Source organism: Arachis hypogaea, chromosome 4 (genome assembly GCF_003086295.3).
Source record: "Arachis hypogaea cultivar Tifrunner chromosome 4, arahy.Tifrunner.gnm2.J5K5, whole genome shotgun sequence".
Lineage (NCBI taxonomy): Eukaryota > Viridiplantae > Streptophyta > Magnoliopsida > Fabales > Fabaceae > Arachis > Arachis hypogaea.
The window spans coordinates 98,173,734-98,245,822 of NC_092039.1; the positions used below are offsets into that span (position 1 = coordinate 98,173,734).

The following is a 72,089-nucleotide window of genomic DNA, read 5'->3' on the forward strand; positions in this document are numbered from 1 at the left end:
CATCTTTCAGTTTCTCCTTTCTTTTTTTCTCACCCATGATTTTTTCGAAAGAAAATTAGAAAACAAGAAGAAAAAAATGGTAGAACAAAGAAACAAATAAACTAACCTCTTTTATTCATGGTTTTATGATTTCACAAACCGCTTTAAAGAAAGCAAACGTTGCCTTTATAAATCCCTTCAGGATTCCAATCACAAGTAAAAATATCATATTTAATGAAATCATTCAGTTCTATAAAAATTTTTGACTGTTACTTTCCTTCGAAATCAACGGACCAGATTGCATTGGAAAATGTAAATGGTATAATCAATAGAAAGACTACTACACTTTTCCATATACGTTAAGTTCAATCATCTCCAATTTTCAAATTATTGTATTTTAATAAAGTAAGCTGATCAATGGGTTCCATACCTATAATTCATATCGCTGAATTATAATTCAAAAACCTCAACCTGCTTTATCAAAATATCACCAAGTCAAAGTTTGGGAACTATGCTGTGATCGTTATAACTTGGTTAAAATGTTATAAATCGATTATAAACATTATAGTTCGGTTATAAAAATATCAAAACGTATAATAACGTTCTAAAACATTATTATTCTTATTTAAGTGAGATTTTCGGAAAAATAACTGAATACATTTCATTCCAAACATAAAAAGAAGGTAAGAATAAAATCATTTTAAGATATAACAATTTACAAAATTTATTATTCATTTACTAACTTGAGTGTTGGAATATATTTTGTAAAATTGTAGATATCAAAACTTTTTTATTTTTCTACTGTCGAAGTATAACTCATTTCGACAAAAAATTTTAAATTATTTATCAGCAAACAAACTATACATACATCAGCCAACCTCCACAAGAATACAAACAATAATTTTGGTTGAACTGTGTTAATTACTTATACTAATACGAATGCATTACTAGAAATTAACTTAAAAAGACAAATAAAAAAATAAAGAAATCGACTAAAAGCCGTCAATTTTATTGTGGAAAATTCTGATGGTAATAGACAAATAGTAAAAATAGTGATAATTATCATTGGATTATGAGATTAATTGATTTATTTATTATTATTTATTTATTTTGCACACGTTAAAGTGAAAAGAAACATGTTGATAGTATAAAATAGACTATAGAATTATTTACTCCTCAAATTTCACCCATGAAGTGAGATTTGAACAAAAAACTTAAAGAATGAAAAATAATTTGATTATCATTAGATTAGACTATTTTTTGTGATACATTATATTTCTTAATTAATATATATAATCTAAAATATTTAATTAAATATTATCTTTTATATTTATTTAACTTTTATCTTATATTTTTTAATTAAATATTTATTTATAAAAAGTAAAAATTATGATATTTAATAATAAAATCTAATATTTATTTTAATAATTTTATACAATTAAAAAATAGTTAATTTAAGAAAGAGTTAATATAAAATATAAATAAAAAATAATATATAATTTAATGTTAAACTTTTATATATCGATTAAAAAATACAATATATAATTATGTAATACATTTACAAAAATATAATATATAACAAAAGATAATCTGATCTAATGATAATCAAGTAGCTCTAAGTCCCTAAAAAGCCTCACAATATCACAACTAGCTAGCAATAGAGAAGAAGAAAATTTGAAAGCCACAAACCCAATTTTTGTAAGTATGCTATTGGATAGTTATATGTCCCTCCAAGGATCAAGTAGCCATTTAATTTGACCCGTTGTGTATGTTGCAATCGAACCCAGCAGCCAATTAAAGGAACGTAAACCACCAAAACATATATTAAGAGAAATTACGTACATATTTGGTACTGAAGAATATAAGTACATATCACACTGTACGGAGATTCTTTATATATATTCCAAACTTATATAAATGATTTGAAGAGTAACACAATGAGTAAATACTAAATAGTGATACATGTATAATTAATTGACAGATTCGTCATTTATTATCGTTATGAGATAGAATATAAGTTTTATTTAATAAAAAAGGAACATTCTATTTTACAATACTTCCTATCTGTGTAAATATTAGCCGTCGATTTTGTTAATCTTTCTTTCACAAACTTCTAATTATATTATTTTTTTTAAATAATATATATATATTTTTTTAGATATCATAATACTTCATCACCTTTAATTTATGATTATAGTGTAAAATTTTGTGTGATAAAGTGTTACAAAAATAGAGTTAGTAACATTAATAATAAAATAATAACTCTTTGGATATGTATATCTAATAATATATACAGGTCATATACAAATTTTTTTTTCATAAAATAATTCTCACTAATTAATTTGTTTAAAATAATAAATTATAAAAAAATAATTTTTAAAATAATATATGACCAGTGATGAGAGTGAGTGAGAGTGGTAGTTACTGACAAAACGGCAGCGAATGGTGACGATGGGAGGATGATGATGAGAGAAAAAGAGAAAGAAAAGAGAAGTGAGGTTGATGATGTTGTAGAAATAGAGGAGAAGGGTTCGCAAATTCAAATTTAGAGTCAATTTTATCCATAGATTTATCATCGAAAAAATTCACCGGTAATACAGCCTGTGATTAAAATTGTGCTTTTCATTTAACTATCTTACTGTTAGATTTTTTCGCTCTTAAATTAACGGTAATGATCGCGCTAATTTTTTTCCCTCTAATTATTACTGACAAATTTATCGTCAAAAATTGAATTCGACTGCAATTTTTTTACTCAAGGAATTTATTGGCAAATCTGTAAATCCGCCGTTAAACTCAACATTAAATTCAACGATATTCAGTGTTTTTTTTGTAGTGTTTATAACTTTTAAAATTCAACATACAAATTTATATTTCAAGATTTATAAAATAATTGTTAAAAAAATGAATATTCAAATACCATATTTAAAAAACCAATGTCTTTTTAAATATAGTGTTAATTTATTTAGTAAATAGATATTGATTTTTTAAAATATGTTGTTTGAATCTTAATTTTGTGTCATTAATATATTGAGATGAATGGGAGCAAGATCACTCAAAACTCGTACTCGCCTCCCCTAAAAAAAAAAAACACCTCAGAGACAACTTGAGACTGAGTAATTACTAATTACCACCTCGATGGAAAAAGGGAAATAAGTTTTTGATCCGTCAAAAGATTTTCTCCTTCTAGCAAAATATATCAAATAGAAAAGTCTAGGGAACAGTAACTTGTTAAATTCTGTCGAGTATATAACCAACGAAGAAAAGTGAGTCATTAGATGAAATCTCACACCAATCTCATACCATTAAAATCATCATTGATGACTATTTGATGACTACAAATCACAAAAATTACTGGCCTCTAACATTGCTCTCTACCAAATTTATACGAGGAGACATACATATTCTAAAAAGGTTCTAGAGAATAGAAATCATGTTGATACACATTTTAAAAAAAAAGCATTATTTAAAAAATGATATATTTCTGTCTTTTAATTTAATAATTTTATGATAATTAATTAAGTGCGTGGATCTTTTATAACAATTTCATTTATGTGAATTACAAAAAGATTTTTAAAAGAAACGAAAAGAAAGGTTTTAGTATTATCGAATTTTGTCAAGTTCTTTTTTCAATTTTTTTATATATCTTCTAAATAATATTAAAATTAAATGTTTCTAAACTAAATAAGGTTACATACATGTGAACCGCATATCACGTATGAAAAAATGATGTACTTCATCAAACTAATATCATTTTTCAAAGCGCTAAAATAATTTTTTTCAAGAGTCATTTTATATAAAAAATAAAATCAATTCTTTTAAAACCAAAATAATAATTTACTGATATTCAAACTCGTTCTAACCTTTGGTGAAAATTAGCCAACGGCTCACGATCCATCATCTTCTAATTCTAATAAAAATGTCTTCTTTGCTTTCCATTATATTATCCATGTCTGCCATATTATTTTTCTAAGCATTAACTACCTGTTGCTTGGATCACCTTTAGAGATCATGACACGCACTGAATTGAATTATAAGTGGACAAAAGTTTATCTTTTGTCATACATATATGAATTAATTTTCGTTTCTCACTCAAGTTAAGTTAATAAACAGTAAGGTCATAGTTTAATATGATCATGGTATAACTTTTCACCTACATCCACTATACACACTTTCTCATCACTTTTTCATTATTAGAAATTGTTTGCTAGCATATGGAATTTATTATCTAAGTTTTATGCCTACTCCAAAAGAGAAAAATCCAATATTCCACAAGAAAAGGTGTCAAAACAGGGAAATTGTTAAGAAATTTCTCAAAAGAAGATAAAATAAAAAGTGTTATTTATTTAATTATCTGCTCTCTATATATATTGGTAGAGATAACCGATCATCAGATTTTCGGAACTAAAAGTTTGTGCAAGAAATTGAAGAAACCAAAAGCTTAGGCCTGTGATATTTTTTTCACTTTGCAAGGTGGAAGAGATAAGGCACATTCCCAAGGTACTGTCCTTCGTTTCCATTCACGGTTTGGGTTGGTCCAGTGTTTTGACTTAATTAGCTTACTCATCTAATTAATTAGTAGGCAAAAGATATCACAGTATCTACATTCCCCATTTTTTATTTATTTTTATGTTAGGTAAAATTAGGTATCATATGTTATCAAATCTTTGGATTTGTCTATACCCCCTAAATTTTCAATTTGTAAACGCTTACTAGTTAATATATATAAATGGCAGATGGGAAACAGAGATAGTGAGTTTCAACTACTGCAATTGAAATATTGTAATTTTTAATTTGGATACATATGTTGGATCCAATACAATTCTTTGCGAGCTCGACAATTCTATTTGAGCAAAGGCCATAGAAAATATCAGCTTATTGAATATCATATCAACTGTTTTATTTTTTTTTTTTACCAAAGACTTGAACCGACGATTTTTTTAGGTAAATTTGAAAAAATTATGCCATTTAAACTATAATTTGTTATTTGAGCTATAATTTATTATCATATCAATTGTTTTATGCTCAACTAAAAACTATATATTTTATTAACCAAATTAAATATTATCCGTGTTATGTTATAATATCACTTTTTTTTAAAAAACTTATCAAAATTATGAGTTTTTTTTGGATAAATTTTTGCAAACTTTTCTTGTCTTATCTTTTCAAATAAATAAAGATAAAATTTGAGATAAAAATTTTAATATTATATATAATATCGTCTCTCAACAGTTTAAGTTAATAAATAAAAAAATATACATAAATAATTATATTTCTAATAAATCAACTCTAATCTAATCTGTTATTATAGGATTCTCTACCTATGTATCACTATGACAATCAACATTTGCATTTTTTCTTTGTACCTGGCTTTTTAAATTGTTTTTTCCCTTGCAACATTCTATTTGGTGGAATAATGAACTTGAATTGTAACTTAAAATATAATATATAATTTCTTGTTAGTTCTCTGAAACTAAGGAATATATGTAATTTCATCAAGATAAGAATGTCTCAGCAGATATGCATGCTATATATTATACATATCTTTTATTTCTACCTATATTGTTCTCGATTATTTTGTTGCATGTGCCTTCATTCTGTTCTATACACAGATTCATCACTATTATTGTTGGTCCATTTGCTCTGTCAGACATGCATAGCTCCTACACCTCTTATCTCATTTGTGTTTCATAGTAACAGAAGGACCACAACCATGTGTAGTTAAATCATTGTGTTTCTATAGATTCAAGTTTTATTTAAACCTTACATTTCAAAAGCAAATCATTTAATTTGACAAGATATTTTCCAAACCATATATATATATATATATATATATATATATATATATATATAGAGTACTTTTTTACATTTGTTTTTATTAATAATAACCAACTTCAAAATCTTTCTAAAACCAAATGTTTCTGAAAATTTATAGTTTTGCCCAATTCAAATAAACATATATGATGATGTATTTTCACATATAACATGTTATTTCAATAAGACTAACTAAATGAATCTGTCTTAGTAGAATATTAGTGTAAAATTTTGACACATTACTATATCTCATACTTTGAATATTTATGAGGAATTCATAAAATAAAAACCCTATATATATAATAAAAAATTTTATAAAAAATATTTTATACGATTATCTACTCGTGTTTGTTTTTTTAAATAGTCATTAATATGATCAATATAAAAAATAACTATTTTTACTAATATAATAATATATAATTAAAAATAAATATAAAATTATTCTATATTAAAATTAAATTCAAAATATATAATCCTAATCATATGGTGTGGTGTGGCCCATATTATGTTCGAGAAACTTGTTTCGATAATGGTCGATAGAGTTCTACTGGTATTCATAATATGTTTTGTCGTATGCGCACATGTTAATTACCTCACTATCATATAATTAGCTTAATTATGTGTGCTAATTGATTCAACAATCAACATATATATCCTTCTATCTCATGAATAGCAGCCTTTCCTATCTCTATCTCTTTTTCAACAACTCTTAATTAAAAGAAATTACACCCCATAAGTTTGAGTAATTTTAAATATTTAAATTATTTTTTTTAGGTATATTCTATTTTAAGCAAACAATTATATTATCCATATTCTCATGCACACTCAGCAATGTAACTAGTTGACCAGAAAAACAATTCGTTACATAGTTAATAATATATATATATATATATATATATATATATATATATTACGTATCTTCTAATTTAATAAGATGAGAATTAATTCATTATTATAGATTAGAATTTCATCCAAAATTGTATATTTATTAATCAATAATAAGACAAAATTAGAACACCTGACATTTAGATTTGGTTTGATAAAATTTATTTTTCAAAAAATTTTTAAAAGAAAATTTTTTTAAAATTAAAAATTATTAATTTTGATAAACACAAATCATCATTAAAAAATTTTACTTTAAATATTTTTAAAAACACTCTTATCTTTTAAAAACTATAAACATAAATATATGAATTTTTTATTTATCAAATACAAAATAAAAAATATAAAATATAAAAAATTTTTAAAAAATTTTACCAAACCATTCAAGTGATCCAAGTTAATTTAAATAGCTAATAATATATATAACCTGAACTGATCTAATATATACAGGTATATTAATTTCTAGACAAATTAACTTAGTATCAAATTAGAATATTTATTTAGCATATTACAGTAGATGCTCTGAATTGCAGTTATGCCCATGAAACTTATCTTGTTTATTATAGAATGATATTATAGCAGATACACAGCAACTCTTAGCTTGCCTCCAAAAAAAGAAAAACAATATATATATTTGGTTGCATTCCGAAACCAAAATCTGGCAGAGATATCTCTATACTCACCCTTTGAGCACACCAATAGTCACTTGTATATATATCGTAACTATATAGGAATTGGCCCTCTGATCCCCACATGCTTTTGTTTCTTATTAGCTTCATGCATGCATGCAGCTTCCACGAAGCTTCCTATTTCCCTTCACAAATTAAAACAACTTGATCCTAACATATGTCCCAATTGCCCATCCCTGCAAGGAACATGTATCTTCATCATTCATGATTCATGATTGATTGCTATACTTTTTAATTTGCCGTATGCTTACAAATTATATTCCAAATATTTTCAGCTATGTATTATAGAACGGAATATATCATTATATATGCAAGGAAATAAATTATTAATAATATAATTTTGAAGCATTGCATTGAAATTTAAATAACAGTAATACTAAAAGACTAACGCTATATCAGTTAATTTCACTCGATACTATAACAAATTATTAATAATAGATTATTAAATAAATTTAGTATAAAATCTATTGAAGATAAATTTTATTGAGTTTGAATTTTAAATATTTTTTTAAATTAAATTTCAAATATTCTTATTTTTAAAAAATATCAATTACCTTTTTTTATATTAAGTATTAACTGGAATATTAGCGATACAATATTTAATTGTAGTCCACAATAATTGCACTTGCTGCCACAAAATTTCTGCTATATTACGTGTTGCATGCACCAACATCTAACACAAGTTACAACTATTACCGCTAGAACAAAACCTATAATAATAATAATAATAATAATTAATTATCTTCTAAGGAGTATTTTTATAATTAATAATTGTGTAAAAAAAGTTAAATATAATTGTCAATATTTTTATTGAGGTTTGGTTAGTTATTACTGATCGTAAAAACTAAGTGTCAATAAAAATTACAATGGCCGCCAAAAATATTTTTAAACCCTTTCTTAACAATAATATTAAATTTTGTTTTGACAACCAGTCAAAAATATCTTAACAAAATAACTATCTTTAGTGAAAGTCAAAACTGCTTATGTTGTAGTGTATATGTATGATTTTAATATGTTAGTTCCTTAATCTATTTTATTTGGTGTATGTAATAAACTAATAATAATAAATATAAAATTAGTTTAAATAATAAATATTTTAGCTTGTTAATCAGTAGTTTTAAGTTTAATTAAAGAGCTTTATCATGTATATATATTATATAGACAGTAGGCAGTACAGCAGAACCATATACAAGTACAATACCGCAATTTAATTATAATCATGATTTGAGTGTTATTTTATTTGAGACGATAATAACAACATTTTAATATTTTTCTAACATAATAAATTCACTATCTTGTTATCTTCTCCACACAAGCATGGCTCAATATTAATTTTCATATCATATCTATTTGATAGCTATGTATACAGTATGCGCTAAAATAATTAAATAATATCATTATATTTTACATACTTGTTCCAATAGAACTGTGATTTTTTAACATAGGAGGTTTCCTTGAACCTTCGTCCGTCACTGTTTATGAGTGTGTGTCCGTATTATAGAATGTTTTCATGTCTGCTTTCTATTTGCTTTGTGTTGATGTTGGGTCCATAAATGTACAACATAATTTGTGGTTTCAAATGATGCTACTCGATTCAATTTTGTGGATATGAATAGCAGCTACATGTGCTACATAACTACATATGATAGCAGTATATGTGTTAAAAACGGTTTTAGCCTTCAAACTATTCATGTGACTTTAGGTTAAGAGGTTTTTCTGGGAAGCTAAATTGACATATACATGACGGAGACTTGTAATATATTTTAAAATGACAAACCTTCTTTTTTTTATATATAAACAATTTATAAGTATATATTTTCTTAAGAATTTGTCAATTCTAAGTCTATATTGTGACTTTTGTGGTCCAATCTTTACTACAACAAAAATCATTTTCAGTGCTAATAACTTATATTCTAACTTTTGTCATTATTATTTTATGTTATAATGTAATTATGTACTTTTATAATAATTAAAAAAGTCTTTATCAACAATTGTATAATTATTGCTAAAATTTTTTAGCGACCAATCATAAGACGATTAATATCTAATTGTCGGTAAATAAATTTGCGATTATTTTTAAAGCAAAATAAATTGTCACTACAAACAATTTTCTTGTAGTGCCTGATTGACTAGTGTTGAAGCGATCAAAGAAAGAATATACACGCTTGTTTTAGTGTTATAAATAAACTAAATTTTTAAAATAATCTCTTAGATTCACGCCATATACCAATTTATTTTTTGAGATTCTAATGGCACCATTATTATTTTTGAGATTGATATCTAAACACTATAATAGTTCCTAAATCTCTTTTCAGCAATGACTAAGCAACTAAAGTGATGAATTGACACTCTAATATCACGTGGTTTGCTCTTGACACCCAATAAAAATATATGCAATGTCATTTTTTTCATATAAGTTATTAGCTTATAAATGAGTTTTCACATATATCAAAATGACATTACATCTGCTTTTATTGAACGCAAAAGCAAACAACATCATTTTATTAGTATTTGATATGGTATTGGAGTATTTCGCCTCACATCGTTTGCTGAATCACTGTTGAAAAAGAGTTGAAAGACCACTATAGTATTTAGATATCAATCTCCAAAATATTAATAGGGCAATTAGAATCTCAAATACCAAATAAATGCATGGTATGAATCTCAAGGACCTCTTCAAAAAAGTAATCGTCATAAGTAATTAGAGTTAGCTATGGACGGTTAGTGGTTAGTTACATCTATGACAGAAATTCATTGACTACCTTTCATACAACAAAACCCACGGTCAAACTTATTTGTGAATCACTATCATTAGACTAATAGCTCCAAAGTTCAATTTCTTAAAACTACATATGAAAAACTTGCATTACAAAAAGGTTTTTTTTTTTGTGATTTAGATCGAGTTAGTTTGATTAAGATTAAGGAGAGAACTGTAAAAATGGTTTGTGCAGCAAGAAAATGGGAGAAGCTACAATAATATGAGAAAGCAATGAAACAGAATTGGCGAGAGAATCGTTGAATATTGTGTGTGTATTGAAACATTGCAGTGTTACTATTGATTATTCTCACTTGTAAAATTATAAGATCTAATATAGAACTAATATTAGGTTAATACTAGTGGTAACATTTGAAAGATTGTGGAGGCTTTGAACCCGTCCCTGAAACACTCTGCGTTTTTCGAAGGCGACTCAAATGCATAGTTTTCCCTAGTGCATGCCTGGTATTGTTAATATGATGGTCAATATAATTAATTAATTAACGTTTTTTAAAGTACAAATTAAACAACATAACTATGACAGATATATAAATACACCTAACAGCGGAGTGGATCCTCTCCAGTGAAAAAAAATTGGATGCTGTCCAGTGTATAATTTAATCCTTCATTCCTTTCTCTCTCTTACTTAATTTTGGTCCCACTTAGAGAATTAAAGGTGGAAGATCACACTTTATTCTCTCAAATATTTTTTTCACTGGAGAGGATCCATTTCCACCTAACAGCGATAATATTATCCATCGAAAAAAGTATAGGTAGACAATAACATTGTTGAACAATATGAACAATGGGACTAAAAATAAAAATTAATCTTAAATTTAATTAATGGCATTAATAAATAATTTCTAATAATAACCATATTTAAAATTAAAAAAAATGAGGGTTTGTACATTGTGCAGTTACACATTTCATCACCTCTAACGGCGTGTGCTTCATTGGTGAATTGAGGTTCTACAACTAGCTGCTGATCCTCTCTCACTCTTGCTGGACTTTCACCGCCTGGATGCCAGCCATTGCCAAACAGCCGCAGCCGACGCCGCCTCCCTCCACGCCAACACCCGAGTAGCCCGACGTGTGCTGATTTTTTTTCCCATAGCCCACAAACTCGCGCACAGTGCAGCCCCCTGCAGCCCACCGCGTCCACTTTCACCGCCTATTCGTCTCCGACTGATCTGCCCGAATACAGGGAAAAGTTGTGGCTTCCGTTTCATATGGACGTGACCTCTCACAGCCACTTCAATGGAGTTCAATTTGCTTGAAACGGGTTGTCATGCCCCAGCTTCCTTCACCGACGACAATACCACGCATTCAAGTGACAACCTTCTCAATTCTTGCGACGTGGAAGGTGAAAAGTCTAACAAGGTAAGCATTGTATATTGGTGCATTGGGACATATATTTATTTTCATGTAAATGAGATGGTTATTTTAAGTCCAACATTCTTAAACCATGATGATATTTATTGAGAAAATTTTTTTATGGTATTTTGGTCTGTCAATATAGTAATTAGTTAAAAGGGTAATAAATTATAGATCAAGTTCTAAAGAAGATGAAGATGAACATTTATTTACTTAAGCGACTAAAACCCCAAAGTGGTCGCTGAGATTGGGCGAGTTACCCATACTTGTCCCTGACTTTCAAAATTCACTAAAAGCATCCCTGACATTTTGCTCCGGGACCCATAGTTGCCCTTCAACCCTTTCCGACGCCAAGTCAGCAAACGGAAGGTTGATCTGGCACCTCCCTTGCCACGCTGGAGCCAGCAACGGCTAGCTGATGTGGCAAATCTGAATTTTGTACCCAATGTGGTCCCTGGTCCCAATAAAACCCTAAAACCTAAGAATCATTATTATAACTAGTATCTCTTCTTCTCTCCTTCGTAATATGATTCTGGACCACCATTGAAGCTCTGAAGCAATGTTTGGAGGTGAAGGGCAAGCCAGTGGGAGCTCGATACGGTCAACAAGCAATGGATATAGGGCGAAGACCCAAAATCGTAGTAGGGCTACGCGTGTACCAGAATGGTGTGGTTGCGGCTGCCGACCTGTGCTCCGGTGGTCTGGGACACATTCCAACCCAAATAAGCCCTTTTTTGGATGCCCAAATTATAATGTTAGCTGTAATTGCTGATTTTTCATGATTTTTCATTCCTTCTCCAACTTCTAATTTGGTTATTGAAACATTCGTTGACTGCAGACAATTGGTAAAAGATGGTGTGGTTTGTTTGTTTGGGCAGATGTTGGGCAAGAGACTGTCCCTGCAAAATCAAGAAGTCTTAACTATAATGAAGAGCAGAAGATGACAGAAGGTTGGAGGCTGAAAAAATTAGAATCGGATGTTAGGAGTCAAAAGTTTATGATCAAATTATTGTTTGTGGTTGTTTCTATAATGTTGTTGTTCTTACTAGTGGTATTTTGCAAACTTTGATCTCAATGTTGAGTAATGATGCGATTGAGTTCATATGTGTAATATTTGCATGAATGAAAAAAGTTGTTCAACATGTAACTGTGTTAGCCAACCTGTTGATACTAACTATTTTTGTACCACTAAAGAAAATCTGGATATATAGTAATAGCAAAATATAGCAATAGCAAAATATATTAATCATTTTAACATAACAAAGTCATGATTCATAAGTTTTGACTGCCTTACAAAGCCATAAGAAGGTGCTGCTAACAAAATAAACATAAGCATATGTCTGGTAACAAAGTAATCCTAACCAAACAAGCATGGTATTGCTATACAAAATTACTTTCAAATTGTCTTATACAAAATACATCCCAATACAACAAGCAAGAGTCTTCAATTTTTCTTCCTTGGTGCCTTGAATCCCGGAGTGGGAATGAACTTGAGGATACTGCCAAGTCTTGCAGCTGTTCCTGAGCTAGCACCTTGCATGGGATTCACTGGCTCATGGGCAGAAGTTGGTGAGACAGATGGCTTTCTCTTTGGTGGGAGCTTATCCGGTCTTGACTTAGTGATGGTACAAACTTCAGTAGCCTACAAGAATTGTAGTATATCAGATGGTGCGGTTATAATTACATAACACTAAAGAATTTACAAGTTGTCATTAGATGAAAAATAAGTTGATTACCTGCTGAGACTCCTCTGGTTCAGAATAAATTGGTTGAGAAATCTCAACTTCAACTGGTTGGACATTAGTGTCATCATCATCAGCCGGAGCATCTTTACCAACATTGGCATCATCAGTGGCATTTGGATCAGGTTCAGCATTGGGGTCAGGTTCAGCAGCATTCTGACCATCTTGAACAACATTAGTTTCAGCTCTAGCTGTATTCTTAGCGGCAGCTTTTGCTTGTGCAGCAGCAGCAGCTTTGGCTTGTGCAGCAGCATCTGCTAGTTTTTTCTTTTTACAACCCCTCTTTGTGTGTCCTTTTTTCCCACAGCAGCTTTGGCTTGTGCAGCATTTTGTATTGTTCTTTTTCATCCCCAAACACAGCATTACGTGCATCAAAGAGGGCCCTTGATATTGAGTTCTTGTTCAAGGTCAAGTCAAACCTTGACTTGAAGTAAGTGGCTGCATCACAATGCTTAAAATTGGGGTACTTCCTAATCTTCTTGACTAGTTTACTCGCCACCCAATTTCTGTTAGCTGCCCTGTTCTTATCTTCCCTTGGGCATGTGTGATCATTAAGGAATGTCTTTATTTGCCAACAAGTATCTTCATGATCCCTTGATGCATACACCACCCATGGACATCCTTTCACCTGACATGTAGCCCTCATTCTCACGTTGTCATTTTTCCTGAACCTAATCCGTCTACCCTCTTGGATTGTGAACTCCCTTACAGCCTCCTTAAAGTCCCATTTTGTGTTGAATTTCATGCCAACTTCCATTTGCAGTTCTCCAAACCTTATACCTTCTCTGAACACAGGACAAAAATCTTCAGAGTCCTCATCTGCCCTCTCATCCTCTGAATTGGGGGGAGTTTTCATTTCTTCAGAATGCCATGAATTTGCCCCATCTGAGTCAGCCCCTGGATCATATGCATTATATGCATCATCCCCTGTTCCACCCACAAAGCCTAGGTCCACATCCCCATCTGAGACCTCCTCAACAAATGCATCATCCTCACTCATAACTTGCTCTTTATCTTTAGCAAACGCAGCAGCAGGAGAATGTTTAAATTTGATGTCTTCCTTAATAGTCTTAGCCTTACAAACATCATTATCATAATCATCATCATCAGACGAAGAACTATCTTCGATCCTTGGCTCATACAAACTATCTTCGTCACTATCATATGAATCAGACGATAGTGCATCACCTCCCTCCTGTCGTGCTTTCAACACTACCTTTCCCTTAGCAACACTCCTCGTACAAGGCCTAAAATTAGGGGTGGTTGTTGTCTTTTTCTTCTTCAAGGTGGATTTTAGTGTGGAGTTGGATGTTGATGTTGACACACTTTTAGGGAGAATAGGCTTCGTAGGAGGATTCGACTTTGAATTGCTAGGAGGCTTTGGCTTTTGATTAGTAGGATGCTTCGGCTGTGGATTAGTAGAAGGCTTTGCAAATTGATTAGTAGGAGGCTTCAGCTGTGGATTAGTGGGAGGTTTTGGCTTTTGATAAGTAGCAGGCTTTGCCTGTGATTGATCATTTGGATTGGGAAGAGGCTTCTCCTGACTTGGAGGTTTTGGATTCGTGACAGATTCTGGCATAGTTGGAGGTGTTGGATTACTAGGAGGAGTCAGATTAATTTGAGGGTTCGGAATGTCAATGGTGTTGACAGGCGTTGCCTTGTCTTGGGGGGATTCACTGTTGGGGTTCCTCACTTTGTCATTAGGAGTGACCATGGCACCTTCTTCTTTTGCATCCATGCCAGCCTTTTCCTCCTCATCTTGTAAATAATCTGGAGATGACACCCCATGTTCAAAATACACATCCACCAATCCATTATTCTTGTGAGCAAGGAAACACATCTCTCTAAGCTCATTGTCACTGTTTAGATTCCTTAATCCAGTTTCTAACGTCCTCCCGGGAACTACCCACCAACAATGAAGGATCTTGTCATAGCCTAACTCCTTGTAATAATTCCTTATGAAGAAAACGTCCAAGGTATCCTCATCCAGATCACCTAGGCAGGTTAAGTTATCAGGGGTATATCTCAGTTTTCCTTCATCATCTTTCTCAAAGTTTCCTCCATGATGAAACATTATATCCAACAACACATCCATCTGCACTAACAAATCAAAACCATTAAAACTCACACAATCATATCACACGACTTCAACATCGATTAAAATCCCTATACATTAATATCACTGTCACCACCATGCATTAACCCACTATTGAAAAAACCTCTGTTTTATTGCAAAAAAACAGAGCATATACACATCAAACCCTTTGCCCTAACAAAAATTCTTAAACACAATCCTTTAAGGTAATGCAGCCATGAAACTCTAGGACAACCCAACACAGTAACAAGACAATCATACACCTTCATCATAATTTGATTCATGAAATAAATTCAAAAATTATTTCAACCAACACATACCTTCAACAACGCAGAAGACAGAGAAACCACTTGACTAAGGAACACCAAACTCTTCAAACGACGTGTGACAGTGGAGGAGATGGGGAAGACTAAGCTAGGTCGCTGCCATTGATGGGAGAAGACGAAGACTGAGCGTGGAGGAGAGGAGAGGAAGTGTGAGAGTGTTCAAACAAATATGGGACTGAAGGCAAACCGTTTTCAAGGGATGGAGCTTATGAACGACGTCGTTTACTTCTTCATTGGGCGCCAAATCGATACTGCGTCGTTTCGCTTGGCTCCAGCGTGGCAAGGGAGGTGCCAGATCAACCTTCCGTTTGCTGACTTGGCGTCGGAAAGGGTTGAAGGGCAACTATGGGTCCCGGAGCAAAATGTCAGGGATGCTTTTAGTGAATTTTGAAAGTCAGGGACAAGTATGGGTAACTCGCCCAATCTCAGGGACCACTTTGGGGTTTTAGTCTACTTAAGCCGATAAAGTATTATGTTACCTTTTTAATATGTTATACTGCAATGGGTTTAATATGTGTTCAGTGTTAATGAGACAACGTTGCATAAGGTTGCCATTATAATGTCTCAAATCCCCATCCCTATTCTTCCATGCCATGCATGCACAAACAAATATGGCTACATATGTAAAGAAATTACAGTAGTTAATAATGAGTTTTTTGACTTTTCAAAGTATGAAAGGAGACTATTTTTTAGGTTGTGTAGGTATACTTCAAATGTGATGGACCTATGCATGCTCTATATAAATAATTAATATAATCCTAACTAGTTAGGTGGGACTTTTTATAAGTAGACGTCTCGTTGTTATGATTGCTTTTAATTCATGTACACTAATAAATTTTTAATAATATTCTTAGAAAAAATTTTAATAAAATATTTTTAATTTATATTTATTTAATAGTACGGTATCTAATTAGTTTGTTTGCTTATGTTTGTTTGTATATGTTTGATTGTAGGCCATAGAATGTACAGATATTACTGAGTTTCGAAGTGATGACACGGATCTTGTTGATGAGGTTTGGACTCTAGTTTATTGTTATTTTTTCATGAACCGCATGTTTGAATCGATCATTAATCCTCATGTTCATTGAATGATGTTTGTTTTGAACTGATTCGCAGTTACCGGATCATAGTTGTCTTGTCGAAGGTGAAATACCAAGAGTTGGGATGCAGTTTGAGAAATTGAAGCTAGCCCAGGATTTTTATGCGAGCTACGCAAAGAAAGTCGGTTTCATAAGTAAGATACAAAACACAAATTTTGACAGAATGACAAAGGAAATGATTAACCAATCTATTCATTGTAATTGGAGGGTTTCTGTAGGTCTCGTGTCAAAGCACCCACACGAAAGAATACGATTACTGCCGTGGGGTGCAGAGCAAGGATATATACAAAGTTTGACAGGGAGAAGCAAGATTGGATCTTATTCAAGGTTAATTTGAGGCACTTCGCCTATGTTCAACTAAAAAGGTGGTGGACTACCACGAGAATAGGAAGTTGACCAACAAGCGAAATGCATGATTGAGGTTAATGATAAGGCGGGCATTCGAACCAAGAAGACATTTCTAGCATTAGCTAATGAGGTTGGTGGATCGTCGAACCTGGGCTTATCAAAGAAGGATGTTAGGAATTACATTTCATCAAGACTCTAATCCACTAATGTCAACGCAAATGTCAAGGAGATGCTGAATTACTTCATGCGGATGACGGAGATAAATCCAAACTTCTTCTACACAGTGAAGTGGATGACAATTATAAGTTTAGGAGTGCAGTTTGGGTGGATGCAAGGTGTAGGGAGTCTTATGAATGCTATGGAGACGTGGTGTCATTTGATACCATATAGAGCACGAACCGGTATAATTTATTTATGTTGTTGTTTACTTTTTTGTTATTTTGTATTAGTTGGATGTTCATAAATGTGGTTGTTTTTACTTTAGGCATGTATTTTCGTTTGCCTCTTTCGTCGGTGTGAACCACCATTGTAAGTCTACTTTGCTAGGCTGTGCTCTGTTGGACAGCAAGAAGATCCCGAGTTTCGAGTGGGAGTTCACGCAATAGCTGAAGTGCATGGGAACTGCACCACAGAGCATCATCACTGACCAATAGGTCCATGATTGGTGCATTTAGAAAAGTCCTACCCAATACACGCCACCATTGGTGCATCTGGCATATAACGAAAAAGATACCGTATAAGCTCGAAGGTTATGCTAGGTTCAGAGAGTTGAATGTTGAGCTTAAGCATATTATATGGAACTCTCATTCGGTTGAGGCTTTCGAGGATGGTCAGGCTGAATTCATTGATGAGTTCAACCTACATCACATCACATTGCTATTAAGTTAAATCATGTATCGTAGTTGCTTAGATGTTGTTATGTTCTTGTTTTCTGTTCTGAAAATCTGTTCCTTATGCGGGGTTCTGTTTTTGGATATTTTTGTTTTGTGTAGACTTGTTTGAGGACTGACGCATGTGGGTGCCGATCCTTTTCAAGGGATAATTTTGGGCTGATATGAGGAGTACGCAAAGGATTCAGAGTATGCATGCATTCTCTGGTGGATACTTACATTGCAAGACTAGCTTGGTTTAGTTCGTCCATGGGTTCGACAACGTGCTTAGAAACTAGGAGCAGAAGGAACTAAAGAACGATGCTGCAAACTCGAGAGGAGTAATCCCATGTGCAACTAGCTCAGCCATTGAGAGACAATTCCAACAAGAGTACACCAACGACATGTTTAGGGGTGTCCGAATTGAGTTTGACAAGAAGACTGATTGCAATATTCGTGCCGTTTATGAACAAGGTGACTCGGCCTGGGTAAAAGTGGAAGAGAAAATACTAGCCTATGAGAAGACCCGGTATGTTACGCACAACGTCCATTTTGACCATTCGACTCATCAGGTTTGATGTGAGTGTAACTTGTTCGAGAGTACAAGTATACTATGTTGCCACTGTCTTATAGTGTTTTCCTCTTACAAAGTGAATAAAGTGCCTTCCAGCTTTGTTCTTCCCGTTGGAGCAAGAACATAAAGCACAAGCACACCTACATTAAGAGTAGCCACGACGTGAGAGATTCGGATGAAAGCCACAACTTATTAAGAAGGTTGTGTGCACACTTCTACAACTTGACGATGAAGCAGACATATTGCATGTTGCGCTAGACGATGCGAGGGTCAAGCTAGTTAATTACCGTGTCAAGTTACGGAATAAGACTATCGCTGATGCACACACTAGCATCGCCATAGAGACTTCCTTCGTGGTGGGCACAAAGGACATTCAAGGTCCATCAAAGGTAACCATAAAGGGTCGGCCAAAAGGTAAAAGGATCAGATATGAGTTGGAGAAATCAATCAAGAAATCTATCAAGAAATCCATGTAGAGAAAGCGGAAGAGTTCAGGCCAAGTAGGTATCGTAATTAATGTAAAACTTCATGTTTTGTACATAATTGATTATGTCGATAGTGACTTGTTTTTATTTAAGTTTGTTTCTTTTAGGATAATCGTGTGGAATCTTGTGGAAACATAAATTTGGATGCTTCTGCTCTGCAGATTGTTCCGCAAGAAGTTGGTGTATTCATGTCCCTATTAAACTCTTTCGGTAATACCTAGACTGTTTTGGATATAGAATCTGCTATTTTATATTAGAGGTCCTTTTTGTTGGGTGTTCCAACTCTATGTATGTTTGAGGGTTATTTTGTAGTCCGAGTTGTTGATGGTCAGATGTATATGAAACTGTTATTTTTGTTCTTGAATTGGATGGTTATTCATGTTGACTAGTTTGACTTGACTATATTTAACAATGGCTGAAGTTACCTGGATATTCAACTCTGTATGTGTGGGGATGGTTACCCTAATATTAGCTTTTGTAATTATTTGATTGCTTTTGATTTAAGTAGTTACCATTTGAGAATATCTAAATGTTCATTTCATTAGGTACCCGGTTGGTTATTTTGTAAAAGTATTGGTATGGTGTGTATAATTAGTTACAAGTACTTTAGGGTGCATGTTCGATTCACACTACAGGAAAAATACCCATTCAGGTACACTTGAAAAGTGTAGCCAAAAGTGAAAAAAATGATGCCTTATGCTATGACTACGCTTTCTAGGCTACGACTACGCTTTTTGGGGTGATTTTTATTCGGCCTTTACCTATTCTTAAAGGCTACACTTTTCTGTACCAAGGGTTGCGCTTTTGGTGTTTGGGAATAGGGTACGCTTTTCAAGTGATGCTGTCCAGGACCAAAGGCTATGCTTTTCAGCTTCTATTTTTACCAGAATAGGCTACGCTTTCAACGCTACTACATTACCTGTAAAACGTAGCCACATTGTATACCATAGATGCTCTATATAAGTGTAGCCTTAGGTCTTTTATTATTTTTTAATTTTCTGTATAACTATAACTACTCTATATAAGTGTAGCCTTAGGTCCCTCATTATTTTTTTTAATTTTTTTAATTTTTTTATGTATATAATATTCTAATAATTTTTTATACAACATAATATTTAATAATATTATTACATATATAATTCTACATTTTTAATTAAATGAGTTAAATATTATAAAATAAAATTAAACACATAATTATACTAAGTAATTCCTTTAAATAATAAAAATTATCCTTACACAATTCAAAGACATAATCTTAAGAAGCAATTAACAATCAAAATATAACTTAAGATAATTTAAGTCACATGAAACTTGTATCACATATTAATTAAAACGCAAAGATTGCACTCTATATCCGAAAAGAGCTTACAAACAGAAAATCATTAATCTTCTAATCTTGGCATAATGATTAAAAAATGTTCTAAAGCGCCTTCAGATTCTTCTCAAACACATCTTTTTCATGCTGATCTTCATCACCATCAAGAAAACTCTTGGCCTTAACAATTGTATCAGTGTTCATTCCTTTGTTCATTTCCAACGGGGCTGTTGCAAAAATACTTGCACTTCCAAGTCCTGCTAGTCTAGTGACATTGATTGGGCACAATCTACTACAAAGGCTGCACCACCTACTCCAGCTGCACTCAGTAAGTTAGTAAAGTATTTTTCTTCTCTTTAATTTTGTCTCTCTTCTCTCTAATTTTCGTAAGTTTTCGAGGCAAGCTAGCAGGCTCATAATCATTTTTTTCAGCCATTCCATTTGTTTTAAAATGGGTTTTTATTCTTCTCATTCCACTTCTCCTTCCACTTTTTCTTTTATTTCAATTTTTTCAGAGACTTCAAAGAGTAACTATCCTAAAAAGAGATAGGTAACTTTAGAGACTTTAGTTTTTTTACAGACATCCCATTTGTTTGAAAATAGATTTATTATTTTTTTATTGGTGCATGACTCTAAATACTGTGTTTATTTTAGATGAATCACCACAACAACGAAAATATTTATGTGTGTGAGATTGCTAAAACGATGATGGTGAATATTCTATAACTTAATGAGAAGAAAAAGATAAGACAAACGGTGGACATACTCTCCCTGAATCCTTCTTTAAAGCTGTCAGCAGTTTTTGGAATGTTCGTCCCGATTAGTCATTATGTACTTTTTCTTAATAATGTATTATTTGAGTTCGATTGTGTTATGCATGTAATTGTTGATAAATGATGTCTTAATACATACAATTCTTGATTTACTAAAGTTTTGAAATTGGGTAACAGTAACTAGTAGCTTGCTATCCTTGTACAATTCTTTATTTAACAGTGTTCTTTTCATGATTTCATTATCAATCATAGAGTGATACAGAATATTAGGTTCAATAATTTTCTATGCATTATTAATCCAAGAGACAAAACTATTTAAAATTTCACTAGCAGATGATTATTTCTGTTGGTAGCCAAATGATTATTTGTAATAAGCCTGGTGTAGTATGTATGATTACTAACAAGTAGTTTAGGCTGAATGTTAGATTCAATAGGACAATGGATGGTTATTTTTATTAGTACACGAATGGTTATTTGTAATAGTTTAGGTGTGGTGTGTATAATTAGTTACAAGTAGTTACGACAAAATGTTCGATTGAATAGGCTAGCGGATTATTATTTTTATTAGTCTCCGAATGGTTATTTATAATAGTCTTGTTATCTTGTGTATAATAAATTATAAGTAGTTTAGGTTGGATGTTCGATTCAATAGGCTAACGGATAGTTATTTCTATTGAAAGACAGATGGTTATTTGTTATAGTATTGGTGTAATATGTTTGGTTAGTTACAAGTAGTATAGTTTCGATGTTCAACTCAATAAGCTAACAGATGATTATTTCTTTTGATACCCAGATGATTATTTGTAATAATCCTATTGTAGTATGTATGATAACTTAGAAGTAGTTTGGCCTGGATATTCGATTTAATAGGATAACAGATGTTTATTTTTATTACTACCCGAATGGTTATTTGTAATAGTTTAGGTGTGGTGTGTATAATGTTACAAGTAGTTATTGTGAGATGTTCGATTCAATAAGCTAGCAGATTGTTATTTTTATTAGTACCCAAAAGGTTATTTGTAATAGTCTTGCAATCGTGTGTATAATTAACTACATGTAATATAGGTTGGATGTTCGATTCAATAAGCTAACGGATGATTATTTCTATTGGTAGCCAGATGCTTATTTGTAATAATCTTGGTGTAGTATGCGTGATTACTTATAAGTAGTTTAGGATCGATGTTCGATTCAATAGGATAACAGATGATTGTTTTTATTAGTACCCAGATGGTTATTTGTAATAATCTTGGTAATTTGTAATAGTATCGGCGCAGTGTGTCTGATTAGTTACAAGTAAGGATGGTTATTTGTAATAGTTTAGATGTGGTGTGTTAATTAGTTACAAGTAGTTACTGTGGGATGTTCGATTCAATAGGCTAACAGATGATTATTTGTTTGAGTATCCAAATTGTTATTTGTAATAGTCTTGCTATCGTGTGTATAATTAGATAAAAGTAGTTTAGGTTGGATGTTCGATTTAATAAGCTAACAGATAGTTATTTTTATTAGTACACATATGGTTATTTTTTATAGTATTGGTGTATTATGTCTGATTAGTTACAAGTAGTATAGTTTGGATGTTCAATTCAATAGGCTAATGGACGGTTATTTCTATTGGTACGCAAATTGTTATTTGTAATAATCCTATTGTAGTATGTATGATTACTTAGAAATAGTTTAGTTTGGATATCCGATTCAATCGGATAACAGATGGTTATTTTATTAGTACCCGAATGGTTATTTTTTATTAACAGCACGAAAGGAATTAAGAACTGCAACAGCAATGTAAGCAGTGTACCAAACAACAATGGAAATTAACAATTTCAGAAAATCATATTCTGCAGTTATCAAATACCAATCACTAACATAAGAAAATATAGAGTGAAAGATATACCTATTATACATCTAAATGAATGTTTAGGTCGTCTTTGTTATGAATGGGTTGGAGGGCGTAGAATTTGGCTGTTATTCGTGGAAATGTGACACAAGTGAATAATATGAAAAAAAGGGTTCCCAGCGGATATTAAAGGTAAAAAATAATAAAAATCCACCAGTAGCAGATATTAAAAAAAATTAATAAAATAAAAAATAAAATAAATTTATTGTAGAATAAAATAAACATAAAAAGAAAATATAAATAATGTAATAATTTTTATAGGTATTAATTTTTTAATTTTATTTGGTATAACCTTTAGTATGTTTGATTAATTATTAATATGTGTCTGATTAATTATTTTTTAATATATTATTTTTATAGGTATTAATTTTTTTAATTTTATTTGGTATAATCTTTTGTATGTTTGATTAATTATTAATGTGTCTGATTAATTATTTTTCAATACATTATTTTTTAATTATATTTATTCTAAACATATAAATTATATATATACTCATCATTTTTGTCTTAAAAGTCAATTTTTCTTAATTGAAATATAACAACTTGTGTTTTTCTTGTTGTCCAAGGCCTGTCAGTCCAGTGACACTCATTGGGTACAATCTACTACAAAAGCTCCACCACCTACTCCAGCTTCACTAAGTAAGTCAGATAAGTATTTCCATTCTCTTTAATTTTTTGTCTCTCTTCTCTCTATTTTTGTAAGTTCCCGAGGCTAGGTAGTGGCTCATAATCATTTTTTTCCAGCCATTCCATTTGGTTTAAAATGAGTTTTTATTCTTCTCTTTCCACGTCTCCTTCCACTTCTCTTTTCAGTTCAATTTTTTCAGAGACTTCACAGAGTAACTATCCTAAGAAGAGAAAGGTAACTTCGGAGATTTTAATTTCTTTTCTAGACATCCCATCTATTTGAAAATGGATTTATTATTTTTTTCATTTGGTACATGACCCTAAATACTGTGTTTGTTTTAGATGAATCACCACAGTAATGAAGATGAATATGTGTGTGAGATTGCTAAAATGATGATGGTGAATATCTATACCTTATTGAGAAGAAAAAGATAAGACAAACAGTAAACATCCTCCTCCCGAATACTTCTTCAAAGCTGCCAGCATGCTTTGGAATGTTCTTCCTGGTTAGTCATTATGTACTTTTTCTTAATAAGGTATTATTTGAGTTCGATTGTGTTATGCATTTAATTGTTGATAAATGATGTCTTAATACATACAATTCTTGATTTACTAAAGTTATGAAATTGGGTAACAGTAACTAGCAGCTTGCTATCCTAGTACAATTTTTGATTTAATAGTGTTCTTTTCATGCCTTCATTATCAATCATAGGGTGATACGGAGTATTAGACTCAATAATTTTTTATGCATTATTAATTCAAGAGACAAAATCATTTAAAATTTCTCTAGCAGATGATTATTTATGTTGGTAGTCAGATGGTTATTTGTAATAATCCTGATGTAGTATGTATGATTACTAACAAGTAGTTTAGGCTGGATGTTCGATTCAATAGGACAATGGATAGTTATTTTTATTAGTACTCGAATGGTTATTTGTAATAGTTTAGGTGTGGTGTGTATAATTAGTTACAAGTAGTTACGACGAAATGTTCGATTGAATAGGCTAGCAGATGGTTATTTTGATTAGTCCCCGAATGGTTATTTATAATAGTCTTACTATCTTGTGTATAAGAAGTTATAAGTAGTTTAGGTTGGATGTTCGATTCAATAGGCTAACGGATAGTTATTTCTATTGAAAGACAGATGGTTATTTGTTATATTTTTGGTGTAGTATGTTTGGTTAGTTACAAGTAGTATAGTCTCGATGTTCAACTCAATAGGCTAACAGATGGTTTTTTCTTTTGGTATCCAAATAGTTATTTGCAATAATCCTGTTGTAGTATGTATGATAACTTAGAAGTAGTTTAAGTTGGATGTTCAATTCAATAGGACAACGGATGATTATTTTTATTAGTACACGAATGATTATTTGAAATAGTTTAAGTGTGGTGTGTATAATTAGTTACAAGTAGTTATTGTGAGATGTTCGATTCAATAAGCTAGCAGATGATTATTTTTATTAGTATCCAAAAGGTTATTTGTAATACTCTTACAATCGTGTGTATAATTAGCTACATGTAGTATAGGTTAGATGTTCGATTCAATAAGCTAACGGATGGTTATTTCTATTGACAGCCAGATGGTTATTTGTAATAATCCTAGTGTAGTATGTATAATTACTTATAAGTAGTTTAGGCTCGATGTTTGATTCAACAGGATAACAGATGATTGTTTTTATTAGTATCCGGATGATTATTCGTAATAATCTTGGAAATTTGTAATAGTATAACGTAGTGTGTCTGATTAGTTACAAGAAAAGATGGTTATTTGTAATAGTTTAGATGTGGTGTGTATAATTAGTTACAAGTAGTTATGCGGGATGTTCGATTCAATTGGCTAACGGATGATTATTTGTTTTAGTATCCAAATGGTTATTTGTAATAGTCTTACTATCGTGTGTATAATTAGATATATGTAGTTTAGGTTAAATGTTTGATTTAATAGGCTAACAGATAGTTATTTCTATTGGTATACAGATGGTTATTTGTTATAGTATTTATGTAATATATCTAATTAATTACAAATAGTTTAGTTTGGATGTTCAATTCAATAGGCTAACAGATGGTTATTTCTATTGGTACCCAAATGGTTATTTGTAATAATTTTGTTGTAGTATGTATGATTACTTAGAAGTAGTTTAGTCTGGATGTTCGATTCAATCGAATAACTGATGGTTATTTTTATTAGTACTCGAATGGTTATTTTTTATTAACAGCCATGGTTCTGAAAACCGGACCGGATCGGCCGGTTCAATCGAATTAACCGGAAACCGGTCATCTAACCGGTCCGGTCCATCTCTAAAACCGTGTTGCAAAAACCGGTGAAAAAACCGGTCGAACCAGTGGTTAACCGCTGAACCGGCCGAGTTTTTGAGCGTACCGGTTTTCAAAATCCACCAAAACGGCGTCGCTTTGATGCTTTAAAAAAAAAATTTTAATGGCTGAAAGCCTAAAGCTGAAACGTGAAGCCCAGAATCCCTCTCTTCCCTTTATTCCCTCTCTCACTTAAAAAACCCTAATTTGTCCCCTGATCCCCTCAGCCCTCATTCCCTCTCTTCTCTTCGAAGTTTCAACAGCCACCAGCCCATCACCCAGTAGCCACCATCTGGAACCCATCACTTACACTCGTCGCCAAACCCTTCTCCTCGCTGCGGGTGCCATCTTCGCCAGTGGAAAAGTCTGCTCGGCCATCTCCTCGACGTTCCTCCTCTCCCGGCGTTGCCATCGCGAAAGATTGCTGGGTCTGTAGGTTATTGTTTGTCGGAGCTCACTGTCTCTTTGTCGGAGCTCACTTTCTTGTTCGATCTCTTTCTCTCTCTGGCTTTCTCTGTTTGAGCTCACTTCTCTTCTAGTCGCTGTCACTTTCGATCTCTTCGTCGCCGTCAGTTCCTTTCTCCCTCGCTGCCAGTACTTCAATTTATTTTTGCTTATTTTCAAATTTTTTAATAATACTGAGATAGAATAATACTGATTTTGTGATTTTGAGTTGCTGGGATTAATATTCTGAACTACTGCTGCTTGTTTGAGTTAATATTGTTGATGCTTAATTTTGTTAGTTTCTGATTTTTTGATTTGGAAGATGCAATCACAAAATGATTTTCTGAATTAAGTTCGTTTCATACAATAAAAATATATGTTAATGTTGGTTTTTTTTTGTAGAACATTATGTTTGCTATGTTCGTGCATTTTGATTTTGTTTAGTGATAAATTTTCTTGTTCTTTTTGGATTTCAAGTCACTGTAGAAATGTGAGAACTTTGTTTCAATTAGATATGCAGTTTTCTTTTTCCCATACTATCTGTTGATCTGGTTTTGAAACTTCAATTAAAATAAAACAGGAAACTTTAGTGGGGCTTGTAGCTTAATCAATTAATTTAGTGAACAGGAAACCTTTGAAGGAACAGAGCCAGGGGAAACAAGGGAAATTTGGTATCTTTAAAATTGTATATTAATTTTTTATATAATTTAATTAATTTTAATGTATTTTTAATTATACCGGTTGGACCCCGGTTGAACCATTAAACCACTGAACCAGTCACTTGACCGGTTCAATGACCGGTCTGGTTCTCGCAACCTTGTTAACAGCACGAAAGGAATCAAGAACTGCAACAACAATGTAAGCAGTGTATCAAACAACAATGGAAATTAACAATTTCAGGAAATCATATTCTGTAGTTATCAAATACCAATCACTAACATAAAAAAATATAGAGTGAAAGATATACCTTTTATACATCTAAATAAATGTTTAGGTCGCCTTTATTAGGGAAGGGTTCGAGGGCGTAGTATTTGGCTGTTACTCGTGAAAATATGATACAAGCGAATAATATGAAAAAAAAGTTCTCAACGGATATTAAAAGTAAAAAATAATAAAAATCCACCAATAGCGGATATTAAAAAAATTAATAAAATAAAAAATAAAATAATTTATTGTAGGATAAAATAAACGTAAAAAGAAAATATAAATAATGTAATAATTTTTATAGATATTAATGTTTTTAATTTTATTTGGTATAACCTTTAATATGTTTGATTAATTATTAATATGTGTCAGATTAATTATTTTCAATATATTATTTTTATAGGTATTAATTTTTTTAATTTTATTTGGTATAACCTTTAGTATGTTTGATTAATTATTAATATGTGTCTGATTAATTATTTTTCAATACATTATTTTTTAATTATATTTATTCTAAACATATAAATTATATATATATATTCATCATTTTTGTCTTAAAAGTCAATTTTTCTTAATTGAAATATAACAACTTGTGTTTTTCTTGTTGTCAAAGGCCTGCCAGTTCAGTGACATTGATTGGGCATAATCTGCTACAAAGGCTGCACCTCGTACTCCGACTGCACTCAGTAAGTCAGTAAAGTATCTCCCTTCTCTTTAATTTTTGTAAGTTTCCGAGGCTAGCTAGCAGGCTCATAATCATTTTTTTCCAGCCATTTTATTTGTTTTCAAATGGGTTTTTATTCTTCTCCTTCCACTTCTCCTTCCACTTTCTCTTCCAGTTCAGTTTTTTCAGAGACTTCAAAGAGTAACTATCCTAAGAAGAGAAATGTAACTTCAGAGACTTTTGTTTTTTTCCAGACATCCAATCTGTTTGAAAATATATTTATTATTTTTTTTATTTGGTATATGACCCTAAATACTGTGTTTGTTTTAGATGAATCATCACAGTAACGAAGATGATTATGTGTGAGATTGCTAAAACAATGATGGTGAATATTCTATACCTTATTGATAAGAAAAAGATAAGGCAAACGGTCGACATCTTCCCTCCGAATCCTTCTTCAAAGCCGCAAGCAGTCTTTGAAATATTTTTCCCGGTTAGTCATTATGTACTTTTTCTTAATAAGGTATTATATGAGTTCGATTGTGTTAAACATGTAATTATTGATAAATGGTGTCTTAATACATACAATTCTTGATTTACTAAAGTTATGAAATTGGGTAACAGCAACTAGCAACTTACTATCCTTGTACAATTCTTGATTTAACAGTGTTCTTTCTATGCCTTCATTATCATCATAGGGTGATACAGAGTATTATGCTCAATAATTTTCTATGCATTAATAATCCAAGAGACAAAACCATTTAAAATTTTTCTAGCAGATGATTATTTCTATTGGTAGCCAGATGGTTATTTATAATAATTCTGGTGTAGTATGTATGATTACTTACAAGTAGTTTAGGCTGGATGTTCGATTCAATAGGATAACAGAGGGTTATATTTATTAGTACCCAGATGGTTATTTGTAATAGTTTTGGAATGGTGTGTATAATTAGTTACAAGTAGTTACGATGGGATGTTCGATTCAATAGGCTAGCAGATGGTTATTTTTATTAGTACTCAAATGGTTATTTGTAATAATCTTGCTATCTTGTGTATAATTAGTTATAAAGAGTTTAGGTTGGATGTTCGATTCAATAGGCTAACAGATAGTTATTTCTATTGGTACACAGATGGTTATTTGTTATAGTTTTGTTGTAGTATGTCTGATTAGTTACAAGTAGTATAGTTTGGATGTTCAATTGAATAGGCTAATGGATGGTTATTTTTATTGGTACCCAGATGGTTATTTGTAATAATCCTAATGTAGTATGTATGATTATTTACAAGTAGTTTAGGCTGGATGTTCGATTCAATAGGATAACGGATGGTTATTTTTATTAGTACCCGAATGGTTATTTGTAATAATTTAGGTGTGGTGTGTATAATTAGTTACAAGTAGTTATTGCGAGATATTCAATTCAATAAGCTAGCAGATGGTTATTTTTATTAGTACACAAATGGTTATTTGTAATAGTCTTGCAATTGGGTGTATAATTAGTTACAATTAGTATAGGTTGGATATTCGATTTAATAGGCTAACGGATAGTTATTTTTATTGGTAGCCAGCTGGTTATCTGTAATAATCCTAGTGTAGTATGTATGATTACTTACAAGTAGTTCAGGCTGGATGTTCGATTCAATAGGATAACGGATTCTCATTTTTATTAGTACCCGGATGGTTATTTGTAATAGTTTTGCTGTGGTGTGTATAATTAGTTACAAGTAGTTTAGGCAGAATGTTCTCATCTAAATATGATATGCCTTTCACTACATAAAATAGAATAATGTATCACCCATTTTCTTCTGTCTGCCTCCACTTTATCAAAGAATCTAGTATCCTCTCCAAAGTTTGGAGCCAAGCCCTCATACACCAGAACTAGATCGTTATAAAATGAATCCAAATTATGCTGTCGTGTCACTGGTTCCTGTTGTCAAAGCAGCAGGAGTCAGTTATGAAACAGGTATCAAAAGATTACAAAAAAACTATAGTTTTCACACCAATATTCTCGGACACACGCAGTAGAAATCACATTTGAATCACATAGCCTGTGCATCATTAAATGTGTAGCACATATATTGAATGATCTGCATAGTATCAGGTGTACGAAGAACAAAATGAGTGTAACTACAACATTGAGTTCAATAACTTATGTTGCTATTGACCTAACCACGTACTTTTAATGTCCATAGATCCTTCCTCGCCAGTTGAAGATGAGTTCTACCTTCATAGATTGCCAATGGCACCTCTTTGTTGAGGGAAGATTTCAAAATCCAACCTCAGACATTGTTTTCCTTATGCTATCCTAACCTGACATTCTTACGCCTCGAATGTACTTTTGTGATAGAAGACGTGGCTGGCCACTTCTCAAGTTGTGTCAATTCAAGAGAAAAGCTAGACTTTTTAGGGCTAGGTGTGTGAAAGCGTGACTTCTTAGGCATAATGATCTGGAGGAATTTCATGTTTATTGGCCTTGTGTTCTAACCCTGTTCAATGTTTACCAATATTTTCTTAAATCTCGGACACTACACAAAGTTCAAGTCAAAGTCTCTGCATCAAATGCAACTATAGTTAGATAACACAATTAGTATGCGGATTGAAATCACAAGAAAAACAAGATATTGCCAATTGATATATATAATAGATGTTAACCCATAGAACTTGGCTGTCAAAATCATATTCAGTAACTTACACAAGTGTTGTAGATGGTGTAACTGGATCCTTTCTTTTGTAGCTGATGGGTTTGCTTCCTTATTTAGCTGCTCACCATGTGGGTTCTAGTTGTCTTAAAATAGGTGGCACCTTCTTCGAGCAAGTGGCTTATTATCATCATCGTTAGAGTCCGTAGCATCTATAAGTCTCTCCTTGCGCTTCGGGGCTTCAAGTGCTGTTGTGCTGCCTTTGCAAGATTTGCCTCTGACAATAGGCAGCTTTTTGCGTGTGCCTATCCTGGTCTCCTGGGTTGTAAGTGAGCATGTTACAAATTTCACACACAAATTAAGGACAACAAGAGAAAATTCAATTAAAAAATAGGTCAGCTAGGTTCCAAGATGAACATATACATCACTATGTCAATATCTACCCAAATACAATGAGATTTGAACATCCAACAAATCTAACATGGCACCAAAACATATTCAGCATCCAACCCCAAAAAAAAAATTGGTATTTAATTTGAGTAACTAAGTTATGAAGTCAACATATATCCACAACAAGATGCACTCACCTCTTGTGCCGCTGTATGACTTTCAGGTAGTTTTGTTCCAACTGGCCTAAATGGCGGTTGTTTTGACGACTTACGGTTCCCGCTTTTAACGGATCCATCATTGCTTTCCTGTGTACATCCCTCGAGAAATTTATATAATGACCTTACTATTTTGGACATACAATTACGCTTACATTAACCGCATAAAACATCCAAATGATATAGGAGCATGTATCTAATTTTGCAATTTCAAATAAATACTTCAAATTAGCATATTATCTAACCACCAATAGCTTTAATGTTGTAAGTACTATAAATTCCAACAGACACATTACCTTGTGTACCTCTCTAGTCTTGCTTTCTCTCTTTCAGCTTTGTTTTTTGGATGGGGATTCTCCACCCTTCTTCTTAGTTCGAAGTTTGGGTTCTTCACCCACTTTTGCCCTATCTCTGATGGAACCCTAACAGGAAAAGGTCAATTGTGATTAGAAATTAATCATCTAAATTCTCCCGGTGGAAGATTCTTCTTGTTTTAAAAAACCACTCATCGGTTAAGTGGATTAGGATATAACAAAGAATAAATCGTCTGGGTTAGTACCATAGTAAGGACATTATTTACTTTCTTGTCAATTTCTGCAGCAGTCCATGCAGTGACCCATGGTTCTGGTTCTAGATAGCGATTCAGCAGATTATGCTTCAGTCACTGAAAGTGTAACAGCTGGATGGCAATGTTGAAAGGTTAAGTGGTGGAACATAAAAGTAAGTAGAATATATAAGCAGTTAAACATTTAAAGATACCATCAGGGTGAACATTAAGCCACCACAAGTTTCACGGTTATTATTTTTGAATTATCCTATTGCTAGCTTAAACCACTTGAATGTCTTATGTGCCCAATTGAATTTGCTGGGGTCGAAGACATCCAGAATCAGAGGTATGTGCCACAGAGATATGGTCTGCTAACTCGTTGGGCATAGGAACATCTTCAGGACTACCAATATGAAGTGCCTTCTAAAATTTTCCCGTTCCGCTTTGGTGTCCATGGGACAGGCATATACAAATCGTGAAACTGGGTGGTTATTTTTTTAAATTATTCTTTAATGGCCACATGGACAGGATTCTTCTTGTATAGTTCGGGTATGTCAACACCTACATTTTCGATTCATCCAAGTATGTACAATAATTATTAAGAAACGTAAAAAGAAACCAATCAAATTATATACGACAAAAATTGAAAAGGGAACATCAATAGCTTATCACCAAAGTGTATCCCTAAGGCCCTCCTATCAACTTAGAATTAATGCGGATGTTTCCAACATCAACTATAAGTGTATTTGTCTTCACATCATATGCTTTCACTAGTTGTATCATTATACTCTGCTTCACTGTCCATTGTAGAATTTTCTTCACGAATCCGAATCCAATTGCGCCGATCTCTGCTAGCTTGGCAATGTCATTAATGTTTTCTAGGTGGGTGATCATCCCATGGATATAGCATGGAGAACAACGTGTCTCGACTAATTTCTATTAACAAATAGAATACACGTTATAAGTAATCAGAATCAAGACTGATTACCGACGAAATGCAAATTACCTTTTTTCCCATCAGAATGCTATTCAACAATTCAAACTCAGAACACGTTCCTGCCTATCAGGAACTAGTAAATCATTAGTCTTGCCACTTACTACACGTTACCATATGACTAGAAGTACAAACCTACCTAACCACCCCAAGAGCTTGACACACACAGCATCATGGCACTAAAATGAGTGATCAATAATTATATATGGATGCCTTGTTAGCTTAATAGAGCAACTAATGTTGTGCATTATTGTTAAAAAAACCAACTTTCAATCACAACGTAAAAAATCAACCAATCATACAATCAACCACTATAACAAACAGGCAAACAACTAAACACCAGGTGAAATAATCATTCGACTAAGTAAGCAGTCCTGGTCGAACATCCACAGTCAAAAGGTACCATACTAACAATGTAAAGGTGTGAATTATTAGCATAATACAGTTTTATTTGTGATAGAAAACACAAACAAATATTACCAAACAAATTCCTTAATCTTATTTTCATAATTTTTGCTGAAATTATAATTAGGCTTCCATAGTATTCATAACCGAAATAATACGTCACGAGTTAAACCACCACAAAAAGGTCTTCTTATATTTGTTGCACAGTGGCTTACAAAACCAAACATCCCTAATGGATAAAATTTCAAAGTAAATCACATGAAACACAAACACATGAATTAAAGAATGCTAAAAAATGGTCCCTAAACTCAAACAGATTTCATACATGCACCATGTAATATTACCATCCATGTTCTAAGGAAAAAATTGGAACTCAGCAATGGTATAAAAATAGTAGGTGAACAATGTGAGTAACCAGACAAACAACCAAAAACCACGTATAATAATCTTCCTTCAAAGGAGACAATCAAAATTGAACACCCAAGGTCAAAAGGTAATAAAATAACTAAATAATCATGTGTAGAAAAAGCATATCACGCTTTCGACTGTGATTAAAAATCTAACAAACAACCGCAAGTTAGTTCGGAAATCATATATACAAATAGGTGTTGTCGCATTACAATGTGGCTTGCAGATTAGTCTAAAACTAAGTCAAATGAAACCACTTAAACCATATTTTTACAAAATTAAACATACCTAACCGAAAAATTGAATAGTAATTCACATGTAACATATAGGTAGGTGAACTAACGGAAGCAAAAAAATGGTGACCAGACTCAAACAAACTTCATATTCTTTTAAAAAATTTCAGTGATCCATGGACATAGTGAAATAACGATCCGTTTAACAATGCGTAAACAACTCATATTGCAACAACTTTAAAACGTGCTTGAAACTAACTGATTACTTACTAATACCCGGGAACAGAACAAACCTGAATTTAGTCAACCGTTAAAAAACAAGACGACAAAAAAAGGATATTCAACAACATTAACCTGTCATTATGTTCATCAACACTTCCGAAAGTCAAACAGATTCAGCGATGCACACAATCACAACAACCGTTCAAACAGCCATCACCTAAAGACTTTGAAGAATATCTAATCAGTAAAAAAACCTAGCCTTGCACTAACCTTTGATGGCTGTGATTAGGCACACAGAATGGTGGCGTCGGGGTTGTTAGCGGAAGACAACAGGCGGTGCAAACAAGACGGGCCTTCAACCACGAGTGTGGGCCGATGGAGGATGATGGCGGAGGTGCGACTGTGCGATGACCAGGCGACGTTGGCGGGTGGCTCGTTGACGACAACGGACGATGGGCGGTTACACGAGGGAGGCGCTCCAAACGATGTTAGAAGTAGAGAAACAGGATGGATGAAAGCTGGCGGCGGGAAGCTGTTTAGTTTTGATGGATGTTCAGGTTGCAGCAGGCTTGGTGGGGTTGGTAATGGAGCACCGGCAGTGAGGGCTCTCCTTGGTGACTGCTCTCTTAGTTTAGGGGTAGGGGAAATGCATTTACTGCTAGGTCCAAAAGGGGTTGGATGATTAGGATGGTTAAAATTAGGATTGGGAAAAAATTAGGGTGTAATGTATTTTCGTTGAATTGTGCTAATTTTAAGCCCCGTTGTTCATGTTGTTTAAGAAAATCATTGGTTACCTAGTATAACTCTATCCATCGCGTAACTAATCTTACTATTTTAATTTCGGCCAATCATTTTTTTACTAGTCCAACTAAGTCACATATTTTCATATGCAAAGTTCTTATTTAATGTCTTCTTTTTCTTTTTCTTTTTTTATATATGTTCAGCAAAATTACTGAATATAAATTTTTTTAAAAGACTATAAATCTAAAATATTGACTTATCCAACTAACAAATTTAGGATATAAGTATCACCAAAATTCAACATATAATCATAGATAAAAAAACAAAAAATTAATATAGAAAAGAAAAAAAAATCAGCAAGAAAACTTTGTTAATTTTTGAATTCTTTTAAAAGAGGTTTGAATATTTTTTATCACTCTAGTTATTTAGTATGAAGTATCGGAATTAGTTTTTCCTATTTTTAATTTTATGTTATGTATAAAAAATTTTATGCTATATCGATAAGTTAATTCTGTATTTTATAACAAAAAATTATGTGGCTTCTTCATCTTTTTTTTTTATTATCTTCTCTTTTTTATTTTACTTTTTCACCATTTTTTTATTTCATTCGCTCAAGAAAAATATAAATAAAAAAGAAGAAAAATCAAATAGAAAAAAATAAAAAATAAAGAAATAAAAATCTATAATAATAATACCTAAAAGAAAGAAATTAAAAAAATGTAACAACAATACAAAAGGAAAGAGGAAAAAATGTGTGAAGATTTAAGAAGAAGAATAATTCGAAAAGGAAAAAGCAACATATAAGATAATGCATGCATGGAAGAGGGAAGGTGCCATAAATGAATAAATAATGGGTTTGGTCTTGGCCTGTAGAATAATAGAAATTTTTGTAGTCTAAGAAAATATTATAGAATTATGTACCTTTAATAATAATAATTCTTCTTCTCTTTATTCTCTTTAATTATATATAAAAGTTTACTAATTTATTTTATTTTTTAGGTAAACATAATAAACAGAAGGGGATCTAAATATAATTTTGTCACAAAAAGTATTCGCGTTTAATTTATTTAAGATGTTAGTACATATTAATTAAATTCAATAAAAAGTGATCAACTTTTTTATTATTATTAAATTTATTCCTATGTACGAGTGAATCAAATCAAATGAATCGGATTAAACAAAAACGAAAATATTAAAATTGTAAATGAATTTATGTTTTGAATTTTTTTTTAGTTTTTCACGGTATTCTCCAGTTCAATAGATCAAAAACTAATTTATCGCGATACTGAGTTCAGAGTAATGAGCTAACCACTAGACCCAACCCAATTTAAGTATGTTTTGAATAAGTTAATTAAACTAGTATGAAATTGGTTAAAGTCATCTCTTTTAAACATCTACAAAATTTAAGCTTTGCTTGGTTAAAGCTTATTATATCAAGAATACTATTCGATGAGTTGGTATTGATATCAATAAATCCAATATTATGTTTAGGGGTGGCAAATGGGCCTAAATTCGCCGGACCGGCCTGTGTAACTCGTCAAAAAGGCGGGTTGGGTTGAAAAATTGAGACCGCCTAATCCCATCGCTTAAACCGTGGACTTTGGCAGAGCGAGCCTCCGAGACATTTTTGGCAAATTTTTGGCCCAAAACCTAGCTTTTCCGACCCGACCCAATAGAAATCCTACCCTAATTGACTCTCTCTCAGACTCACACAACACAACACACTTAGTCACTAAGGTAGCATTTGGTGGAGAGACAGAGACGTAAAGACTGAGACTGAGAGACAGAGACTAAGAGACAGAGATTTAAATAAATTTTAGTATTCTGTTTGGTGCAAAGTGGGAGACAAAAATTGAAACAAGGATGAAACTCTAATTTAATTTTCACAAAAGATAAAATTGAAATTAATTAATTGAAATGAAGGTATTTTAGTCTCCTATGTTCCTACTATTTGGAGGTACTAAAATATTAAAATTTTGGAAACAGAGACAGAAATTTTAGTACCAGTCTTTGAACCAACAAATATGATACTGAGTCTCAGTCTTTCAGTCTTTGTTTCAGTACCTCAAAACAAACGCTACCTTTGTGTCTCTCCCACAGTCCCACTCACACCAACCGCGCCCTAATCCTGCTGCATCCAGCGTCCGACGTCCCTATCAGCGCCGTTGCCATTGCCGCCCCCAACCTTGCTCCGTCCAGCGTCCGTCCCACAGTCACGCATGGTCACCCTCACGCTAACACTCGCAAGTGACATTTTCCCGCTGCCATCTCATCGTCAAGCCTGAGCTCGCAGTTTCACACAGTTGCATCCGGCAGTCGGGCACCGTAGTTGCGGTACTTCTCATCACAGGCTGCTCCCACGATCACTCCTCAGTCCTCTTGGGTCCTGGTCATCACCGTTGCTCCGTCTAGCCATTGTCGCTATCGCTCATCGGTCTTGGGATCCTGGCCATCGACGCTGCCTCTCTATCCTCTCTAAGTCTGTCATCTGGCCGTCGCTGCTGCTCCTCGCCTCCTCTGTCCTGGTTGTTGCCGCTATTATTCTGGTATGTTGGTTTTTTTTGTTAATGTTTTAAATTTTTTTATCTTTTTACAAAATAGTGTGCCTGACTAAATTAAACATTAGCATAAGTTTAGGTTTGTATCAGATCAGAGATTTAGGTAAGTTTAGGTTTGTTTGCTTTGATTAAGTTTTACTGTTTTGACAAATCTAAAATTTGATGCAGATTTTTTGTTGTTTGTTGTATTTTGTTTCATTTGATAATGATTTTGACTAAATTAGAATGTATAATTCTTGTTTTAACATTTGCTTTTATTTCAAAAAATATGAATTCTGAAACTGTGAGTAATCTTGTTACTATTGGAGCTGGTTCTGAGGCTGCTCAGGTTGAGGTTGATGAACCTAGTTCGAAAAGGGCCAGACCAGCAAAATCTGATATATGGAATTTCTTCAAAAAACTCGGTCCAGATAAGGATGGTGTAGAGCGTTCTGAGTGTAAAGGATGCAAGAAGATATTTAAATATGGAGGTAATAAGCAATATGGCACATCTATTGTAAAACAACATCTTGATAGTTGTACTCAAATTAGATATGAAGATATTGGTTAGACTATAGCAGAATTGCAAAATAAAATGGGTTCACTTAAAATTGATTTAGGAGTCACTAGGGATATGTTTGCTTCTTATGTAGTTGCTGGGGATAAGCCATTCAATATGGTTGATGAGAGGAGATTTAGAAATTGGGTGAAATATATAAGTCTAACTTTGAAACTTCCTACTAAGAATATGGTTAAGTATGACATAGTAAAATTCACAAGAGAGAAGCTGCGAAATTTAAAAAAAAAAATTTAGTTTTCGTTCCAAATAGAATTTGCTTTTCTATTCTTTGGACATCCATGAACAATGAGGGGTTTATATGTTTGACTACACATTTTGTTGATGAGAACTAGAAATTACAAATTACAATTCTCAAATTTCGTCATATGCCTCCTCCTCACACGGGATTTGAGTTGCCTTCTAAATTTTTTATGCTTTTAAATGAAAGAAAAATTGACAAAAAAAATTTTCTTATTACTTTAGATAATACTTCTTCCAATGTTACTTGTGTTGATCACTTGAAAAGTACTTTGGATGTGCATGATTCGATATTATGTAGTGGTGAATTCTTCATGTTTGTTGCTCTGCTTATATTTTAAATCTTATTGTTTAAGATGGAATGAAAATAGCTGGTAATGCAGTGCATAAGATTAAAGATTGTATTAAGTATCTGAGAAAATGTGAAAGTTGGATAGTTAAATTTAAAGACTGTTTTTCAGATATTGAGGGACTTGAGTATACAAATACATTATGTTTAGATGTTCCTACTAGGTGGAATTCACTTTATGCAATGCTTGCAAGTGCTATTCCATATAAGAAAGCTTTTGAAATGTATAAAGTGAAAGAATCTGGATTTAGGGATATTTGTCCTTCATCAGATGAGTGAAAAAAAAAACTGAAAAGATATGTGATTTCTTGTTACCGTTTTACAAAATTACTAAGTTGATGTCTGGAACTTTTTACCCAACATCCAACTTATATTTTTTTTATAAGTTTGGCAAATTCAGCTTATTTTGATAATATTCTGAAGAATGATGAAGTACTTATAAAGACCATGGAAAAACAAAAATAGCATTCCTGTTACCATCGTGACTTTAGAATATGCATTTAGCATGTGTTCTCATGTTTTGGACAAGTATAGAAGTTGTTTATTTCCAGATAATGTTGAAATTGTGATTTACACTCAAAATTAGATACGTGAATATGCTGATTATGGTATAATTATATTTATAACATACCTACTTGAGTGATTTTGTTCATTATTATGTATTATCTTTCTAATACATTTATTTACTTTTTTCTAGAGGAAGATTTAGATAAGAAAGATATTGCAAAAGGAGAAAGTTATTTTTTAGGAGTTAGTTCCAATGATGTTATTGATCTACAAGAGGATGAAGATAAGAATTGAAGCTGTTCTAATTTAGTGTTTTAGATTATGTTTTACGTTTGATTGATTATATTCTAAACTTGTAGATGTTTAATTATATGTTTTGGACAATGTTTATTTTACTTTGGACAATGTTAATTTTATTATTTTGTTTCAAAAACTTGGTTTATTATTTTGTTTCAAAAAATTATATATATTGTGAAATTATAATTTTTTATGACTTTGGTAGGCTTGGCCCGCCAACCCATTGTTAGACAAGGCGGGATAGGTTTTAGGACTGCCTCATTTGGCGGGACGGAGCGAGCCAACCCACCAGAGGACGGGCTTTTCAGGCTTCCCCGTTTGTCACCCCTAACTACGTCGAAATATAAACATATTTTGTCAAAATAAATTCTTCGGCAAATAAAAAGAAAGTTAAAAATATTTGTACTTTTGTCAATCAAGTCTCAAGTGCAAAAAAGTATTATCTTGTGATTTACATGATCAACAGGCAACAACGATTGAAAAAATATTTGGCACGTACTTTTTTATATTAAAATTATAACGGTCTATTACATTGTTTGGATGGAAGAAATTTGAAAGAAAAAAATAGGAAGAGAAAAAATGGTAAAAAAAATGAATTTTCTTATAAATTTTAATAATAAATTTATCAAAAAATAACAAAAATAAATTTCGATAAGAGACTATGGATGATAAAGAGTAATTATTTATAGTTATTTTTAAAATTTAGTTATTAAAAAATAACTTCTACTAGAATATAATTGTAATTTTGTTAGAATTTTATATAAATAGAACTCTTACTATTAGAAAAATAAAGATGGATCTATTTTAAAAAATATTCTAAATATCTTAACACAATCGAATTTATAGAGAAAAAAAAATCTAATGTTTATATATGTTTTCTTTCTTTTTCCTCTATGTATAACAATTAACTTTGGAATTTTGTGGTGTTAATATATCTATTTATATTTTAATTTTTTCAAATATTGCTTCTTTCCTTTCTCTTTTTTAATTTTTTATTGACATATTCTTTGAATTTGTTTGACCTCATTTAGTTATTAAAAATATATATTTTTTATTTTTTAGTGTGTTTGACAAAATTTTAATAATAAAAATAAAATTATTAAAAAATAAAAAAGATTTTTTAAAAAAATTATAATTTACATATTTTTTTTTAAAATCTTTTTTTATTTGAAAAAAATATTGTTAACCTAATAAATAAATAAATGATACTTTTATATTATTATACCTGTTCATATCCTAGCCCAAAATTTAAAGCTATGTCCAAAATAGATGAAGTCCAAGGCCTACAAGATCTTTGCAACCGACTTCGTCTACCTGATTTCTTGGCAGGACTGTAATTGTCTCTACTAACAAACTCATATATTCAAAATATGAGATCATAACAACCCAATAATCCCTAGATAAAAGGAGAAAAGATAACCACTCGATAAGATAGGAGGGGAGATTATAAAGGTGGTTCTTAGGCTACCATTCTAACTGCATAAATATCCCTTATCTCAGGTATTTCTTAACTCTAATATACATAAAAATCTGCCTAAAATTCTTACTAACTTAAACATCGGAGTTCCTTGCAAGTACTACTACCACTTTCACCAAGACGTCAGACAATGGCACCTCAGCACCAGAAAATATCGAATACAATCCTAAAAGGATGTTGGACCTCACATTCAGGCCCAAATCACAGTTTTAGATAGCCTTGGAACATTGACGCCATTACCGGAGACCTTGTAGTCAACATCGTACGATGGCAGACAAAATTCCAGAAGACAAACACGCGGCTTTTGATTTAGAGACCTTTGAAGAAGAGCAACAGAATGACAATCGTGCAATTGTCATACCTTCCTGACTTGACAAGGGAAAAAGTGCTGCTGCTAGAAATAAAAATCAAGGAGGACAAAGAATAAGCTTAGAAGTCCATCAATCGGGAGGATCAGGAGAAAGAGATCCTATAAATCTCATGGGACTTGTTCACAGGAATCAAGATCGGCTAAAGCAGCTCGAGAATGAATTAGAACGACAACATGAATCAGAACAGGCCCTACGAAGGGAGGTATGACGAGGAAGTAAACTTGAACAAAAATTCGAGAAGTTGGAATCTGACCTCAAGGGTAAGAGATCTCGAGCTGATCAAGAAGAAATGCCTTTGGAAGGCAAAGATTTGTTCACAGAAGAGATCATGCGGGCTAAAGTTCTCAGAAATTTTAAAAGTCTAGACATGGAGCTCTATGTTGGAACGATTGATCTGAGACACCATCTAATCAATTTCAAGAGTCGGATGTACTTGGCTGACGCGTCAGATGCAACCGCTGCAAGGCTTTCCTGACTACGTTAACCAAGGTGGCAATGAAGTGGTTCGAAAACTTGCCACCATGGTTGATCACTTGTTTTGAAGACTTGTTGGATGGTTCGCAGGAAGGGGCGGTAACAAAATCCTCCTAGAAGAGGCACCTGAAAGAAGTATACCAGCTTAGCAAAGATGTTGAAACACCTTACCTGCCTACAATCACCTTTACCAAAGAAGACACATGAGGATTGATGCATGGACATGATGACCTGGTGGTAATCACAATGATTCTCGCCAATACAAATCTTCACAGAACCCTTGATAGATCAAGGAAGTTTGGCTGACATTCTATTTAAACCAGTGGTGCACGAAATTGTGATCATCAATGGCGCCATCAACATGGTACGCACAATTGTAATCTCAACTCTTTATCACAACTTCGCACAACTAACCAGCAAGTGCACTGGGTTGTCCAAGTAATAAACCTTACGCGAGTAAGGGTCGATCCCACGGAGATTGTTGGTATGAAGCAAGCTATGGTCACCTTGTAAATCTTAGTCAGGAAGATTCAAATGGTTATGGATGATATATGAATAAAACATAAAGATAGAGATACTTATGTATTTCATTGGTGAGAATTTCAGATAAGCGAATGGAGATGCTTTGTCCCTTCCGTCTCTCTGCTTTCCTACTGTCTTCATCCAATCCTTCTTACTCCTTTCCATGGCAAGCTGTATGTTGGGCATCACCGTTGTCAGTGGCTACAGTCCCGTCCTCTCAGTGAAAATGTTCAACGTACCCTGTCACGGCACGGCTAATCATCTGTCGGTTCTCAATCAGGTTGGAATAGAATCCATTGATTCTTTTGCGTTTGTCACTAACGCCCAGCCTTCAGGAGTTTGAAGCTCGTCACAGTCATTCAATCATTGAATCCTACTCAGAATACCACAGACAAGGTTTAGATCTTCCGGATTCTCTTGAATGCCGCCATCAATTCTAGCTTATACCACGAAGATTCTGATTAAGGAATCCAAGAGATAAACATTCAAGCCTTGTTTGCTTGTAGAATGGGAGTGGTTGTCAGGCACGCGTTCATAAGTGAGAATGATGATGAACGTCACATAATCATCACATTCATCATGTTCTTGGGTACGAATGAATATCTTAGAATAAGAACAAGCTGAATTGAATAGAAGAACAATAGTAATTGCATTAATACTCGAGGTACAACAGAGCTCCACACCTTAATCTATGGTGTGTAGAAACTCCACCGTTGAAAATACATAAGAACAAAAGTGATCATTGGCTTCGGCCCCAGAGAGGGAACCAGAAGAACCAAGATGAAAATACAATAGTAAAAGGTCTTATTTGTAGAGAACTAGTAGCCTAGGGTTTACAGAAATGAGTAAATGACATAAAAATCCACTTCCGGGCCCACTTGGTGTGTGCTTGGGCTGAGAATTGAAGCATTTTCGTGTAGAGACTTTTCTTGGAGTTAAACGCCAGCTTTTGTGCCAGTTTGGGCGTTTAACTCCCATTCTTGTGCCAGTTCCGGCGTTTAACGGCGGGCATTCTTGAGCTGATTTAGAACACCGGTTTGGGCAATCAAATCTCGGGTAAAGTATGGACTATTATACATTGTTGGAAAGCTCAGGATGTCTACTTTCCAACGCCGTTGAGAGCGCGCCAATTGGGCTTCTGTAGCTCCAAAAAATCCACTTCGAGTGCAGGGAGGTCAGAATCCAACAGCATCTGCAGTCTTTTTCAGTCTCTGAATCAGATTTTTGCTCAAGTCCCTCAATTTCAGCCAGAAAATACCTGAAATCACAGAAAAACACACAAACTCATAGTAAAGTCAAGAAAAGTGAATTTTAACTAAAAACTAATAAAAATATAATAAAAGCTAACTAAAACATACTAAAAACATACTAAAAATAATGCCAAAAAGCGTATAAATTATCCGCTCATCACAACACCAAACTTAAATTGTTGCTTGTCCCCAAGCAACTGAAAATCAAATAAGATAAAGAGAAGAGAATATGCAATGAATTCCAAAAACATCTATGAAGATCAGTATTAATTAGATGAGCGGGGCTTTTAGCTTTTTGCCTCTGAATAGTTTTGGCATCTCACTCTATCCTTTGAAATCCAGAATGATTGGCTTCTATAGGAACTCAGAATCCAGATAGTGTTATTGATTCTCCTAGTTAAGTATGATGATTCTTGAACACAGCTACTTTATGAGTCTTGGCCGTGGCCCAAAGCACTCTGTCTTCCAGTATTACCACCGGATACATACATGCTACAGACACATAATTGGGTGAACCTTTTCTGATTGTGACTTAACTTTGCTAGAGTCCCCAATTAGAGGTGTCCAGGGTTCTTAAGCACACTCTTTTTTCCTTGGATCACAACTTTATTTCTTTCTTTTTTTTCTTTCTTTTTCTCTTTCTCCCTTTTTTCGCTTTTTTTTTCGCTTCTTCTTCTCTTTTTTTGTATTCACTGCTTTTTCTTGCTTCAAGAATCATTTTTATGATTTTTCAGATCCTCAGTAACATGTCTCCTTTTTCATCATTCTTTCAAGAGCCAACCATTCATGAACAACAAATTCAAAAGACATATGCACTGTTTAAGCATTCATTCAGAAAATAAAAGTATTGCCACCACATCAAAATAATTAATCTGTTATAAAATTCAAAATTCATGCAATTCTTTTCTTTTTCAATTAAGAACATTTTTCATTCAAGAAAGGTAATGGATTCATAGGACATTCATAACTTTAAGGCATAGACACTAAGACACTATTGATCACAAGACACAAACATAGATAAACATAAGCATGATTTTTTTCGAAAAACAGAAAAATAAAGAACAAGGAAATTAAAGAACGGGTCCACCTTAGTGATGGCGGCTTGTTCTTCCTCTTGAAGATCTTATGGAGTGCTTGAGTTCCTCAATGTCTCTTCCTTGTCTTTGTTGCTCCTCTCTCATGATTCTTTGATCTTCTCTAATTTCATGGAGGAGGATGGAATGTTCTTGGTGCTCCACCCTTAGTTGTCCCATGTTGGAACTCAATTCTCCTAGGGAGGTGTTAATTTGCTCCCAATAGTTTTGTGGAGGAAAGTGCATCCCTTGAGGCATCTCAGGGATTTCATGATGAGTGGGATCTCTTATTTGCTCCATCCTTTTCTTAGTGATGGGCTTGTCCTCATCAATGGGGATGTCTCCCTCTATGTCAACTCCAACTGAATAATAGAGGTGACAAATGAGATGAGAAAAGGCTAACCTTGCCAAGGTAGAGGACTTGTCTGCCACCTTATAAAGTTCTTGGGCTATAACCTCATGAACTTCTACTTCTTCTCCAATCATGATGCTATGAATCATGATGGCCCGATCTAGAGTAACTTCAGACCGGTTGCTAGTGGGAATGATTGAGCGTTGGATAAACTCCAACCATCCCCTAGCTACGGGCTTGAGGTAATGCCTTCTCAATTGAACCGGCTTCCCTCTTGAATCTCTCTTTCATTGGGCGCCCTCTTCAGAAATGTCTGTGAGGACTTGGTCCAACCTTTGATCAAAGTTAACCCTTCTAGTGTAAGGGTGTTCATCTCCTTGCATCATGGGCAAGTTGAATGCCAACCTTACATTTTTCGGACTAAAATCTAAGTATTTCCCCCGAACCATTGTAAGCCAATTCTTTGGATCCGGGTTCACACTTTGATCATGGTTCTTGGTGATCCATGCATTGGCATAGAACTCTTGAACCATTAAGATTCCGACTTGTTGAATAGGGTTGGAAAGAACTTCCCAACCTCTTCTTCGAATCTCATGTCGGATCTCCGGATATTCACTCTTTTTGAGTTTGAAAGGGACCTCGGGGATCACCTTCTTCAAGGCCACGACTTCATAGAAGTGGTCTTGATGCACCCTTGAGATGAATCTCTCCATCTCCTATGACTCGGAGGTGAAAGCTTTTGCCTTCCCTTTCCTCTTTCTAGAGGTTTCTCCGGCCTTGGATGCCATAAATGGTTATGGAAAAACAAAAAGCAATGCTTTTACCACACTAAACTTAAAAGGTTTGCTCGTCCTCGAGCAAAAGAAGAAAGAAGAGAGTAGAAGAAGAAGAAATAGAGGAGATGGAGGTGGCTTTGTGGTTCGGCCAAAAGGGGGAGAAGTAGTGTTTAGGGTGTGTGAAAATGAGGGAGTGAAGATGGGTTTATATATGGGTGGGTTATGGGAGGGTGGGTTTAGGAGGGAAAGTGGTTTGAATTTGAATGGTGAGGTAGGTGAGGTTTTATGAAGGATGGATGTGAGTGGTGAAGAGAAAGATGGGATTTGATAGGTGAGGGATTTTTGGGGAAGAGTGGTTGAGGTGATTGGTGAATGGGTGAAGAGGAGAGAGAGTGGTGGGGTAGGTGGGGATCCTGTGGGGTCCATAGATCCTGAGGTGTCAAGGAAAAGTCATCCCTACACCAAGTGTCGAGCAAAAATGCTCTCTGTGCCAATTTTGGCGTTAAACGCCGGGCTGGTGCCCATTTCTGGCGTTTAACGCCAACTTCTTGCCCTTTCCTGGCGTTTAACGCTAGTCTGGTGCCCCTTTCTGGCATTAAACGCCCAGAATGGTGCCAGATTGGGCGTTAAACGCCCATTTGCTAGCTTCACTGGCGTTTAAACGCCAGCAAGTTCTCCTCCAGGGTGTGCTATTTTTCTTTCTGTTTTTTATTCTGTTTTTGTTTTTTCAATTGATTTTGTGACTTCCCATGATCATCAACCTACAGAAAACATAAAATAACAAAGGAAAATAGATTAATATAACATTGGGTTGCCTCCCAACAAGCGCTTCTTTATTGTCAGTAGCTTGACAGAGGGCTCTCATGGAGCCTCAAAGATACTCAGAGCAATGTTGGAACCTCCCAACACCAAACTTAGAGTTTGAATGTGGGGGTTCAACACCAAACTTAGAATTTGGTTGTGGCCTCCCAACACCAAACTTAGAGTTTGACTGTAGGGGCTCTGTTTGACTCTGTTTTGAGAGAAGCTCTTCATGCTTCCTCTCCATGGTGACAGAGGGGTATCCTTGAGCCTTAAACACAAAGGATTCTTCATTCACTTGAATGATTAATTCTCCTCTGTCCACATCAATCACAACCTTTGCTGTGGCTAGGAAAGGTCTGCCAAGGATGATGGATTCATCCATGCACTTCCCAGTCTCTAGGACTATGAAATCAGCAGGGATGTAATGGTCTTCAATCTTCACCAGAACATCCTCTACTAGCCCATAAGCTTGTTTTCTTGAATTGTCTGCCATCTCTAGTGAGATTCTTGCAGCTTGTACCTCAAAGATCCCTAGCTTCTCCATTACAGAGAGAGGCATGAGGTTTACACTTGACCCTAAGTCACACAGAGCCTTCTTAAAGGTCATGGTGCCTATGGTACAAGGTATTGAAAACTTTCCAGGATCTTGTCTCTTTTGAGGTAATCTCTGCCTAGACAAGTCATCCAGTTCTTTGGTGAGTAAAGGGGGTTCATCCTCCCAAGGCTCATTATCAAATAACTTGTCATTTAGCTTCATGATTGCTCCAAGGTATTTAGCAACTTGCTCTTCAGTGACATACTCATCCTCTTCAGAGGAAGAATACTCATCAGAGCTCATGAATGGCAGAAGTAAATCCATTGGAATCTCTATGGTCTCAGTGTGAACCTCAGATTCCCATGGTTCCTCATTAGGGAACTCATTGGAGGCCAGTGGACGTCCATTGAGGTCTTCCTCAGTGGCGCTCACTGCCTCTTCATCCTCTCCAAGTTCGGCCATGTTGATGGCCTTACACTCTCCTTTTGGATTCTCTTCTGTATTGCTTGGAAGAGTACTAGGAGGGAGTTCAGTAATTTTCTTGCTCAGCTGACCCACTTGTGCCTCCAAATTCCTAATGGAGGACCTTGTTTCAGTCATGAAACTTTGAGTGGTTTTGATTAGATCAGAGACCATGGTTGCTAAGTCAGAGTGGCTCTGCTTAGAATTCTCTGTCTGTTGCTGAGAAGATGATGGATAAGGCTTGCCATTGCTAAACCTGTTTCTTCCACCATTATTATTGTTGAAACCTTGTTGAGGTCTCTGTTGATCCTTCCATGAGAGATTTGGGTGATTTCTCCATGAAGAATTATAGGTGTTTCCATAGGGTTCTCCCATGTAATTCACCTCTTCCATTGAAGGGTTCTCAGGATCATAAGCTTCTTCTTCAGATGAAGCATCCTTAGTACTGCCTGGTGCATTTTGCATTCCAGACAGACTTTGAGAAATCAAATTGACTTGCTGAGTCAATATTTTGTTCTGAGCCAATATGGCATTTAGAGTATCAATCTCAAGAACTCCTTTCTTCTGATTTGTCCCATTGTTCACAGGATTCCTTTCAGAAGTGTACATGAATTGGGTATTTGCAACCATTTCAATTAGTTCTTGAGCTTCTGTAGGCGTCTTCTTCAGATGAAGAGATCCTCCAACAGAGCTATCCAAAGACATCTTGGACAGTTCAGACAAACCATCATAGAAAATACCTATGATGCTCCATTCAGAAAGCATATCAGAGGGACACTTTCTGATCAATTGTTTGTATCTTTCCCAAGCTTCATAGAGGGATTCTCTTTCCTTCTGTCTGAAGGTTTGGACTTCCACTCTAAGCTTACTCAATTTTTGAGGTGGAAAGAACTTTGCCAAGAAGGCATTGACTAGCTTTTCCCAAGAGTTCAGGCTTTCTTTAGGTTGTGAATCCAACCATATCCTAGCTCTGTCTCTTACAGCAAATGGGAATAGCATAAGTCTGTAGACTTCAGGGTCAACCCCATTAGTCTTGACAGTGTCACAGATTTGCAAGAACTCAGCTAAAAACTGATGAGGATCTTCCAATGGAAGTCCATGGAACTTGCAATTCTGTTGCATTAGAGAAACTAATTGAGGCTTAAGCTCAAAGTTGTTTGCTCCAATGGCAGGGATAGAGATGCTTCTCCCATAGAAGTCGGGAGTAGGTGCAGTAAAGTCACCCAGCACCTTCCTTGCATTGTTGGCATTGTTGTTGTTTTCGGCTGCCATGGGTTCTTCTTGTTTAAAGATTTCTGTTAGGTCTTCTATAGAGAGTTGTGCCTTAGCTTCTCTTAGCTTTTGCTTCAAGGTCCTTTCAGGTCCAGGGTCAGCCTCAACAAGAATGCTTTTGTCTTTGCTCCTACTCATATGAAAGAGAAGAGAACAAGAAAATATGGAATCCTCTATGTCACAGTATAGAGATTCCTTGAGGTGTCAGAGGAAAAGAAAAATAGAAGGAAGAAGTAGAAGAATTCGAACTTATCAAAAGAGATGGAGTTCGAATTGTTCATTAAGGAATAGTGTTAGTCCATAAATAGAAGGATGTGAGAAGAGGGGAAGAAATTTTCGAAAATTAAGTAAAAGATTTTAAAAACATTTTGAAAAATACTAATTGATTTTCGAAAACTAAGAGTGGAAAAGAAATCAAGTGATTTTTGAAAAAGATTTGAAATTAGAAATCAAAAAGATATGATTGAAAACTATTTTGAAAAAGATGTGATTAAAAAGATATGATTGAAAAGTTATGGTTTTAAAAAGATATGATTGAAAAGATATGATTTGAAAAATAATTTAAAAAAGATTTGATTTTAAAAATTAATGACTTGGCTAACAAGGAAAGATATGATTCAAACATTAAACCTTTCTCAACAGAAAAGGCAACATACTTGAAATGTTGAATCAAATCATTAATTGATAGCAAGTATTTTTGAAAATGGAAAGAAATTGATTTTGAAAAAAAGATTTGATTGAAAAGATTTGATTTGAAAAAGATTTGATTTTGAAAAGATTTTGAAAACTTAAAAAAAATTTGAGTTGAAAACAGAATCTTCCCTCTTGTGCCATCCTGGCGTTAAACGCCCAGAATGGTGCACATTCTGGCGTTTAACACCCAAAGCACTACCCTTTTGGGCGTTAAACGCCCAGCCAGGCACCCTGGCTGGCGTTTAAACGCCAGTTTGCCTTCTTCACTGGGCATTTTGAACGTCCAGCTTTTTTTGTGTAATTCCTCTGCTGTATGTTCTGAATCTTCAATTCTCTGTATTATTGACTTGAAAAGACACAAATTACAAATATTTTTGGATTTTTAATAATGATGAGTAATCAAAATGCAACTAAAATCAAATAAAAATGCACGCAAGACACCAAACTTAGCAGTTTGTATACTACTGACACTAACAAAATGAGAATGCACATGAGAAATAACAAAACACTCAAGTCAAGAGAATTCAAAGATCAGAGCAAGGAAATCATCAAGAACAACTTGAAGATTAATGAAGACACATGCATGAATTCGAAAAATGCAAGAAGAAGAAAAACATGCAATTGACACCAAACTTAAAATGAGACACTATACTCAAACAAGAAATATTTTTGGTTTTTATGATTTTGTAATTTTTTTTTTTTGGTTTTTCAAAAATTAAGTGGAAGAAGAAAATAAAGATATCAAAATTCTTAATGAGAATTCCAGGAATCATGCAATGTTAGTCTAAAGCTTCAGTCTAAAGGAATTAGACATGGCTAGCCAAGCTTCAGCAGGACATTACATTCAAGAGCTAAATTGATGAGAATCAATCAGCTTTGGTGATGATAAGAACATCACCTTGAAACACTAGAATTCATTCTTAAGAACTCTGAAGATAAATACCTAATCTAAGCAACAAGATGAACCGTCAGTTGTCCAAACTCAACAATCTCCGGCAACGACGCCAAAAACTTGGTGCACGAAATTGTGATCATCAATGGCGCCATCAACATGGTACGCACAATTGTAATCTCAACTCTTTATCACAACTTTGCACAACTAACCAGCAAGTGCACTGGGTCGTCCAAGTAATAAACCTTACGCGAGTAAGGGTCGATCCCACGGAGATTGTTGGTATGAAGCAAGCTATGGTCACCTTGTAAATCTTAGTCAGGCAGATTCAAATGGTTATGGATTATATATGAATAAAACTTAAAGATAGAGATACCTATGTATTTCATTGGTGAGAATTTCAGATAAGCGAATGGAGATGCTTTGTCCCTTCTGTCTCTCTGCTTTCCTACTGTCTTCATCCAATCCTTCTTACTCCTTTCCATGGCAAGCTGTATGTTGGGCATCACCGTTGTCAGTGGCTACAGTCCCGTCCTCTCAGTGAAAATGTTCAACGCACCCTGTCACGGCACGGCTAATCATTTGTCGGTTCTCAATCAAGTTGGAATAGAATCCATTGATTCTTTTGCGTCTGTCACTAACGCCCAGCCTTCAGGAGTTTGAAGCTCGTCACAGTCATTCAATCATTGAATCCTACTCAGAATACCACAGACAAGGTTTAGACCTTCCGGATTCTCTTGAATGCCGCCATCAATTCTAGCTTATACCACGAAGATTCTGATTAAGGAATCCAAGAGATAAACATTCAAGCCTTGTTTGCTTGTAAAATGGGAGTGGTTGTCAGGCACGCGTTCATAAGTGAGAATGATGATGAGCGTCACATAATCATCACATTCATCATGTTCTTGGGTACGAATGAATATCTTAGAATAAGAACAAGCTGAATTGAATAGAAGAACAGTAGTAATTGCATTAATACTCGAGGTACAGCAGAGCTCCACACCTTAATCTATGGTGTGTAGAAACTCCACCGTTGAAAATACATAAGAACAAAAGTGATCATTGGCTTCGGCCCCAGAGAGGGAACCAGAAGAACCAAGATGAAAATACAATAGTAAAAGGTCCTATTTGTAGAGAACTAGTAGCCTAGGGTTTACAGAAATGAGTAAATGACATAAAAATCCACTTCCGGGCCCACTTGGTGTGTGCTTGGGCTGAGCATTGAAACATTTTCGTGTAGAGACTTTTCTTGGAGTTAAACGCCAGCTTTTGTGCCAGTTTGGGCATTTAACTCCGATTCTTGTGCCAGTTCCGGCGTTTAACGCCGGGCATTCTTGAGCTGATTTGGAACGCCGGTTTGGGCCATCAAATCTCGAGCAAAGTATGGACTATTATACATTGCTGGAAAGCCCAGGATGTCTACTTTCCAACGCCATTGAGAGCGCGCCAATTGGGCTTCTGTAGCTCCAGAAATACCACTTCAAGTGCAGGGAGGTCAGAATCCAACAGCATCTGCAGTCCTTTTCAGTCTCTGAATCAGAGTTTTGCTCAAGTCCCTCAATTTCAGCCAGAAAATACCTGAAATCACAGAAAAATACACAAACTCATAGTAAAGTCCAGAAAAGTGAATTTTAACTAAAAACTAATAAAAATATAATAAAAACTAAGTAAAACATACTAAAAACATACTAAAAATAATGCCAAAAAGCGTATAAATTATCCACTCATCAATCAGCTTTTGATAAGCTTGGCCTAGAGAAAAAAGACTTGAAAGCATACCCAAATACCCTTTTTAGTTTGGGAGATACTCCTATCTGACCTATAGGTTCATCTCTCTCTACACTACCTTTGGTAAGGGCTCAAAAGCAAGAACCCTAAGCATAGACTATATTGTGGTGGATGTGGTGTCTGCTTATAACGTCTTGATAGGTCAAGCAATATTAAACCGACTTACGACAGTAGTCTTAACTCCCCATCTCTACATGAAGTTTCCTACTTCTGAGGGAATAGCAACTGTGAGCAAAGATCAGAAATTGGCAAGAAGGTGTTATAGTGAAAGTCTGAACCTATGAGGGTGTACAAAAGGAAAAGAAGTCAATACTATAGAGTTCAGAGGTGTCCAAGTTTGGGAGGAATTGAGAACCCAACCTGAAGGAAAAACTGAAGAGGTCCAAATTGGGGATGAGGTCGGGAAAATGACAACGTAAGGGCCAACTTAGAAAAATAGCTGAAAAAAGAGCTCGTTAAGCTCTTACAAAAAAATTTTGACATCTTTACTTCGAAAGCCTCTGACATACCTGGAATCCATCATGACCTCATGAGTCACAATCTTGCTTTTTATCCGGACTCACAACCTGTACAATAGAAATGACAAAAACTCAGCTCTAAAATAACCGAAATCATAGAAGAGCAAGTCTAGGCGCTGTTAGAAGCCGGATTCATAAGGAAAGTAAAATACCCACAATGTCTCGCTAATGTGGTACTTATGAAGAAAAAGAACGTGAGATGGCGGATGTGCATCGACTATACCAATTTCAATAAAACTTGTCCCAAGGATCCTTACTTTCTACCCAGTATTGATGCTCTGATAGACTCAGCATCGGGCTACAAATACCTATCCTTTATGGATACATACTCAGAATATAATCAAATCCCGATGTAGGCTGGATTAGGAGAAAACATCTTTCATTACTCCTAGGGCAAACTACTGCTATGTAGTTATGGCCTTCAAATTAGAAAATGCTGAAACTATATATCAACGGTTGATGAACAAAGTATTCTCATCTCACCTTGGAAAATTGATAGAGGTCTACATGGACACATTCTTGTCAAAACTAAGGAGGAAGTCAGTCTTCTGTTCGACCTTGCAGAAGTGTTTATCAGAATAAGACAACACAAGATGAGACTAAATCCCACAAAGCGCACCTTTATAGTGGAAGCAAATAAGTTCTTGGGATTCATTCTCACTCAAATAGGCAGTGAAACCAATCCAGACAAATACAGGGCCATCGTGGAGATAAAAATCCCAACCTATTTAAAGGAAGTCTAAGAGCTAAACGGCAGGCTGGCAGCCTTATCTATATTATTGGCAGGATCGGCCTTGAAATCCCTATCCTTGTTTGAAATCCTCAAGAAAGGGGCATCAATTTTAGTGGAATTAAGAATGTGAACAAGCTTTTCAATATTTCAAAAATTTCTTGAGCCAACCTAGCAGTTGTAGACAAGGCTATAGCCTCAGCCGTTATTCGAGAAGATAGGAAAGGGCAGTGACCTATCTACTTCACGAGCAAGGCATTACATAGGAAGAATTGAACTATCAAAGAATAGAAAAATTTGTCTATACCCTTATTTTAGCTTTCAGAAGACTGCGATCTTATTTTTAAGCCCACACCATTAAAGTCCAAACTAACCAACCCATGAAGCATATCCTTCAAAAGAAGGATATTGTAGGGCGAATGTTACAATGGGATATGGATTTGTTTTGAAATATGAAACTCAGATAGCCATTAAGTCATAGTACCTAGTCGACTTCCTAGCTGAATATACAGGAGAGCCACAAGGGAGGTCTATGACCTGGGATGTGTATATGGACAGCTCATCAAATAAAGCTGGTATTAGAATAAGAACTATTCTTTAGAATGAAAAAGAAACTGGAGTAGAGATTTTAATGAAATTTGAGTTTTCAGCCTCTAACAGCCAAGCTTAATACGAAGTCATGCTCGCGGGCCTGAGGCTAGTCAAAGAGGTCGAGGTATCAAAAGTCACAGTGTTTAGTGACTCCTAAGTGATAACCTCTCAGGTAAATGAGGATTACCAAGCTAAAGATCTCAACATGAAGAGATACTTGGAGAATATACTAGAATAACTAGCATAATTCCAAGAAGAAAAGGTCAGGCATATAACCTGGGAACTCAACTGCCGAGTTAATGCCCCCTCCAAACTGTCTAGCACCTAGCCAGTGGACAACAACAGAAGTCTGATCTAGAAAACTCTCTACACACCATCAGTGGCCAAAGAAATCGACAAGTTGGACACGCTAACAATCTCCAATCTAAACTTGGGGTAAATGACTCCCATCATCAAATATCTTAAGTTTTACGTCCTCCTTAAAGAAGAAAGAGAGCCAAGGAGACTTATAAGGGAAGCATAGAACTATACTTTGGTTCACAACGTCCTCTATAGAAGAAGAGTATCTACAACCCTACTAAAATGTGTTCCGACCTCCAAGACAAAAGAAGTCTTAGACAAAATCCACAGTGAGATGTGTGGAAATCATCTAGAAGACCTTACAGAAGAAAGAGGCTGACTTCATCAAAAAGTGGCCTCCTTGTTAAATACATGCCAACTTCCACGTGGTGCCACTAGCAGAGCTCATTAGCATTACTTCACCATAACTTTCGCAAAATAGGGTTTAGACTTGCTTGGGCAATTTTCTCAAGCACCCAGGCAGGTGAAATACCTTATAGTAGGGATTGACTACTTCACTAAGTGGATTGAGGTAGAACCTTTGGCATTCATCACAGCTCAAAGAAGTAAAAAAATTTTCTACAAAAATATTGTCACCCGATTTGGAGTCCCACACTCCATTGCTATTGAAAATGATACTCGGTTCAGTTATTCGACCTTTAGAAGCTTGGCAACAAGCCTTAAGATCAAACATTAATTTATATCAGTAGAGCACCCTCGAGCCAATGGACAAGAAGAAGTTGCAAACAAAATCATATTGGCAGGGCTCAAAAGAAGGCTACAAAATACGAAAGGAGCATGGGTAGAGGAGCTCCTTCAAGTTCTATGGGCACATTAGACAACTCCTAACTCTACAACTGGAGAAACTCCATTCTGACTTGCATATGCCATAGAAGCCATGATTCCCATAGAGGTCAATTAAGAAAGTCTAAGGGTAAGATTCTACAATGAAGTTGGAAACATCCAAGCTCAAAAGAAAGAGCTCAATCTCCTTCTAGAAGTTCGAGAACAAGCACGAATAAGGGAGGAAAACAAAGGATGTCTACAAGGTACAACAAGAAATTTATCAGAAGAAATTTTGCCACAAATGACCTTGTCCTGATCAGGAATGACATCCGAGTGTAGAGGTCAGGCAAAGGAAAGCTGACTGCAAATTGAAAAGGACTTACAAGATCATTGAAGTCTTGGTAAAAGGTTACTACAAACCTTGATCCTTAGTGTGTTCTTTTTACGTACTTCATGGTTTTTTCCCAAAAAATTTTTTATGAAAGAGTTTTAACGAGGCAACATAGCAAGGACTAGGAGTTAAAATAGAAAAACGGTTAGTAGCAAATAGCACTTTAAATAATTTATATTAATGATATTCATTTTTTATGTTGTTTATTCTACTATATGCACCAATTTAAGCTTGATAAAGGGGAAAAATCATTGTCTGACCTGAATGTTTGGCAAGATAAAGCGACGAGGTCTAAATTAGTGTAAGAAGTTATATAAGCAGATCATGGTTCGACCTCATCAAGCAATTCGTAAAAAAAAAGTTGGCAAGAGGCAAACCTAAAACAAATTGCAAAAGTAACTTGATGAAACAAACTAAAAGATGACCGACCTCTTAAGCACGACGACATGGTCATAATTGAGCTTGACCTCACAACGATTTGTTTGAATAAAATTGAAAAAGAAGGGTGATTTGACCTCTTTAAGCTAAGAAATAAGTGGCCAACCACACTAAGTCTACACAATAAATGCCTACTATAAAATCAAGTTATCCAAGCTTATAGAACAGCTCAGCCAAATGAGTTAAAAAGAGAGTCCAAAACGACTTGTAAAAATTTCATAGGAAAAAAGTACCTATCTCACAAGGTTGGAACAATTAAGAAACAACTACAAAATCAAAGCAAGACCTTCCTGACCTTTAGAATAGCTCAGAACAATAGATTTATGAAAAAAATGTCTTGCAAAAATAACAGCATCTCAATTACTAAAATGTTTGTTGCCAAGTGATATTTGAAAGCACAAAAAAGCAAACAAGACTACAACTATTAAATACAAGTCAAGAAAAGGCTATAAACATTTATAAACCATAAAAATAAATGTAAGAGCCACAACATTTAAAAGGCCCTAAAAAAGTGGGCAAAGTGCATAAACAAAAAAAATTCAAAAAGCCCAAACCAGGGCAAACAGTATTCAACTATAACTATTAAAAAAATAGAGTGCTTAAAGTCCCACAAGTCGAAACAACAACTACAAAAGTCCAAATTAAAATAAGAGGGAGGAGGATCCTGCTCTTCAATGGCTATATCAAGTTGGGGGGCTTCCTCAACTCGGCCTCGAAAGTCTTCAGGTCCTCAGAAGGAGTAACCTCAGTCTCAGGAAAAAATATCTTCCCATCTACCACGACCTTGTTAGGGTTGATAAGAGAGAGGTCCACTTCAGGAGCAAGAAGTCAGAATTAGCTTTCAAGTTATCAGCCATTTGGTCCATAGCCTCTGCTATATTAAGCTCCAAGTCTTCATGCCTTTGTTTAAGTTGTTCCAGCTCCTTTTCCACCTCTAGTTTCTCTCTGAAGACTCGGGTATAACTCTCATCCATGGTACAAGCTGCTTGAGAGAGCTTCAATTTTTTCTTGAGGCCTGAGATGTTCAACTTCAAGATTGTTTGCTCAGCCTCTAGCTCTAATTTAGACACCTTCAACCTAGCCACCTTAGCCCTCAAGTCAGTTAGTTTTCTCTGAGTAGTACCAAGGAGAGTCTCGCTAAAGCTCTTCAGCAATGATTGCAAATTCTAGCTATTCAAATCCCTCCTTGGGCAAGCACTTCGAGATGCCTCTCCAACAAGCGATCATCCATAGCAATTGAAATATGGGTCAGAATATGCTTCTCGTTGAAGCCAATTGCATCAAACCTGGTATGTTAGGCACTCCCAAATTTGGAAGGGGGAGTCTTACATTTACGGAGGTTGCCAATAGAGTCATAATCTGTTTTGGAAGGCTCACTGAAAGAGAAAACTGGGGGAACAAATTAGGCCTCAGGCTCTTTGATGGGAGGAGGAAGTGAGCTCTTGGCCGACTTGGAGGAATATAAATTCGACTTGGGAGAAGAAGTACCCGACTTCTCAACCTCAAGCTACTGGGCAAGTCGGGAAAAAGCGTTCTTCTTGGATGACCTTAGCTTCGTGAGAGAATCGCTGCCACTGGTCATTTTTTCTAGAAAAGAAAGAAGAAAACAATTTCAAAATACAACAAAAAAAACATACTTATCTACAAAATAAACAGGTGGACCAAGCTTGGTTTGAACAAAACTTGGCTTGGCTATCAAAATTTCTTGGTATCCAGGGGAGGAGATCGGGCCAACAATCCTGGAAGAAGGTAACCACTGCTCCACCTCGTCCAGTTCCTCTAGATTATACTGTACAACATTCAAGACCTCCTCCCAATAAAGGCAAAATATGTACTCTCCCTTCTTATTTTGGTAAAAAGGTCAGACACCCATCACAGGTCGGACCTTAAAAAAGTAGTTCTTAAAGTCATGAAAAGAATCTTCAAAAATTGAGAAAACTTTTTGATATTGAAAAGCTCGAAAAAAAAGTCCATTATTGTTTCTTTGAGATGAAAGGTTTGGTAAGTTGAAAAAGATAAAAGAAGACTTTGACAGAGGGAGAGATATCAAGTTCCAAACATATTAGCTGGTAAACCTTCATAAACCCCCAAGAGTTCAGGTGAAGTTGGCAGGGAGTGACCTTCGAAGCTAGAAGGACGTCCATTTCAAAGTCAGTAAAGGGAATAGAGACTCCTAGCCTAGTGAAAAGGCACTCATACATAAATAAGAAATGTTCTTCTAACCTATTATAGTGGGCATAGCAAATTCTTTTTGGGGGTCAGGGGCCTCTAAGGTATACTTCTCCTTGTCCATCTGACTTCTATAGATCCTATATTGAAATTGGAATTTTTATAAATATTCCTTTTCAATTATGAGAACAACTCTACTAAAATAGAATTATTATGAGGGTTACCTGAAACTGTAGGTCGATCTCGGACGAGATCTGTGGTGGTGGTCGGAGCTGATGTGTTCGACTTGTTGGACTTGATGGTGCAACAGATCCTTCATCACCGGAGGGTGGTGGTACCTGCAAGAAACTCCGATGCCTAAGTTAGCATGGGCTTTAAGCAGGTTTTTAGTAGAATCAGAGTATGAGTTATACCTGGGTGCTCCAGTGTATTTATAATAGTGTGGAGTGACCTTTCTAGAGATAAGATAGTCATCTTATCTTATCTTTGAGTGAAGTCATCTTATCTTTAAGGGGAACCGCCTTTATCTTTCTAAGCTTTGGCTGCCTTTAGATTTGGGTTGGGTTCCTTTGTTCGGGCATGCTTGGGCTTTTTATGGCGATTTGGTCGATCTCTTTGTGAAGATGTTGGGTAATCCTGACCTGAAGAGGTCGGTTGACTTGTCGTCAATCAGCCCAGGTCATATAGCTCGACCCAGGGCATGAACAGTGCCCCTGCTTGAGCTCGGTCTTTCTTTTGAGGTCGTGTCTTTGCTAGACTTTGACCCCTTTTGGGAAAGTCGAGGTCGAGCATTTGTTGTTCTGTCGATCCGTTTTGTAGAGCTCTTAATAAGTTGTAGAGCATTTTGTCTCCCCCTTTTTTTTACTGCGATGCGCATTTTGCGTTCCCTTGGAAACGTGCGAAGGTTTAAATGCTCATTAAACTCTTTGCCGTTTCCTTTGCTTTCCCTCTTTACATTTCATTTTTAAATTTTGAAAAACTCGTCTTTGTATCTTCATTCGATTTTCAAAGCCTCCTCCTTTCAGTTTCTCTTCTCTTCACCTTTTATCGCAACTTCCTCCTTCTCTGGACGTTCGTGCTTTTTTTCTCTTTGCTTGAAAAGGTGCTTGTTGGCGTCGTTTTAGTAATCACTTCCATCTTCGATCGGTTATCGTTCCCTCTCCACTGCAGGTTAGTTTGTCTTCTTCTCTCTTTTTTTCACGCTATTTCTGCTTGTGTTGTTTTGGGTTAGAAAGTTTTGATCTTGTGTGGATAACATTTGAAAGTTTGGGTTTTTTTCTGTGTCGCTGTGCCCGTAATGCATGCTCTATGGGTTTCTTCAATCGTCATTTTGTCAGAGATGGATTTGATCTTTTTCTGTTTGTTGCTTGAGGTAGTGAACTGTTTTTTCAAAAAGGTTAGATCTTTGATGATTTCTTGCGTGGTCTGTTTGATGTTGATGGTTTGCTGTTTTGTATGGCATGGATGATTTCCTTTAGATGTGACAAAAAATCCCTTTGCTGATAATTGTAGAAAGATCATAACTTTGATGACTTTTTTGCGATTTGTGCCTTTCTTTGTGGAGTGTCGTTGTCAAAGGAGAGTTGTTTTCTTATTGAGAGATGTTGGGATATAGACTGTAAATTTCCCTCTTATCCTGGGCTATTACCTTATTATTACCTCCAAAGGATGCCCCTGGACCTTCGTGTGAGTCCTAGGATTTCCTTTCACTGCTGTGTCTGACTTCTAACATTCGCATGCTATTGTTCGAGCTATCTTTCATTTTCGTCCGAGCTGTTTCCTCATTTGCCCGAGCTGTTTTGATTACTAACCCATTTTCCCTTTTTCTCTCTGTAGGACTAGTTGGCCCATGTCTTCTTGCAAAGATATTGTCGAGATGTCTACTAAGGTCCCGGAGGGCATGTCTGATTGGCTGGATTCTCTTGTCCTGACGTGTGTCAGTGTGGTTGATTCCGAGTACTACGTGTGACTTAGAAGGCGTCATAGGATTTGTGGTAATAGAGATCAAGAGAAAAATTATGAGTTGATAGTGCTTGGCCCCGAGGAGAGGGTTTGTTTTCCTTCTCTGACTCAGGGGGAACGTCCCTTCTTTTATACGTATGACTACTTTTTTAGTCAAATGAACATCATCATTCCTTTTACTTCCTTTGAGACCGACTTGTTGTAGTCCTGCAACGTAGCTCCTTCTCAGCTTCACCCGAACTCGTGGGGTTTCTTAAAAATCTTCCAACTGTTGTGTCAAGAATAGGATGTCCGACCTTCTCAAACACTCTTCCTTTATTATTTTGTTTTGACAAAACCTGCGGTAGCTAAGAAGAAAGCTTCCTGGATTTCTTTCCGCGCTTTCCAAGGGAAAAAAGTGTTCTCCATGTATGATGATTCTTTTAGGGATTTTAAGAACTATTACTTCAAGGTCCGAGCTGTTGAGGGAGCTCGGCCCTTCTTTTTGGATGAGAATGATGAACCTGCTTTTCCTCTATGCTGACAAAAGGATGTAGTAGTGACCAGGTATTCCTGAGAAAGTCTAGATGATGTCAAGCAGGCCTTTGTGAATTTATTAGAGGAAAATTGGGGGAACTCCCCCATCTCGATACGAAGAAGTTCTCGGGTGATCCTTCCCTTATTTGAGCTGAACTGGGTAGCTGTCGACTTCTTTTAGTTGCTCTTTGTTTATTTGTTTGTTTTGCCGATCTGTCTCTTTCCTTTTACTGACTTGGTTCTGCTGTTCTCTTTGTTTCAGAGATGGTGAAGTCTTTGGATTCAATGAAACATTTTCGTAAGGCCAAGAAAGCCACTACCGCTTAGAATATCTCGACCAAGGCTGCTGGGAATGGATCTTTTCAAGCTTCTCTAAAGAAACCGATTTTGGATACTACTGGGGTGAGGAAAGTTATCCTAACTCCCCAGGTTTGAGTAGTTCCTTCTGATCCTCCTTATTCAACCTTTGGTGCTACTTCCTTTCCTATTGTTGGTCCTCCTCCCAAAAAATAGAAGACTGCGGAGCCTTATAACTTGGATTCTTCTGACTTTGATGTAGTAGAGTTTGTGGATAATCAAATTGCTCCTTATGGTCGACTTCCGATGGACGATGTATCTATCCTTCATCACCTGAATTTTATCACTAATAATAGCATTCAGATGGCCCATATGGGAGCAGCTTTATTCCGTACCGTTCAGGGTTCCCCTGTCCATGCTACGAAAGCTTTTCTTGAGGATGCCAGGTTGGATTTTAAGAGGGTTAAGGGTGTGAAGGATGATCTTGATGCCAGGGTGATCAAGTTAGAACTAGACATGGAGAAAGAAAAGTCTCGAGCTACCAATGCTGAGGCGGCTGCAAACTTGGCTGAAGAGACAGCGAATAAATACAAAGAAAGTTATACTCGTACTTATGCCGAGGTGTTGGAACTGAGAGAAAGGCTTGAATCTGCCCTTGCAAATTACGCCGATCTCCAAGGTCATCTAGTAGATTTTGTAACGGCTGCTTATGAGAATTTAAAGGCACAGGTCCGAGTTCTAGCTCCTGAACTTGACCTGACACTCTTCAGCCTGGATAATATGGTAGAGGATGGTAAGATAGTTCCAGCCCCAGATGATGATGAAGAAGAAGATCCTCACTCAGCATCGTTGGTTAAATCTTCTGCCACCACTACTTCTTCCACCCTTGCCACTGAGGTCGGCCCTCCGGAGTCAGATCCTGACATTCAAGTTTTAAATTGTGAGGATGGGACTGTGGATGCAACTCCTTTGAATGTCATTCCTCCGTCTGCTCAGGATGCGGCTACGAAGAAGACTTCAGACCCTTTGTGACTTCTGATATATTGTGTAGCCCGATTTGTAGGCTTTTGAACTTTTATTTTTGTAACTATGACATGTGTTGACTTCTTTTACATTTGGTTACGTTTCTTTAGCAACTTTATTTAGGAAAAACAAATGCTTTTGAACTCTTGAGGTCGACTTTCAGGTGAACTTCTGAGTCTTCATTATAGCAGCTTTGTTTCTTTTGCTATGTTTGTTTGCAACTTTTGGTACTTCCAGGAATCTTTAGAGTGTTGGAATTTTATTGTCCGACCTCTTTTAGATTGCCTTTTGTGTTTGCTTATTTCCTGCTTTAGTCGAAGTGACCTTTGAGGCTAGCTTTGTTTGTTTATTCTCATAGAATACTTTTTAAGGTGAGGTCGTGGCTCTTTGGGTCGAGATGTGTCCCTTCTAGCGCACACCTTCTGTTGGTCGACTTCTCTTCTTGCTCCTTCTCGAGTTATTTTTAGTAATCCATTTTTAATCAGGGTTGGCCAGGCCTCTTTCTATGGATTACTTTTTATAACTTTGTCGCTTTGATTGGTCTGGTCCGACTTCTTCTTTAGTCGGTTCTTTCTAAGTTATTTCTAGTAATCCATTTTTTCAAAGACCTCGTCAAGCCTCTTTCTATGAATTACTTTTTATAACTTTTGTAGCTTTGGTTGATTGGTCCGACTTCTTCATGTCGATCCACCCTAAGTTATTTTTAGCAATTTATTTTTTCTCAGACCTCGTCGGGCCTCTTTCTATGGATTACTTTTTATAACTTCTTGCATTAATCTGTTTTTATCGCTTTTTTCATCTTGCTGACTTTGTAGAAATCGAGCGGTGAGTTTGGTTCTCACTTGGCCGACCTTTGTCGAAATTTGGACGATGAATTTGATTTTCATCGTGGTCGGGCGGTGAATTTGTTTTCACTTGGCCGACCTTTGTCGAAATCGGGCGATGAATTTTTGCGTTCAGATTAATGCGTCTTGGTAGAGAGGCTTTGTAGCGAATCTGAAAAGTTTTATTCAAATAGAAAAATAGACATATAGGCAAAAATATATACATGTGGGTGCTTACCCTTCTAAGTCAGGTAATTTTGCAAATCTTGGCTTGGTGCCTTGTTAAAAAATCTTTTCAGGAAAAAGAGTGTACCTTGTCCTAAGATCTTTTATTACCTCCTAACTATAATACCTTCTTAGGTTGCAGGCGTGCCATGACCTTGGTAGCTCTCGCCCCTCGAGTTCGGACACCCTGTAGTAGCCTTTTCCTAGTACCTCTGTAACTCGGTAGGGTCCTTTCCAGTTAGCTGCTAGCTTTCCTTCTTCTGGTAGACCTGTTCCGATGTCATTTCGGATTAGGATGAGATTGTTGTTGGTGAAACTTTTCCGAACTACTTTCTGATTGTATCTTGAGGCTATTTGACGTTTTAACGCTTCCTCCTTGATCCGAGCTCCCTCTTGGATTTCTGGAAGTAGGTCGAGCTCTTCTCTTTGGTTTTGGGAGTTGACCTCTTTGTTGTAGTAGATCATTCTGGGGGATCCTTCTTCGATTTCTACTGGAATCATCGCCTCAATTCCATAAGCCAATCGAAAAAATGATTCCCTCGTTGTGGAGTGTGGAGTTGTCTGATATGCCCATAGGACCTGTGGGAGGTCTTCAGCTCAAGCTCCCTTGGCGTCCTGTAGTCTCGCTTTAACCTGGCTAGTATGACTTTGTTGGCAGCTTCTGCTTGTCCATTAGCCTGGGGGTGCTCTACGGATGTGAATTGGTGCTTTATTTTCAAGTTAGCTACCAACTTCCTAAAACACGCATCTGCAAATTGCGTGCCATTGTCTGTGGTAATGGTATAGGGAACCCCAAACCTTATAACAATATTTCTGTATAAGAATTTTTGACTTCTTTGAGCAGTGGCATTAGCTAGGGGCTCTGCCTCAATCCATTTTGTAAAGTAATCTACCCCTACAATAAGGAACTTGACTTGTCCTGATCCTTGGAGAAAGGGTCCTAGGAGGTCGGGTCCCCATCTTGCGAATGGCCAAGGTGATGTTATGCTGACGAGTTCCTCTGGTGGGGCGATGTGGAAGTTGGCATGTTTTTGGCTTGGTGGGCATGTCTTAATGAACTCGATTGCTTCTTTTTGCAAGGTCGGCCAAAAGAACCCAGCTCGGAGTACTTTTTTTAAGAGAGCTCGTGCTCCGAGGTGATTGCCACACATGCCACTGTGTACTTCTTCCAAAACCTCCTTCGTGTTGGAGGTCGGCGCATATTTTAACAGGGGTGTTGAAATCCCTCTCCTTTAAAGGATGTTATTTATGATGGTGTAGTATTGTGCCTCCCGTTTTAGCCTCTTCGCCTCCTTATTGTCTGTAGGGAGTATCTCTGATTTGAGATAGTTGATTATGGAGGTCATCCATCCTTGATCCTGGCCTGATATGGCTAGGACATTTTCTTCCTCCGAAATTGATGGGCTTTGTAGTATTTCCTGGACAAGGCTTCTATTATTGTCCCCTGGTTTGGTTCTGGCTAATTTTGAGAGTGCGTCAACTCGGACATTCTGTTCCCGAGGTATATGGCGGACCTCATATTCCCCGAGTTGTCTGAGCTGTTCCTTGGTTTTGTCCAGGTATTTTTTTCATGGTAGGATCCTTAGCTTGGTAGCTCCCTGCTATTTGTGAAGTGAATACTTGTGAACCGCTGAAGATGATAAGCTTTTGAACTCCAACCTCCTTAGCCAGCCTCAAAGCGGCTAGTAATACCTTGTATTCAACCTGATTATTCGAAGCAGGGAATTCGAATTTTAAGGAGAGTTTGATTTGAGTTCCCTGATTGCTTTCTATTATCACACCTGCGCCACTCCTGGTTTTGTTTGAAGAGCCGTCTATGTAGATATTCTATTTTGTAGGAGTTCCCGGGGTGTCAGTGTACTCAGCAATGAAATCGGCCAAATATTGAGACTTGATTGCCGTCCGAGCTTCATATTGAAGATCGAACTCGGATAGCTCGATTGCCCACTGCAGAATTCTTTCGGCTAAGTTTGTCTTCTGTAGAATGCATTTTATGGGCTAGTTGGTCCGGACCTTGATGGTGTGAGCTTGAAAATATGGGCGAAGTCGTCGAGATGTTAGTATGAGAGCGTAGGCAAACTTTTCTATCTTTTGATAGTATAGTTCGGCCCCTTGCAAGGCTTTGCTGATGAAGTAGATGGGTCGTTGCCCACTTCCATCTTCTCTAACTAGTGCCAAGGTTATTGCCCGACTTCCCACTGCAAGGTATAATATGAGTGCTTTTCCTTCCTGTGGCCGGGTAAGAATTGGTGGTTGTCCCAGGAACCTTTTGACATTCTGGAAGGCTTGTTCGCACTCTGGTGTCCACTCAAACCTCTTTCCTTTCCTTAGTGTAGCGTAAAAGGGGAGAGATCTTATGGCCGATCTGGCTAGAAACCTGGATAAGGTTGCCAGTCTTCCGTTGAGCTGTTGTACTTCTTTGACGCAGGTCAGACTTTTCATGTCGAGTATAGCCTGGCATTTATCCAGATTCGCCTCAATTCCTTGTTGTGTTAACATGAAATCCAGGAATTTGCCAGCTTCTACTGCAAAGGTGCACTTTGCAAGGTTAAGTCGCATGATATGTTTTCTTATGGTATCGAACACTTGGGTGAGGTCGGACAATAATGACTCCTCACTTTGTGTTTTTACCAACATGTCATCCACATAAACCTCCATGAGTTTTCCGATATGGTCTGCAAAGACCTTATTCATTAATCTTTGGTCGGTCGCTCCTACGTTTTTGAGTCCGAATGGCATAACCACATAACAATAATTTGCTTTTGGGGTTAGGAATGAGGTCTTTTCTTGATCAGGTGGATACATTGGGATTTGATTATATCCCGAATAAGCATCCATGAAAGAAAGGTACTTGTATTCAGAGGAGGCGTCCACTAGAGTGTCTATGCTTGGGAGTGGATAGGGATCCTTTGGGCAGGCTTTATTGAGGTCGGTGTAGTTAGTGCACCTCCGCCATTTCCCATTTGACTTTTTCACCAAGACAACGTTGGCTAGCCATAGTGGGTACTTGACTTCTCTTATGAATCTTGCTTCTAGTAGAGCTTGTACCTGTTCTTCCACAGCTTGGGATCTTTCTAGTCCAAGCTTCCTACGATTCTACTGTACTGGCCGAGGTCCATCACTTTGTGTTTTTACCAGCATGTCATCTATGTAAATCTCCATGAGTTTCCCGATATGGTCAGCAAAGACTTTATTCATCAGTTTTTGGTAGGTAGCTCCTGCGTTCTTGAGTCCAAATGGCATAACTATATAGTAATAGTTTGCCCTTGGGGTTAGGAACGAGGTCTTCTCTTGATCAGGTGGGTACATTGGAATTTGGTTGTATCCTGAATAGGCGTCCATAAAGGAGAGGTACTTGTATCCGGAAGAGGTATCTACTAGAGTATCTATGTTTGGGAGCTGGTAGGAATCTTTTGGGCAGGCCTTGTTGAGGTCGGTGTAGTCAGTACACATTCTCCACTTGCCATTTGACTTCTTCACCAAGATAATGTTGGCTAGCCATAATGGGTATTTGACCTCCCTTATGAACCCTGCCTCAAGTAAAGCTTGCACTTGCTCTTCCACAGCTTGAAATCTTTCTGGCCCGAGTTTTCTGCGTTTTATTGCACGGGTCGAGATCCAGGGTATACTGCCAGCTTATGACACATCAGTTTGGGATCTATGCCAGGCATGTCCGCTGCCTTCCATGCAAAGAGATCGACATTATCCTTTAGGAGTTGTATCAGTGGCTTCTTTAAGGCTTCTTTCAAGGTTGCCCCTACATTTGTTGTTTTATCCTAAGCATCCCCGATTTGGATTTCTTCAATCTCACCTTCGGGATGTGGACGAAGTTCTTCGCGAGCTCGAACTCCCGCAAGTTCGATAGTGTTGATTTCCTTCCTGTCGGGATTGCCTCTAAGGTTCAGGCTTTCGTTGTAATGGCGTCGCGCGAGTTTTTGATCTCCTTTTATTGTGGCGATCCCTTCTGGAGTTGGAAACTTCATGCATAGATATGGAGTGGAGACCACTGCGGCGAGATGGTTCAATGTTGTCCGGCCTATTAGGGCGTTATAAGCTGAGCTCACGTCGACTACAATGTAGTCTATGGTTAGTGTCCTTGACCGGGTTCCTTTTCCAAAAGTTGTATGCAGCGAGATGTATCCTAGTGGTTGAATTAGGGTGTCCCCTAGTCCGAACAAGCTATTCGGGTACGCTCTGAGCTCTTTCTCTTGTAGGCTGAGCTTGTCGAAGGCGGCTTTGAACAAGATGTCTGCGGAGCTCCCCTGGTCTACCAATGTTCGGTGGAGATTAGCATTGGCCAGTATGATGGTGATGACCATGGGATCGTCATGCCCCGGGATGATGCCTGTTGCGTCCTCTTGGGTAAAGGTAATAGTGGGGAGGTTGAGCGACCTGTCCCCTTCTCTAACATGATATACCTCTTTAAGGTATCGTTTGTGGGATGATTTATAAATTCCTCCTCCTGCGAATCCCCAATTTATCATATGAACATGTCTCTCAGGGGTGTGAGGTGGGCGTTCAGTTCGTCCGATCTCTTCATCCCTTCTTCTTTTTCTTGGCTCATCCGCTTTATTGGCTAAGTACCGATCTAGTCACCCTTCTCTTGCCAATTTCTCTATTACATTCTTTAGGTCGAAGCACTTGTTGGTAGAGTGTCCATAGATTCGGTGGTATTCGCAGTACTCTGTCCGGTTTCCCCCTCCTCTTTTGTGTTTGATTGGGCGAGGTGGGGGGATCTTCTCAGTGTTGCATATCTCCCTGTATACATCCACAAGGGACACTCTTAGTGGAGTGTAGTTGTGATATTTTCTAGGTTTTTCAGTAGGTTAGTCTTCTTTTTTCCCGAACTCTTTAGCCTTGTCCCGAGGAGGGTAGCAGAATCCGGATTTTGAATTTTCTCCTAGTCGAGTGTTCTCCTCCATGTTAATATACTTTTCCGCCCGTTCTTGTACCTCGTTTAGAGTTGTTGGATACTTTTTTAATATGGAGTGGCTAAAGGGTCCTTCTCGTAGACCATTGATGAGACCCATGATGGATGCTTCTGTTAGCAGACTTTGTATGTCTAGACACACCTTGTTGAATCTTTCCATGTAGTTGCGGAGGCTCTCCCAATCTCCTTGCTTAATCCCTAATAGGCTTGGGGCATGTTTGGCTTTGTCCTTTTGGATGGAGAATCTGGCTAGGAACTTTTTGGCGAGGTCATCGAAGCTTGCTATTGACCTTGGTGGCAAGCTGTCGAACCACTTTGCCGTTTTGGTTAAGGTGGTCGGGAAAGCTTTACAGTGGATTACATCGGAGGCATCGTTGAGATACATCCTACTTCTAAAATTGCTGAGATGATGGCTTGGATCCGATGTACCATCGTGTGGGGTCATGTCGGGAGCTTTGAAGTCCTTTGGGACTTTAGCTTTCATGATCTCTTTGGTGAATGGATCTTGGTCCTTGTGCGAGCTATCTTCCTGATTGGATCGAATGGTTTTAGATTTGAGATCAGCCTCGAGCTTTAGGAGCTTGTCTTCTAGCTCTCGACGTCGTCTTGTTTCCCTCCGAAGGTCTCTTTCGACTTTGCGCTGGTGTTCGGCTTCTTGTTCGAGCTGCTTGAGATGGTCTTGCTGTTCTCGGAGGGCATCTAGAATTTCTGTGTTTGGAGAATGCTTGTCTCCGTTTGGTTAAGATGTATCTTTCGGTGTGATGTTCGTGTTTTTATGCAGCGTCCTTTCTTCTAAACCGGAGTTATGATCGTTGTAAAGGTTGTCTGCCATGATGATGGAATGACTGCCAAGGTCCCCGGCAATGGCGCCAATGTTCCGAGGATTACCTGAAACTGAAGGTCGATCTCGGATGAGATCTGCTGTTGTGGTCGGAGCTGTCGTGTCTGACTTGTTGGACTTGGTGGTGCTGCTAATCCTTGATAACTGGAGGGTAGTGGTACTTGCAAGAGACTCCGATGCTTAAGTTAGCACGTGCTTTAGGCAGGATTTTTGTGTAGAATCAGAGTATGAGTTATACATGGGTACTCTAGTATATTTATAGTAGTGGGGAATGACCTTTCTATGAGATAAGTTTAGTTATCTTATCTTATCCTTTGAGTGAATTCATCTTATCTTTTAGGGGAACTGCCTTATCTTTCTAGGATTTTGCTGCCTTTAGATTGGGCAGTGTTCCTTTGTTTGGGCCTGCTTGGGCCTCTATGGTGTTTTGGCCGAACTCTTTTAGAAGAGGTCGGTGGCGACCCAACCTGAAGAGGTCGATCACTTGTGTCTTTGGTCAGCTTGGATCGTACAGCTCAACCCAGGGTATGAACAGAAAGGAAAGGCAACCTTAATGATGAACAGAAGGCAAGGAGAACGCGCGCAACAACAATGCATACAAACGATCCCAAACGTCTCAAGAAACACGAAGACTTGAAGCAGAACTCTAAGATGGAGAAATCTTGAGAGAAGACTTGATCAATAAAAATGAGAGTCACAGTGAAGAAGAAGGAAGTTTTGAGAGAAATGAAGCAAATTCTCAGAAATTGAAGAAGCGATAAAAGAGAAAGAGGATTGTGTATATATAACCACTAGGGGCAAAACAGTAATTCTATCCCTCATTTAATGACATCCACGGTAATCAAGGTATCCGAAAAGACGCGCGAATAATTACAAAAAGACATAACAATCAAATCTAAATCATCTCGAGTATCCGATTTGTTCCCCAAGGCAGATCATAAAACCCGACTTATCTGAGCTAAAGCTACAAGAAATCAAGATCGACTTAGAAGTGTTTGAGCCTGACCTGAAGAAGCTTGGCCTTAAGTAGGGACACTATTTATATCTTGACCCAAAACTTAAAGTCAGGTCCAAAACAAATGAAGCCGAAGGTCTATAAAACCCTCGCAACCGACTTCGTCTACCTGACCTCTTGGCAGGACCATAACTGCCTCTACTAACAAACTCATATTCAAAATATGAGATCATAACAACCCAACAACTCCTAGATAAAAAGAGAGAAGATAACTACTCAATAAGATAGGATGGGAGGTTACAAAGGTGGTTGCCACCATTCCAACTATATAAATACCCTCTCCATCTTACGTTTTTCTCAACTTTAATTTACATAAAAATCTGCCTAAAATCCTTGCAAACTTAAGTATCGGAGTTCCTTGTAGGTACCACCCTTCACCTTCACCAAGATGTCGGACGACAGCACCTCAGCACCAGAAATGTCGGACAAAACCTCAAAAGGATATTGGACCTCACGTTTAGACCCAAATCACAGTTTCAGGTAACTTTTAGAATAATACTCCAACATAATTATTAAATAAAATAACATTTTTATATATATATATTTAAATATAAAATTATTTTTATTTTTTAATATTTTGGATAAAGTATACTTTTTGTCCCTAAAGTTTGTAAAAGTTTCAAAAATACCCTTAAGTTTTATTTTGTTTCAATTTTATTCCAAAAATTTTCGATTTGTATCAAATATACCCTCGACGGCTAAATTTTTAAAAAATTTAAGACTAATCTAACAATAACACATGAAAATTATGCTTGATTTGCATGTGTTGAGGGGTTGTTTTTATGAAATTGTTGTTGAATCGGTCTTAAATTTTTTAAAAAATTAGCCATCAGAAATATATTTGATGCAAATACAAAATTTTTGGAATAAAATTAAAACAAAATAAAATTTAAAAATATTTTTAAAATTTTTATCAAATTTCACGGACAAAAAATATAGTTATCCTCGTTTTTTAAAGAACATCAATAAATTTTTTTCCATAGAAGCTCGTCTAATGACCTGTGAATCCACAATTTTTGAAAAATCATTATCATAAACAAATAGCAAAAGAACAAAATTAGTAAAACAAAACTACATGTGGACACTCTTATTATAAGAATTGCAACAAAGGAGCCTAATGCTTGCTTTGCACAGTTTATTAGTTACTTAAATTTCACAACTTTATATCATGTGGCTTTCCGATCCGCACGGAAGATTCGAATCCATTTAATACCTATTTGATTTTGATCCATCACATAATCGTCCGTACAACTCGGGACCAGCAACGTTCAAGGATTACCGTACTGTGGTAACGGCTTGTTCGCATTTTGTCGACCTTTTTGCATGCTTGTGCTCTCAATAACACCACAAAAAGGTGTGGCCAAAATATCAACATAGATTACTCATACTTACTTCGCTTATTGTTTTATCTTTTAAGTTTTTAATCCAATTCATAAGCATGAAATTGGTCAATATAATCTTAATGATTTGTTTTGAATATTATTCATCGTTTATTCAGGACCCATAACAGTATTTTTTTAAACTGAATTGCATACGTAATGCACGAATTTAAAATTTCTTCTCAAACTCATAACTGCTTGCTCGTCAATTTGAAGGCTGTTTAATATTGTTCTACCACATGCATATGATTAGATATTTATAAATTGTTTAATGATCCAATCCTATTTTTGTAGTGTTTTTCGTGGAACAAAATTTGAAAATATAACTAATCAATATCTTTCGTCAATCATATTTGACTAGCACAATTTATATATAAAAAAGTAACAAAAATTAATTTTTGTTAGTTAATATTAATTATATTTTTAATTTTAATTTTTTTAATTTATAATTTAGGATTTTAGATTAATAATTTATTATTTAAAATCTCAAATTTAAAATAAATAAAATAATTTAAAAAATTAATTAATATTGATTAAAAATTTAATTTTTTAATATTATTCAAAAAATATTAAAAGATTAACTTTTTTATCAATATTAGGTAATATTTTATTTTTCTGCTATTAAAATTTAAACTAGTTAAATATTAATAAAAAATAATAAACTCTTTGCCGATCATATAATATTATTTTACCACTAACAAGCTGAAAAATATCAATCTATAAATTTGATAAAAATAAAATTATTAATTTAAAAATATTTAATAACAAAAAATTAACTAAAAATTAACTAAAAGGTATTTTATTTAATATTTATTAATATTATTAATAAATATTAAATAAAACAAATACTTTTTTTCTCTCTCTCCTCTAAGTATTATGGTTACTATTTAATGATTAATTTTAAACAATCAAGGCTACTAATAGTACCATGCAAAAGCCAAAAATGGGTTTGGCTTCACTGCAAAGCAACACGTGGCTGCAGTAGTAATGGTAGTTTATTTGATCTCAAACTCTTCAACTTGGATTTCCATATCTGAAACCGACACGTGGCTTTACGAGTCATGCTTTTTAGATTGCGTACCTCTTATC

The 72,089-nt window shown here is 35.5% G+C and overlaps 2 long non-coding RNA genes across 2 annotated transcripts; both read left to right on the forward strand.

Moving 5' to 3' along the window:
- The first annotated feature begins 4,369 nt into the window (after positions 1-4,369).
- LOC140184453 (uncharacterized) lies at positions 4,370-21,276 on the forward strand. Its single transcript, XR_011881268.1, has 3 exons — positions 4,370-4,476; positions 16,607-16,666; positions 16,770-21,276. It is a non-coding gene; the product is annotated as an uncharacterized lncRNA (long non-coding RNA).
- A 2,222-nt stretch (positions 21,277-23,498) lies between these two features.
- LOC140184331 (uncharacterized) lies at positions 23,499-28,513 on the forward strand. Its single transcript, XR_011880778.1, has 5 exons — positions 23,499-23,653; positions 23,828-23,876; positions 23,984-24,147; positions 27,936-28,008; positions 28,317-28,513. It is a non-coding gene; the product is annotated as an uncharacterized lncRNA (long non-coding RNA).
- The last annotated feature ends 43,576 nt before the right edge of the window (positions 28,514-72,089 follow it).